This window comes from Phoenix dactylifera, unplaced genomic scaffold (genome assembly GCF_009389715.1).
Source record: "Phoenix dactylifera cultivar Barhee BC4 unplaced genomic scaffold, palm_55x_up_171113_PBpolish2nd_filt_p 000760F, whole genome shotgun sequence".
In the NCBI taxonomy this organism is placed as follows: Eukaryota; Viridiplantae; Streptophyta; class Magnoliopsida; order Arecales; family Arecaceae; genus Phoenix; species Phoenix dactylifera.
Window position 1 is genome coordinate 15,414 of NW_024068131.1, and position 72,089 is coordinate 87,502.

The 72,089-nt window shown below is 40.0% G+C and overlaps 2 protein-coding genes and 1 long non-coding RNA gene across 3 annotated transcripts; 2 read left to right on the top strand and 1 right to left on the bottom strand.

The window, feature by feature from the left end:
* The first annotated feature begins 3,336 nt into the window (after window positions 1–3,336).
* LOC103722513 (cytochrome b561 and DOMON domain-containing protein At5g47530-like) lies at window positions 3,337–6,730 on the top strand. The gene is made up of 3 exons (XM_008813103.4): window positions 3,337–4,240; window positions 5,187–5,441; window positions 6,144–6,730. Exons 1-3 carry the CDS (start codon window positions 3,632–3,634, stop codon window positions 6,459–6,461), a joined length of 1,182 nt encoding a protein of 393 aa, XP_008811325.2. The 5' UTR covers window positions 3,337–3,631; the 3' UTR covers window positions 6,462–6,730.
* Window positions 6,731–13,334: 6,604 nt separating this feature from the next.
* LOC120107086 lies at window positions 13,335–14,332 on the top strand. The gene is made up of 2 exons (XR_005509035.1): window positions 13,335–14,116; window positions 14,213–14,332. It is a non-coding gene; the product is annotated as an uncharacterized LOC120107086 (long non-coding RNA).
* A 4,845-nt stretch (window positions 14,333–19,177) lies between these two features.
* Window positions 19,178–59,792, bottom strand: LOC103722512 (putative MO25-like protein At5g47540). The gene is made up of 11 exons (XM_008813102.3): window positions 59,673–59,792; window positions 46,860–47,021; window positions 46,495–46,613; window positions 45,507–45,581; window positions 38,546–38,639; window positions 35,544–35,603; window positions 23,761–23,829; window positions 23,302–23,400; window positions 19,988–20,032; window positions 19,794–19,896; window positions 19,178–19,498 (listed from the first exon to the last, which is right to left on the bottom strand). Exons 1-11 carry the CDS (start codon window positions 59,790–59,792, stop codon window positions 19,440–19,442), a joined length of 1,005 nt encoding a protein of 334 aa, XP_008811324.1. The 3' UTR covers window positions 19,178–19,439.
* Between the last annotated feature and the right edge of the window lie 12,297 nt (window positions 59,793–72,089).

Below are 72,089 nucleotides of genomic sequence, written 5' to 3' on the forward strand. Positions count from 1 at the left end.
TCCACTTACCATTCTTTTCTGGCATCCTGTTGCCTACTGTTTTCTATACGATGATGTTAAACAAAAACAGTTTCATATACTTGTCCTAAACAAAAAGACAAAAGGTGTTGAGAGAAATTTGAAGGTTGTGGAGAAAATTTGGTGCATGGTTGTGGAACAAAGCTACCTTGAGACTTGTATGCTATGAACTTCCTAAAGATTGACGTTAGATTGGGCTGATGACTGATGGAAGAAGAAAACGAGGTTCCCTTTGGCCTGCAGCAAAATGACCGCCATTAATATTTCGTATGGAGTTGTGCAATTCAAGTTTGAATTGAAGGATTCTTGTTTTTTGAGATAATTGAATAAAAGGATGTGACTCCATGGGGCTCAGCAAATTTCCACGCGGCCGCTTTTCTTTTCGAAACAATGACGAGAGAGCTCCAACAGTCTAAACTCCCCATTAGCCGTCCAAACTCCGTACGTGTTTGTTTGCTTTCCTATTGGTTTACTTTTTCTTGTACGATTTTGTTTTTTTAGTAAGCCAGATTATTATGGAATCGTTATATAAATGCATCCACTGGACTCCAGTGACTGGAGGCCGTATGCAAAATATTGAGAGCCATATGGAAATAAAGTTCCATAAAGTAGTCCCTGTACGGGTAGCCATCAATGGGAAAAAAAGAATCCTGGACGTCATGCACGATCACCGTTGGATTGGTATGAAATGTGTCATCGGACGACCTTAGTGGGGCTGGAGGACGCTTTAAATGGCGAGGATTTTGTCGATAAGGGGCATGCGTTTAGATGCAAAATGGAAAGTCCATACGTGCAAGCAATGCTTTCTGGGAATCGGTCGGGAAACGCTTGTGTCCACCACGTAATTTGAAAGGGCTAGGTCGCCGATAGGATATGTCTTGAGGAAGATTCCTCCTCGGTGGTTAACTAGATCTATAGTATGGATACATATAGAGATGACCCCCCATTGATTGGAGAGATACGTCGACTGATCAGAGAGTTTACCTTCTTCCAGGCAGCTCATGTGTTTCGGAAGGCGAACAGAGCAGTAGACTGAGTCGCCTCATTCATAGCTCGCCACTCCAGAGAGTTCATCTGCACGTCATTGGCAGTTTTACCTCCTTTTCTGTATCTTCTATTTTCGTTTGATATGGCAGGCTATACTCACATTAGAGCAATATAAAATGCCTTTTTAACCCAAAAAAAAAAAAGAAGGGCTAAGTCAAATACCAATACTATTCTATTATTGTAGTTATTTATATTTGACAGACTTTTTTTCATAAATAATACCAATTATATCATCTTTAGTAATATCTCTATTTGTTTAAAATACATATATACACAAGTAAGCTATCAATTTTTTACAATAAAATGAAGCCCCGTTGAGATCACCAATAGAGGTGTACCATGAGAAGTAAAATAAGTTGTTCAAAATGTAAGCCTTTATTTTTGAATATGCAATCAAGGTAAAAGGAGCCATCGTTATGACGATCTAAAGTATGTGTTTTTATTTGCATCCTCATATTCAGATATTGTACTATAGCCATATAATATGCCAATATCTAATTTGATATTCAAATAGGAAAAGAAACCTTAAAAGCCTAATAAATATAGCTACATTATAGATGATTCAAAGTCTTATTAATTTCAAAAAGGTTGTGGGTCCGAGAGTGCCGTAGTTCACATGTAAAATAAGTCATTTGCATGGCATAATAGAGCGAAAAACTAAGAGCTTGTTTAACATGACCTTTATTATTACTTTATATTTTAAATATAAGTAATAAAAATTGATATAAAAAATATGTTTTTTTTATTTTTCATGATTTCTAGAAAATAAATGTAATAAATTTTTATTTTCAATATTTGAAAAACAAAAACTCGTGTTTTTAATTACGACTACCAACAACATCTCCACTATCATTGTTTGCCATACCACCATTCTATTGCGGTCACTCCCGCTCCACCATCACCACCATTGATACCATCTACTATCATTTTTTTATTTTACAAACTACTATTCTTATTGACATCGCCTTAGTTATTACCATGTTCATCACCACTACGATCATCACTATTGTCACCTTTACTGCATTGGAGTGATAATCGGGTCGAGTCGAATCATATACAAGTCAAATTAGATGCAAATGGAGTTAGAAAATGTTAAATCTAAATCTGGTTAATTTGATATGTTTGATAAAAAAAGTAACCCAACCAAATCTGCTTAATTTGTTTTATAAAATGTAATCTGCTTAACTTTTTAACCCATTAACCTATATAACATATTGTTAACATGTTTAATAAAAAGATAACCTGCTTAACTACTTAACTCAATTCGACCCAATTATTAAATAGGTTAAATGGGTCAAGGGGTTGAACTTGAACTCGATTAGATTATTAAATAGTTTAAATAGATCAACCTATTTATAATCCAAACATGTTTAGTCTAAACTCAAATCTATTTATTACAGGTCAAACATAAATTAGGTTAACGAATGAGGTTATATTTTGTCCACCCTACAAATATATTATCTTCACTACCATTGCCACCTATACAATATAACCAATAGCCTTGTTATCAACATTACGTCGTCTTCACTATCTCTATTACTTGTGGTATTGCTCCCACCCATCATTACCATTTTTGTTGTAAAAGTAATAGACTTTACTAAATATATTTATTTTTAAATTAAATTAAAAAAAGGGAAAGAATTTTATTTTTGAAAACGAAACCTAACATATTGCCTAATGCATCAAATTTTTACGGCATGTTGATGAAAATCATTGCGCATGCTGTATCCCATGTACCGTCTTATTTTATAAACTAAGCAATCAGGTCAAGAAAACGGAAGAAAAAAGGACAGAGCATCTGACAATGTGAAAGGAGAACAGAAACATGGCAGCTTCCTTCGTCTTTTGTTGGATGTCCGGCACGCTTCCGTCATCTTAGATGTCACTTTTTTTTTTTGGTGAAAAATCTTACATGTCGCTTCAGGACTCCTCATGTCCCACTTTATAGCACGTAATCGTTGGACTATGGCATCTGCCGTGACGCGGCGGTAAAGCTGTTCAACGAGGTAGTTTAGAGAGAGAAATAAATCGAGAGAGAGAGAGAGAGAGAGAGAGAGAGTAAAGAAAAAAAAAAGTATAATAGAAAAACAGGAATTCGGACCGATTCATCTACTCCCTCCGTTCTATCTAGGCCAGGCTCCCAGTATCTCTTCTCGTGGAAACTGAGGTATCTCAGTTGATAATCACAATATATGCGAGAGAGAGTAGAAGCCTCCACGTCGGACAAGCCAACAACCGCCAACACCCCACCTTTCTCTTTCCCATATAACTCCACCAACGCCTCCACTGCTGCATTCCCGCCCCACAGAGATCGCCACCTCCATCTTCTATTCTCTTGGGCTCCTCCGCTCCTCTGCTTCTTAATTGGATTCCCCTGCTTCCAAGCTCTGGTTTTTATCATCCCATCTAAGAGAAAACCTACTTTCCAATCCTCAGCTTCCTTTTCCTGGTTCTCGGATCCTAGATTCATACATCAGGACCCTTAGCTTTAGAAGAAGAAGAAAGAAGGGCATCTTTGGTCTCAGTTTCTATCAAGGCCTTAGCTTGTCTTTGGCTTATAATCGCAATGGTTCTTCCCATGAGGCCAGCCATACTTCTTCTCTCTCTCCTCCCTTCTTTTATTCTACCTTGTTTCGCCCAGAACTGCCTCAGCGACACCTTCTCCAACAACAGGCTCTACACCCACTGCAGCTCCCTCGGCCGCCTGAGCGCCACCCTCTACTGGACCTACCACCCTTCCAACGGCACCGCCGATATCGCCTACAGGGCGCAGGAGGAATCCTCGGGGTTCGTCTCCTGGGCCATCAACCCCTCCAGCTCCGGCATGATCGGCGCCAACGCCCTCCTCGCCTTCCACGACTCCGCCGGGACAGTCACCGCGATCACCTATCCGTTCTCCAACTTCACTCCTTCAGTGCGGGACAGCAACCTCAGCTTCAGGGTTTACAGCCGGGAGGCCGAGTACTCCGGCGGCCAGTACACCATCTACGCGACGGTGGAGCTGCCCGGCAACCGCACGTCGTTGGACACCGTGTGGCAGGCCGGGCAGGTCAGTGGAGGGGTGCCCGTCAGCCACGCATTAAGCGGCGATAACGTCGACTCGATAGCAACGACCAATTTCCTGTCCGGGGAGTCGTCCAGCAGTGGAGGGAGCTCAAAAGAACACCGCAAGAATGTAAGCAGCGTCACCTGTAAATACCTCTCTTACATCCGGAAGGAAACTACAATATTTGTAATGAATTGTGCTACCTGCATGATTCATCGTCCCAGTATCGGATCCATATTGGTAGTATTTTATTATAGTATTAACATATAGTATAATATAATAAAATTTAGCCTACAAAATATCGATACGGTATGGTATGGCCAGATATATATAGTACAATATGGTACCAAATGGTACAATAAATTTTGGCTATGAGGTCTATGCTCCGAACTTATTTACCAATATTTTATTGCCTGCATAATTGATTTTGTGTTTTTGTTTATCTATGTATTACTGTAATAGCACACTTACTTCTTTTGGGGAAGCATTAAATCTTTGCTACCAAAAATTCTAAAATTTTCACAAACAATTTAGGAAACAAAAGTTCCATCATACATATTATTCAATCCCCTTTATTTTTCTTCTTCGATTTTTCAAAACAAAAACCATACCAAAAGTACCTAATCTCTAACGACTATCATGACTTAGAGGAGATTAAATCATAAATTTTGGTTGTGGTATGGATGCTGTGATGTAGGGAACTTTTATTGGATTGACTTTTCATCGTCTTACCATTCCTGGTTCATTGGCTATTTTATATTATATTTTCAATCTTTTGGTTCTTAATGATTAGTCTTGGCTCAAGTATATAGATGGATGGTGCTATTTCTATCCCTACTTGGCATGATTACCTATTTCAACTAGGCCAATTGCAATCAGTTCATTTCTAATTGATTATTATAATTATTAATGTTTTGCTCAAGCTTATACATATCATTGTGTTAGGTGTTTTGTCTAATTATTTGTTCCTTTCTTTTACACTATTGGATCCATGATTTTCATTTTAGATTTTGATTTCATCTGTATAATTTTCAATCAACAAATCAATTAACTATCTTTTCGAATTGGATTGCAGATCCATGGGGTGTTGAATGCTGTGAGCTGGGGTGTTTTGATGCCTCTTGGAGTTATCATAGCAAGGTATTTGAGGGTGTTTAAGTCAGCCGATCCTGCCTGGTTCTACCTCCATGTGGCTTGCCAGTGCTCAGCATATATAATTGGGGTCGCCGGATGGGGTCTTGGCCTTAAACTTGGCAGTGAATCTGCTGGAATTACATACGAGAGTCACCGGGATATCGGAATTGCTCTTTTCTGCTTAGCCACACTTCAGGTATTTCATTTGGATCTAAGAATGCATAAATGCTTGTCGATGTGCTCTGTTTTCTATCCTTAATGCATTTATCTTTGCGGAGCACCCATACTTTTATCTCAATGTTTGAGGCTCATTAACAGAAGCTGTTGCCGATTAGCATATAAGATCCGTAATATGAATCCACCATTTCCCTTACAAAAATCTGAAAAAAAAAACAGAAGAAAAGATCATTCAAACTCTTTTACTTTTTTTTTCTGTGTGTGTGTGAAGTATCTGACATTAGTTCTTCTTTAGTAATCCTCCCTCTCACTCAAATTATGTGGTTGAGAGGCTTATTGGTCATTGCTACGTTAATGTAACCAAACTCTTTAGAACATATCTATCCATCCAAATTCAGTTTTGCTGCTAGAAATCATATATGTATATATAACAGACAAGCTATCCACTGCCTACCAGATGTCCTCCTCTAAAATCTTTTATATATTCAATTTTGTGACACATCCACAGACACTTACCTTGTACACATGGCCGACCTCAAATAGTTGGGACAAGGATTGATGTTCGTAGTTATGTGCAGACATGTATGATGTATGCATGACCAACCTCCAATAGTTGGGATAAAGGTTGATGTTCGTAGTTATGTATACAGACATGTATATGTATACATGGTCTCACGTTACATAAGCACATTCTCTAATTGATTTATGTTATGCGATGTAGGTATTTGCATTGCTTCTGAGACCCAACAAGGACAACAAATACCGCATCTACTGGAATATCTACCACCACTCGGTCGGTTACTGTGTCATAATCTTGAGTGTTGTCGAAATCTTCAAGGGTTTCGATATCTTGGACCCTGCCAAGAAGTGGAAACGTGCTTACATTGCGGTCGTCGCAACGCTGGGGGCCATTGCGCTGGTTCTTGAAGCTGTTACATGGGCTATAGTTTTGAAGAGGAGGTCGAGGAGCTCCGAGAAGTCCCACCATGGTGCAGATGGGGCAAATGGGTACGGTTGCAGGCAACATCAGGTGGCGTAGACGTAGTGTGGCTTGCGTTATGGGGCATGTTTGGAGACATCTCTTTCTATGAGGACTATGTGCCATGGACCCATTTATTGAGGAAGAGATGGTTGCTTATACAGTTATTATTCTTTCTTACTATACTAGATGGGTAGGCAAGCATTATCTTGCCACTTAGAGATACACTTTATTTGTTTTTTTTCTCTTTGGTGTGTGTATTCAGTTATAGACTGGGGATCTCCATCCCATTTTATTGGGCTTGCTTCTTGCATACACCGCTTGCTTTACACTGAGGACTTCTTGCTTTCTTGCATTCCTTTTGTTCTACACGATGGACTTCTTGTTTCCTTGCATTGCTTTTTATAGGTTGGATAACTTTAAGTAGGTAGAGCAAGAAAAAGGTGTGTTTGGTCTGCGATTGGAATTGGAATCGAAATTGAAATTATAATCAAAATGGATTGGAATGGCTGTATTTCCTGAAGTTTGGTTTGTGACGAAAGCCAGAATAGGAATTAGAATGAGATTTGAATAATAAAAGAGAGTTGAGTTTAAGTTTTGGGGATTGGAGCTGTCACGCTCTGAACCTAGAGCACAACAGATGCCATATGCATGTACGGCGAACTGTACAGGCATGCAAGATAACAGATCATATCAAAGTAATAACAAATCCTTCAAATTTATTTTAGCATTAATTTCTTCAAACAGTTCTTACAATAGTTTTAAAGTAACATGTGCTAAGTAATAACATAAATCAAATTGAATACTCTAACTAATCTAACTAAAATGCCAATAATTGAAAAAATCTTCAGGAATCTAGCATAGTCTCTAAACCCCGAGCGATCATGTATCTATGCATATAGATCTAGAAAACAAAAAAAATTATAATAATGAACTATACTAGCTCAGTAAGCAACACAATACTCTAAAGTGGGATCAAAGCATGTCAAATATTTAATTAAAGCACAAAATAATGACTAAAAAATAAATCAATAATACATATTTTTTTGAAATTTATAATTATTGAGTCCAAATGAATGAACTGGGCCCAAATGAATGCTTACAGTCCAACACGGCCCACGATGGATGTTCTTCATCTTGTTGAGCAAGGAGGAAGAAGGAAAAGAAGGAAGAGAGGGAAAAGGGAAGAGGGGAAGAAAAGCCGGCAGGGTGGTCGAGCATGGGTGGTCGTTGGCCAGCCGTTGGCAGCAGGCGGCGGCCGGCGGGAAGGAAGACTGAGAAAGCTCTCGGTTTGGGTCCGGAATAGGGGGAATAATTGCTTCAGTTTAACTAGAAATGGAAGAACACAAAAAAGGGTGGCTCACCGGCATGCCAACGGAGGGGAAAGATCTTGACCAACAGTGGCTCGGTCCGACAGTCAAGCGGCGGCAACGGCGGCACTTTCTGTGACAAAATGGATCTCGGAATAGGAGAAAACAGGAGAGAGAGATCTCGGGTGGTGGTGCTTGGCCGGCGTGCCACCCCGGCCACCGGAAAAGGAGGAGTAAGGAGTTGGAGAAAAGGAAGGAGAAGTCTCGGAGGAGGATCAAGTAATAGAGGAGGGTTTTTATAGAAAAATTTCGAATGGCTCAACACAGCGATTTCCGTGACAGTTGAGTGTGATCGGCGGCCACTCAAGCGGCTGTGGGGCTTCCATGAAATGGCCGCGGGGCTACTGCAAAACAGCTGCAGCACCTCCGCTCCCATCTTGCCTGAGGAAACCGGAGTAGAGGATCGCGATTGCGATCCTATGTTCAGGCTCTCAAAGGGACCTTAGGCTGCCAGCTTCCGCCCATTATTTTCATAGGAGAATTCCAATTCCCTCTAAAATTAGAATCGGAATGGAACTCACCTAACCAAATAATTGGAAAGAGAGTCACTCATTTCTATTTGAACTCCCCCCCATATGCCGGTAATATCTTATCTTTTTCGGGGTTTAACCTATTTTAATCCACTTGATTATATCAAGGTGCTTTAGAACAAACTCATGTGCTTCAATGTTGGCTTATTCACCACTGAATATATATTGATAATGCTTGGCTCAATTCACTGACCCCACACAAGATACAACAGGCTCATTGTCTTAATAATTTAGTTGTGAAAATTATTATCATTGATGTGATCTACTGCTAGTTTGGTGGCAAAATGATGTATTAAGAGCAATACGACCTATTTCAGATGGACACGTATGAACTAAATTGAAACAAAGAAAAACTACTAGCCACCAAAGTGGGTCCAAAATTATAAATTGAGCCATGGATGGTCGAACTCAACGTTAAACAAATCCTCAGCCCAACCACTTCTTAACGACTTTGTGTGGGTCAACTGAACGCAATTCTTATTGAGAGGGAAGTTGGGGGTCTGCAATTAATTATATAAGGAAATGAAGAAAGCATGAGCACACTCCTGCAATAGAGAGCGGGGAAGCCCTCCTTCCGCTTGATGTTTGTGTTCTGCTTGAGACCCGACTGTCGGGATCCAGCTTGGAGCGGGCTAGGCGTGTTATCCAGAGATCATGGTGGACATATGCGGTGGAGTCTCGGGGCCTATCGGGGGGCATCATTGTATTATGGAGGTTAGAGAGAGTTGGCATCGATGTTTTCCATAAGTGCAGCCAGCAGGTGATTTTAGTGATTACTGAGGGGCCAGGGCCCCTTGGGTCCTTCTAGCTACATATGCTAGTACGGACTATCGGAAGAAGAGAGCCTTATGGGAGGAGGCCACCAATCTCATTCAGTCAAGGCACCTAGTGTTGATGGCAGGGGATTTTAATTATATCGACGGCTCGGAGGAAAAGAGGGGGGGCAAGGACTTCACCAACAAAATCGAGGTCAGAGAGTTTCAGGACTTCATACAGTCCAATGGGCTGGCTGACCTTGGTTTCACCGGCCCGCGGTTCACTTGGTGCAACAACAGGCTGGGGAGGGCCCGTGTTTGGGAGCGGATTGATCGAGCATTTACGACGACCGGATGGATCCAGAGATTTCCGGACTTCTGGGTGCGCCACTTGCCCAGGATTGCTTCTGACCATTGCCCGATTCTGGTGAGTACCTCTTATACTTTTCCAGTTCATTATCCTTTTCGTTTTAAGAAGGTGTGGTTGTCCTATCCGCGGTCGTGGGAGGTGGTGAGAGAGGCGTGGCAGATGCCGGTTAGGGGGGATGTGATGTACAGGGTTCCCTGGAAACTTGAGCTAACCAGACGCCGGCTGCAGAGGTGGAATAAGGAGGAGGTGGGGAATATCTTTAGGAGGGTGTTGGAGACGGAGGCATCCATTACCAGATTACAGGTTTTGGAGGATCGTGGGGGCAGCCTTTCAGAGGAGGATCAGGGGGAGCTTAGGGGACTATTGAACAGACATCACTCCCTTCTCTGGCAGCAGAAGGTGTTTTGGAAGCAGAATTCCAGGTTTTAGTGGATCAGGGAGGAGGATCGGAATACCAGATTTTTTCACCAATCGACTATCATCTGGAGACAGCGGAACCGGATTGGCCGGATCAGGGATAGCAGTGGGTAGGTGTCAGAGGACCAGGAGATAGTCAGGAGGACCTTGGTGTAGTTTTTTTGTGACAGATGGACCAAGTCAGGGGGTTTGGTTGGAGGAGCTTGCGGACCGGTGCCAGGGAGGCAGGTGTTAGTGGAGGAGAATGTAGTTTTGGTTAGTTAGGTGTCCGGGGAGGAGGTACGGGCGGCCCTCTGGTCATTGGGCGAGGATAGAGCCCCGAGTCCGAATGGATTCCCCCCTTTTTTCTCTAGGAGGTACTGGCACATAGTCAGATAGGAGGTGGTTGCAGCAGTCCAGCAGTTTTTTGTGTCCGCGGAGATGCCCGAGGAGTGGAGGAGGACCTTCATCACATTGATTCCGAAGAGATAGGATCCGGTTGAGCCGAGCCACTATTGACCGATTAGTTTGTGCACCACCTTGTATAAGGTGGTGGTGAGGGTCCTGGTCCAGAGGATGAGGGATATTCTACCCAGACTCATTTGCCCTGAGCAGAGGACTTTCGTTGGGGGGCAATCCATCTCCGACAACGTCCTCATTGCTCATGAGTTCATGGCTGACCTCCAGAAAGCGCCTAAGTGTCGGTGCTTGATGGGTGTCAAGCTCAATATGGAGCGGGCATATGACAAGATGAGATGGGAGTTTGTGCGGCGATGCTTGGAGGGGTTTGGTTTTCATCCACAGTGGATCAGTTGGGTGCTCGGGTGTATACTGTCCCCGTCCTTTGCCTTACTGGTCAACGGCTCACCATCGAGCTTCTTCGAGTCGTCAGTGGGGCTGAGATAGGGCTGCCCTTTGTCACCACTATTGTTCATCTTATGCGCAGATTTTCTGTCTCGAGCGCTCAGACAGGCAGCTGAGGGGCAGGAGATGGAGGTTTACGGCCCGGCAGCCGGGACACCAGGATTTCACATTTGCTATTCGTTGATGACTGTATACTTTTGGCTCGCACGACGAGTGGATCAGCTCGGGTTATTAGCAGGATCTTGGGGGCATACTGTGGTGCGTCAGGTCAGCAGGTCAACCTGACCAAATCTGCCATTTTTTTCAGCCCGAAGACTGACCAGAGGGCGAAGCATCCTATCATGAGCATTATGGGGATCGGCGAGCAGGAGGGGACCCTTACATATCTCGGGGTCCCTATTACAGGACGTCGCCTACACAGGGGGGAGTGCACATCTATGGAGCTGGGCATCAGATGCAGATTGGAGAGCTGGCAGGTGGGTGCATTGTCGATGATGGGGCGAGTCACTCTAGTACTGTTAGTATTGAGCTCCATCCCCATTTACTTGCTTTCCAATACCCTGGTTCCTCTTGCAGCGATTCACGGGTTGGAGAGGATGTTTCGCAGCTTTATTTGGGGACGGCGGGGAGGTAGAGAGGGTATTCACCTTGTGGCATGGGAGTCTATTTGCCTGCTGACTAGCAGGGGAGGGCTTGGTATCCATTCTCTGATTGAGCGGAGGGAGTTATTGGCGATCAGGATGGCAGCCAGGTTTCTACTAGAGCCTGAGAGCCTTTGGGGCTTGCTGTTGAGGGCGAAGTACGGGGATCTAGGCCTCCAGTTCACCCTATGTGCTGGCCGAGGAGCTTCTTTTATTTGGAGAGAGATCTGCGCCCGCGCCCCAGGAGTGATACCGGAGATCAAATGGAAGATTGGGGATGGTCGGACGATCAGCATGTTGGAGGACAAGTGGCTATCTGAGGTAGCATTGCAGGGCTGGCCCACCGTGATTGACCATGGCTGGTTGGAGGGGTGCAGAGTGTGTGCCCTGTTTGCCTAGGGGGAGCAGAGGTGGGACGAGGGCCTCGTCCGGCAGGTATTCGGGGAGCACCTTGCTAAGCGTGTTCTAGCTCTGCCGATCCCAAAGGGGGGGTAGCAGATAGGAGGGTGTGGAGTCGGACTGGGAGGATGACTGTGGGTGCCCGGGACCTCTCGTGGGTAGGCAGAGGGCCCTCAATGCGACAGATGGATTGCAGCTGGATATGGAGGATGCACATTCACCCCTGAGTGGCCTTGTTCCTGTGGAAGGTGGCCTGAGGGTGTTTACCTACCAGTAGAGTGTTGGTGAGGCAGGGAGTGAGGATTTCTGCCAGATGTGGAGCTTGTCAGGCGATGGAGGAGTCCATTTACCATGTTCTTTTTGGGTGCCCGAGAACCAGTCAAATATGGAGATGTGCCTCAGCTCAGCCTGACTAGGGGCAGATGTGGGTGTCCACCGAGGAGTTCCTACGGCATTTGGAGGCCTCAGCTCGGGGGTTCGAATGAAAGGAGAGGAGGACTCGTGATGCCTATCTGGCCTATTATTGCTGGCTGAATAGGAATACACAAGTTTTCGACGGCGATAGCTCCCACCCGAGGGTGGTGGCGGACCGAGCTCTACGGCATGCGGCGGAGATCACCGGCACCATTGAGACTTTACCTACTAGGTTAGTCAGGGACATCTGGGGCTCCCATTCTGCTCTTACAGCATCCAGGACGATATTGGTATCCTGGGTGCCCCCACCCCCTGGCTATCTCAAGGTGAACATTCGATGGGAGCGTCGCAGAGGACGGAAGTTGCGGAGGTGTGGAATTTGTCATCAGGGATCACGATGCGAGGTTTGTGGCGGCAGGTGGGCGGAGGATTTTTGACTCGTCAGTAGTGACCGCTGAGCTTCGGGCGGCCTAGGAGGGTGTCTCCTATGCGGGGCGGGTACTAGGTGCGGGTCGCATCCTCCTTGAGGAGGATTCGACTACGGTGATTGAGTGGATTCGGGGATGGAGGTGCTCAGTCGAGGACCGGCCGCTGGTCCATGATATTCGCAGAGCACTGGAGGAGACTGATTCTCATCAGAACACGCACGTATATCGAAAGACAAACGGTGCTGCAAACTGGGTTGCTTCCTTCGCAGCTCATCACTCGGGAGGTTTTTTCTGGCTAGACCACGGGGCTGTGCCCATGCCTTTGCACAGTATTTTGCTTTTTGATTTTGTTGGCTCTTTTCACACTCGCCAAGTGTGAGCCGCCGATTTACCAAAAAAAAAAAAACCCAGCATCATCTCATTGGAAACTATGGTTAGATAATAGCATGATGACTAAAGAGTAACTGAATTTTGATGTACACCACCTTTGCTATATATACACATACGCATACATAAACATATATATACATACATATATATAAATATATATACATATATATATACACACATATATATATACATGCATATACATATACATGCATATACATATACATAAGGCTGCAAATGGGTCGGGTCGACCCGGGACCCGACCCGACCCGACCCGCTTTAGACCCGACCCGACCCGAATTTTAGGACCCGCGGGGCCGGGTCGGGTCCTAAATTTAGACCCGATCTATTTTTCGGGTCGGGTCGGGTTCATCCAATCTTGATCCGGGACCCGACCCGACCCGTTACTATATAAAGCTAAATGCCTAAATCCTGCCTTCTCGCCTTCGGCCGCCCACGTGGTCCTACTCAGGCGCCGTACTGCATTCTCCAGTCCACTGTCCATTCTCCATCAGTCCGTCGTTGTCCGTCTCCATTCTCTCGATCTCTTCTCTAGAGACTTCTTCCCTGGACGCTGGTTCTCTTCCCCTGTTCCACTTACCATCCGATCTTTCATCCTTGAGGGTTTTGAGGTTCTTCGGTTCTTCCATCCACCGATCACTATAGGTACTCCATGAGTCTGTCCATCTCTATTCTCTTCTCTAGCAACTTCTTCTCTGGTTCTCCGCCACATTCCATCTAGTCTTTGAGGGTTTTGAGGTTCTTCAGTTCTTCCATCCACCGACCCCCGTTCCTTAGGGTTTCCAGGTTTTCTTCTATTGACTAAACTACTAGCCTACCCATTCACACCTTTGCCGCTTCCATCAACTGATCAACCAACTCCGAGCGGTGAGAGCCTGAAATCTTGCTGCATGGGAAAGATTGACCTCTAAGGCTCTAAATCCCTCTAGATCGACAGACTCCGAGCTTCTTTCCTCAACGATCTAGTCTTCCTCAAACCCTAACTCCCTCAAAAGTTAAAACCTCCATCAGCTTCTTCAAGATACCTCATCTCAAAGACTAAAACCCTTTCTATTCCGATTTCTCTCCTCTGTCTCTTGATTTTCCATCCTTTCAGCAAGAACTAGAGAATCTCCAAGGAAGAGAAGAAGAAGATGCACGGTAAGATCAACTTCTTTTTTATTTTTCATCTTTTTATATTTTTTCTCTCTCTTTTTTTTTTCTCAATATAGTTTTGATTTGCTCGATCTACTGCAGTGTGGTGTGGATCCCTCTGCGAAGAAAGACTGGTAAGACCGTAAGAGTGGTGCTGCAGCAGCCACTGTGGCTCCTTCCATTTCCACTGCCCTGCAGCCCAAAAAACCAAAAGAAAAAGCTAAGCCACTATCTCTTTTTTTTTTTAGTTCGTTTTCTCTTAAAAAAATAATCTTACTATTTATGAAAATGTTAATTAATTAATTTGAGTTTTTTACCCGATTTCGGATGGGAAAGGGGAGGGGGGCCGCCCATATCTTTAGCCGTCCCATCATCATTAAGGGCGACATGATATTCACCACGTGTCATAGATGCCATTTACCCGGACCCGACCAGATCCGGACCCGACCCGACCCGAATGACCCATCGGGGTAGGTATGGACCCGACCCGACCCGATCCGTTTTTCAACCGGGTCGGGTCTGGGTCCAAAATTAGGACCCGAACATGCAACCGGGTCGGATCGGGGTCACCTAGGACCCGACCCAACCCGACCCATTTGCAGCCCTACATATACATATATCAAATCCACTTTTGCATAGCTTTGGATCTTTCATTTATTTTTAACCCGGCCTTGAGCCGACCCCTACTTGGTTAATATATGAAAGAAAACGGATTAAGTAATTCCGGGACCCAACCCATATATATAATTGCCATATAATAAAGTTAAATATATATTCATGATTAGCTGGCAATTTTTTCTCAATTTGTGGTTGAGCTTGGACTGAAGGAAACGATTAAAAAAAAAGAGAGAAAAAACATGGAGTTGGACTTGGATCAGAGTTGCGCAGTCCAAATTTTTCCTTACTGGACCCCAACCGGACCTGACGAAACCCAACATTTATGCGGATTAGTTTTGGTCTAGAAATTGGTCCCAAATTTGAATGGCATTGGATCTAGATCAAGAAAATACCTGACCTACCAACCAACTCGCAGCTCTACTTATTAGGGGGATAGCCATGACTGTATAACCTCAAAGTTGCAAGCATTTCTGAGCCCAGTGGTGCTTTGACAAATATTTTTTTCATCAAGCATCTATTTGTACTTCAATTTATACTAATTAGTATAATTAAACCATTTATAATTTCAGTTTAAGTGCTTGGAAGACATGTAAACCATTTATTTAGTATTGAATAGCAAGAATTCCATCCTTGACTTCCATTGTACATGGCACCATTCAACCTATCCCCAATACTGAGTGTGGCCACTGAGACTTTCTACAGCAAACCTTTTTGTTCACACATGATACATTGCTTCTCTTCTTGGCAGTCTGTTTCTTACGTCAATCTTCTTTCAACTTTCTATGACTAGATCCACAATGGAAACTTCTAAACTTCAAATGAAAAACTTCTAAAATAGAAATACTTCGTCATCAGATTCACCACAGAACCTTCTTATCAGAATCTAGCATGAAAAGGGAGAAGAAGAGGCTAAGCTACTCTTACCCTCGGGACGAACTGGGCTCAGACCAAGATTCACTAAAGCCTCTTCGCTGAGCAGGTCAAGGAGCCGAGGAGTTCCTTTCAGTCTGAGCAAACTATCTAAGACCTCCTGCTCGGACTGCGATAACTATGGGAGCCTGTTATTCGCCGAAGCCAGCGGAATGCTCCAGGTCGGATTAAATCCCCACGACCGCTTGGAGAAAACAAAGAAAAAGTTATCCTTCCATCCATGGATGGAAGTAGGCATGCCCCTAAAAAGCTTGCGGCCTCCTCGGGGGGAGAAATACCATCACCCTTTGTCCACGGAGTTGCCTTTTAAAATGAAGCAACTCCTAAAGACGTTTACTGAGGGGGATAGACTATGTGTGAGGCAAAGAGCGAGAAAACCGATGATTATTCTCCACGAATTCGGGGTGAGCTATGCAGGCACCAGACTATAGGCCATCAAAAGCTCTTCCACAAACCCATGCAGAGGGAACCTCAGCCCTGCTCGGAGCGTCTCTACGTACACTCCGACCCAACCACTAGGCGGGTTAGTGACTCGCCCTCCGAGGTCCGGGAGCTCGAGGACGAACTCCGGAGGAATGAAAAATCGAGCTCGGACCGAGCCCAGATCCTCATCACTCATGAGCAAGCCAGTCCCATACGGGCTCGGGCCCGCCTCAAGTTCGGCCTCCCCCACATTGAAAGAGGCCTGAGCTTGGGATGGACCTACATCGAACATCGAGGCCCTTGTCGGCAATTCCATTGCCTTGGTCACAAGATTACAAAGAGAGAGAAGATAAAAGACTCTCCGAGCGATCAAGAAAAGGGATAAAATGCCTACCCAAAAGCTCGCCGAAGAAGATGATCGGGAAAAGAAGGAGAATGACCGCCGAGGGGTGAAAGTAGTGCCCGACGCAGAGGTCAACGAAAACTCCCGGAGCGCCCAAAGGAAAGCTCGAACGCCACGACAATGGCGGCTGAGAGAAAAGGACCAAGAGCAGAAGAAGATCAAATAACGATCCTAGGGCCCTCCTCAGGTCTTATATAACCCACTGCAATGGCTCCGATCGGATAGCCCGAGCGATTAAGCAAGCCGGGAACCGCCACGTGGCGGGCCTCAAAATGGCCTTAGCAAATCTTCCCGAATCACGACACTAAATGCTGGTCATTATGGAGAGCGCTCCAGAGATCGAAACGTTGAAAGCTGGCCTCATGCATTCCATCAAGCGAGACGCTTCGAAGAAGGGAGCATTAATGACCGGTTTCTCGCATTCTGTCAGGCGAGATGCTTCAGGGGACGGGGTATTAATAGTCGACCCCTTCTCGTTCTTTTCCAGTAACCCCTCAGAAAAGAATGCCCACATGGAACACCAAAAAGTTCCCACGATGGATTCAGCTCAAGAAAACATGGCGGCTTAAGCCACCTAAGCCCGACTCAGAGCTCCCAGCTATGAAATGCGCCGAGGTATATCCAGCTCGGTACGCACCTCCTCTTGAGCACTTGACTGAAGCGCTGGACAATCAACAGTCCAGCTACTTTCTTCGCCCGAGCTGAAGGGCAACTCGACCTCGGAAGTGGGGGGGCAAATAATGGGGGCGAAATGGATCGTCCAGCCCATAGCTAAAAGGCCGCCTAGTTTTGGCCCAATAAATGCCAACAACGATCGGTTGAATCCTCAGTCAAGCCCAGAATCAGCTCGGCCTCAGACTTCGCTAAAAGCTCCTTCGACCTCGGATATTCGCCGATCTGCCCCTACTGAGTTCGAGGCGTCCACTACAGTAGTACGCCTCGACCCTCGAGCTCAGGGCGCTCCACCGAGCACACCTCAGAATCCGGAGAGCCAAGCTACCCTCAACACTCGTCTAGCCGACCTCGCCAAATGCATGATGCGACCTCTCAACGGGTTCGGCCTCACCAACAACCACACCCATGTGTGCGCCTACGCCCTCTTACGTGGCCGTACATTACAACGCCACCACGTCACGCTTCAATAGCTGGCCCTCAACAGTCAAAGGGCAACACCACGACTACTCTGGCCATACCCTACTATGACTGTCAACACCTTACCGTTCTCGAGAACGGACAGCACCGCACACCACCGGCCAGCCTTAGCTGCGCGCCATTCGGTAAGGCATTGACGGTCACAGCAGGGTATGGCCGGAGTAGTCATGGTGCCGTCCTTTAGCTGTTGAGGGCCAGTTATGGAGGCGTGGCATGGTGGTGTTATAACGTACAGCCATATAGGAGGGCGTAGGTGCGCACATGGGTGCAGTTATTGGCGAGGCCGAGCTCATTGAGAAGTCGCATCATACGTTTGACGAGGTCGGCTAAACGGGTGCTGGGGGTAGCTTGGCTCTCCGGGTTCCAAGGTGTGCTCGGTGGAGCGCTCCGAGTTCGAGAGTCGAGGCGTACTACTGAAGTAAGCACTCCGAACTTGGTCGAGGTGGGTCGGCGAACATTGGAGGCATCCCGAATTTGGTCGGAGGAGTCGGCAAATATTAGAGGCACCCCGAACTTGGTCGGGGAAGTCGGCGAATATTTGAAGCTATGGAGCTTTTGGCGAAGTCCGAAGCCGAGCTAGTTCTGAGCCGGACTGAGAATTCAACCGAATGGTGTTGGCATTTATTGAGCCAAAACTGGGCAGCCTTTTAGCTGTGAGCTAGACGGTCCATTTCGCGCCCCCCCCCCCCCCCCCCCCCCCCCCCCAAAAAAAAAAAAAATCACTTTGATTAAGGACTTATTGTAATGTTATATAAATTATTTTATATGTTGTACACTCATCATGGTTTTATTCAATATACTTGCTTGATTCCCTTTGATTATAGTTTTGGTTACTGGGTTATTGGCTAAAGATTGCTGCATAGAGCCCGAGGCATAGGAAGATAATAGGAAAAGAATTGGTAAAGATTGAACTATAAGAACAAAGTGACACTTTAGATTCAGTTTTACCAAACCAACCTTTATAAATTTATTTGGAAACTCTGAAATGGTTATATTAGTGGAGAAACTGTTTGCCCTGAAAATGCAAAATTAATAATATTTTAGAAATTGCCTTGGTAAGCTTTTGGAAATTATTGAATTTTAGAGATTTCAATTATTAATTATTCATTTGACAGGTTATCGCCTTGCAAATTCGGCAAAGTCAACCCTACAAGCGTGTGGTGGATTATCAAAATGGATTAGCTACTTACCACTAGCTTGGCCGTGATTGGCCAAGTGGCTTATTCAAAATTGTTGGATTATCAAATTTATCCCATGCCCAAGTCCAAGCGCAAGCCACATTTTAAGGCCCTTCTAACAAAACTAAGCCTGAGTAGAAACCTACTCACAAAAATAAGCACACGCAATACAGTGATACCCTACAATATAATCAATGACCAAACTGATAAAGCACAGGTTGCCTCCTCTGCCTTTTTTTATAACTCGTACCCACTCAGCCTTAGAAGTCTATACTCCATACCTAGCACAGCAAGCCAAGTGCGTCCATGATATTTGTACCGACTACTGAATACCAACATAACCAGCAGTTTTTTTATTTTTGGTTGTGAAAATCCAGAACACTTTAACAAGTATATAATTAACACAATTGTATACAAGTTGTTACAAGACAAGAAGCATGATCTTCTTACAGATTGATGTTTCAGGCAAGTATTTTTTTCCCCCCTGTAGATACAATACAATGGTCCGTGGATGCCATGCCAGAGACCAGAGAACAGGGTGATTCCAACTAATCTTCTAAATTTACAATAACATAATAAAAAATAATTAACAGACATGGCAAACTCCATCAGGGGCATTCCTTCGTTACAGGGCCGCTATTTCTTTGATAACTTGAGCTTTGTCTGCCTCAAACTGTTCATCCTCTGCAAAATATGAGACATAGCGCCATAAGTAAAGCTCCAACAAAATGATTTCAAGTATCAAGAAAGTTAGCCAGTGAGTTTTCCAGAGGGCTGCAATATAGAATGGATTCAACAAGAAATAGCATAAATATTTAACTTGAGAAGGTTTACGATCATAAAAAACCCACAAGTGCTGATATGAAAATGTGCTGTAAATGTTGAGGACAGAGCACATGGGTTGCACACATAATCTGAGATAATACCACAAAAAGACTTAACAGTGCTCAAAGTGGATATTTTTAAGGCAAAATGTCACCTTTGTCTGTCTTAAAGTCACTTAGAAGACGAAGAAGCTTGTTTCTGTTTGTGACAAGTATGCTTACTATCTCCTGTGGCTTATTCTGATTAGCAGCAAATAACTGAAATTTGAAACAAAAAGTTATTCATGATTCAGAAAATTAAACAAACAATGGCAAGTGTAAAAAACAAGCAAAGGCACTAGAACTGTACCTTGAATACATGGAACGCTTCTATTTGGATGTTCTTACTTGTTTCCTGTGAATAAAAATCAATTTAAATGGTTGAGAGTTGAGAATATACTAAAACTCATGTAATGCATACATAAACAAGCTCAAGCATAACACATTAATATACATCGGTCATTATTAATGATTTAGCATTGCCACAACGACATGTAGATTTTCATCAACGTTTAAAGCATTGGCCTCATTGTGTGAATGAGAATTTGGATCTTCCGCAGTCTATTACATCTCCGTAAGGTTTAACATGTTCTGATGGATTGACATTCATTGACATCAAACAGGTGCAGTCTCTAAGCAATTCTTCTACTATATATTCAAAAAAAAAAAAAAAAACAACTTAGTATGGATATATGTGTATACAGAAATACAAATTTGTGTCCCGATAGATTAAAATAACACAATGGCGGAACTAATATTTTTCATTTGGGGATGAGGGAGGGGGGCATTAATGTACCTCAATGAAATAAAAATCTTATTATTAAAGAAATAAACTTTATTTTTTTGACATTTGAGAGTAATTAACTATTGATAAGTCGCATATGCTAACCAAAGAATTTGATATTCATAAGATGAACAATATAAGAGTATCAATAACTAGGATTTCAAATAAAAAATATCTATTGGATATTAAAAAATGCTTCATTTACAAGTTTTAAAACATCTGATTATAAATTTCGGCAAACATACAAATGGTTTAAAATCATCATTCTTGTACTAAATGAGTTAAATATATATATATATATGCATAAATAATTAAATAAATAAATAATAAGTAGAAAAAAGAAATGCAAATGGCATGACATCAAAGTAAAGCATGTTACACGTGCTGAAAAATAGATAAAATAACTATAAAGAACATCTTGTAACTCTATAACATCATACAATAGAATAAGTAATTAAATTGGTATGCAATACCAAGATATTATGCTTTTAACTAGAAACAGAACAGGGCGTGAATAAAATAGTTACATTTGATTCCTTGCAGTGAGAATAATTTAGCAAGAGTAAGAATCTGACTACTTATTACTTAAAATTTTGCTTGCCTTTGGCATTGGACAATAAAGAATAAGCAGGATACAATATTGTAGTGTTAATAAAAGGAAGAGAAATAGGAAATGAAAAATAGAAGTTATGTTCAAACCATTGCAATAGAAGAAGAGTTGAGACCTTTCTGACCGCCATGATCAGAGATTGGCAATTTTTTACTTCTTATGTGTGTGGTTTTTTTTTTTTGGGGGGGGGGGGGGGGGGGGGTGGATGGTTAATGGAATTGGGAATCACATAAGAGAAAGAATGGATGGCTAAGGTATAAAATGCATGCTATCTGATTAAAATATCTTTTTCTTTTCTCGTTTTTGGAAAAATCTTTACTCATAGAATTTGTTGCTTTCAATCTTTTTATGTTCAAAACAATTATTTTCATGCATGTTCCTTCCAATAATTAAACAAGGTCTGGATGGGTCTATTAATAAAACAAGTAATTATATATATAGTTGAAGAGAGCAGGATCAAGCAAACAATTTTTTGTGAGGAAGAGGAGGGATGCCACTTCTAAAAGAATTTTACATAGTAGATAGGCCATGAGAGGGAATATTTGATAAATTTGAACAAGGAGATGATCTCACTCTTTCTCTATTTGCACTAATTTAGATTAATTTTCCAGAATATATTAGGGAGGAGCCAGAATTTAATGGAAATTGAGAGGATCCATAGTTCATAGAGAGAAATCTTTCTTTTTTGGGGTTTTTGCATACATATTCTCCTACATATTAAAATTTGCATAAATACGCTCATAAAATTGACTTTTCCATGTATACCCTTATAAAATACTTGTTTTGCGTATATATCATTTTCTTTTCCTTATATATGTGCCCACACTATCTAACGCTATCAAAAAATTAGCAGTTTAAAATTTAAAAAGACTAAAATATCCTTAGTAGGTAAATATGCAAAAAGAAACATTTATATAGATATATATACAAATAATACTTTGCGAGGGTAATCATGCAATTTCACATCTTTAGGAGGGTTTACACAAAATTCTAATTTCATTTTTTTTTATTCAGCCTGTTTTACACTCAAATTTATCTAGTGCCTATTCCTCAATGTTTTCCATAAAAATATTGCTTAAAAATATCATAAATCTCTCACAACACTTTTCTTTAAATAATTCATAAAGCTAAAGGTAGAACCTAACCATCTTCATGTAGAAAAAGATATAATGAATAGTTGTCTATGGTGAAGAATAGAGTCAAGAGAATGGTTTTGATTCTGGACAAAGAAGTGAAAGAGGGTCGAAAGAGAATGAAAAATTTCTCAAAAGAGATAGAGATATTAGTTTCTAATGAAACCTATTAACCTATTATTCATTTCAGAAATAAAAAAATACTTTCATAATTTTATTTAATTTTTAATTTAAATAAATATAATTTTGGCTAATTACATTAGCTGAATCGCTATGTCAAAAATATTCAAACAAAAATAGTGTTTTATGAAGGCATGCACGTAAATATTAATTTGGAGGCCATTCTTGCAAATTCTAATATTTAGAAAGGGATCTATGCAAAAATTCAAGATTTTTTTTGTGTGTATACCCTTTTAAATATATGAAATTGCATGAATACCCTCCAAAATTGCTATTTGCATATATACCCTTATAAACGTTTCTTTTTTCATATTTACCCGCTTAGGGTATTTTTGTCATTTTAATTTTAAACTGCTAATTTTTTAATGGCATTAGATGCCATGAGAAGATATGCAAAAAAAAAAAAGAAAAAAAAAAGGGATACAAAACAAGTGTTTGATGAGGATATATAAAGAAATATCAATTTTAGAAGGGTATTCATACAAAATCCAATATTTAGGAGGGTACGTACGCAAAAAATCCACTAAGCAAAAATATTGAGCAACAAGTCAAAGAAGGTTGCGAGAATCTTTATGCTGAAAGCGAAAATCCACTGAGCAAAAATGCCAATGTTCATGTTGAAAATCTGCTTGCATCATACAGATGGGAATGGTGAGAGGAGCTTTGAAGACAAAATATCTCATTGTTTCTGGTATCTCCAGACTCACCAATGCTCAAGGCATTTCGAGAGGTTGGTCTTCAAATTCTTAAATTCTACAATGCCTCTGAAATATCCATAAAAAATGTTGGAGGTGCACCAAAGATCTTAAAGACAGAAAACCCTTGGACTAAGCAAACTGGAAGCATTCAGATGTAGTTAATGGTAAATTAACAAAATGCACATTAATAAATATATGGGAAGACAAGATATATAATACCCTCAGAAGATTCATTAGAATCATAAGATTGTCCTTGGAGCTAACATAGCGCACCATAACTGCAGAATTTGATCGGTCCAGTAACATGTCTCCCAAAAGCTGAAAGGGGTTTAACAAGGATATTGCTTAGAGATGCTCCAATACATTAGGGGAAAAAAACCATCAGACACCCTAGCCAAACTATATAATTATCCTTTTGAAGCATTATTGACAAAATACATTATTATTGCATTATAACAAATGGAAATAACTACATCAACCAAGAATTAGTTAAACAACTATTGCAAGTATTGCAGGACTCATCTAATTCTTGATAATAAAATACATATTGTATACAAAGTGTAAAAGAAATCGTAAGGTGCATTACTACTGATAATGAGATTTGAAAATACTTAGTCCTATTTCTTAATATAAATCATCAGTTAGTTTTTACAATAATCAACACCAAAATAATTTTACCTTGATAGCTTGCCTTCTTGTTATGTAATTGGGAGACTCCAGCAGCTTTGAGTTAAATTCCTTGAAAAACTGAACATACAAGAAATGATCAAAATAAATAAATAAATAAATTCTAGAAATCTGACAAAAAAATGAGAGCGAAAAAAGAGCACAAGAATATAACGGTAAGCCAAAGTTAAAAACAAAGTGCAAATACTGACAAACCTAGAAGCTAATCAGTTTCATGAACGATCACATGATGTAAGTATTAATACATATTGGATCAGTTTTGATATCTTATCCTAGAAGACTTTAACTTAATATTCAAATGAAAACACACATTCTCAACCAGCTTCAGGTCAGGTCAGATCTAAAGCCTGGACCAAGATCCGCTGAACCAGTACTGAGACCCATACCGGTCGATGAGCAAATCGGTACAGTACACCATACCGACACACGGTATGCTCCAAACAGGCATGCCCAAATTTTTTTTTAAGTTTTTCTGATTTGATTGATTAGTAATTAATTTGTTTAACTTTTTAAATGATTTTAAGTATAATTTGATTTTTTTTATGTTTTTTGTTGTTTCTATGATTCCAATATAATCTAAATAATGCATCTTATAATTTTAAAGTGATACAAAATATAAAATGATTAGTTAGATATTGCATGCTATAAAAACCAATATAAAATATTCTAAAATCAACTAGTCAGATAAAAAATATAAAATAATATAATTAGTTACATATATTTAAAATACAATATATATCAATATCTAAAATCTCGTCGAGTGGCGATGACTCGTAGATATCCGGATCATTAGCATAGCCAGGACGCACATCAGCCCACCCTCTAACCAAATAATATTGTAGTCTTGTATGTTTATCCCATAAGAAATGTGCTCTAGGTTATAGTACTCTCGAATCTCTCGCTGAAGCTCTAGCTCTAAGAGGTGTCCTCTGACTGATACTCTAAACTGATAATATGGCTATGAAGAAGTCCATTCGAATATGTTGGCATCAAAATTCGATCCATAAAATGCTCCAAGCGGTATAGGATAGTAGCCATCAGAAGACGATGCCTCAGATGCACCATTTCCATATTCATATGGATCATAGAATGCCTGTGGCTGCAGATAGTAAAATTTAGTATATGACTCGAAACTTGATACGTCTATAGATCCTACTCTACGTTCGATATTATTTGCAGCTGCATCGTGTCCCGAATGACCTCGAGGAGCCCGTCTCCAATATGCAATCGGATCCTCGTGGGCTCTAAATTGTGCACCATTGTCCCTATCCTATGTAGCACGTGTGAACTGGGACTCACCGGTGAATCGAAGACCATCCTGCAACTCTCCTAAATGGTGGTCTCATACCCTCCACTCTCTCCCTAGCCAGTAGATCCAAAACCACCAGAACTGTCACGCTGTTGCTCAGTCTTTGAATATAAGTAAATTGGCTCTCCCACATTCTCCATGGGGGCTGCAGCTGCCTTTTCTTTTTTATTTTTGATGTGTTGAGTAGTTGTCTGCTTACCCTTCGTGCCCCTCTTTGTCTGGCTATATTGGAAGAATGATGTCGCCCTCCTGACCGAGTTGACTGGATAGTGTAGTGGCCTCATCTAATCATCTCTCGATCATATATCTGATAGGATGTCTCGAAAAGAAGTCATGTGACGACCGGCTCTCTAGTGACACGTGATTGTAGCTAATTAGCTGGAAGGATGCGTAGAATGTTGTGATCTGCCCATTGTCCTACATCGATCCTAACTTCGCTGGCTTCGAAACAGGCCAATCGTAAAGGCGATTCTCGCTCATCAAGCTCCGACTCCGACTTCTGCTGCTGGCCCATAAGCCATCCAATCATAGGATCATCCTCATCGTCAACAAAAGCATTATGAATAGAATCTGTATACTTTAGCTCCATTTTTTTCTGAATACACTTTAACTTCAACCTCAGATTGTAGTGAGCATATACAAGGTCGTTGAGGCGCTACTGTGTCAGATGGTTTCACTGCTTGTTGTGGATGAGGAAGAAAGTAGACCAGCTACGCTCACCACTCGAGAAAACAGTCTGAAAAAGAATCCAAATAGCTAGCCGCTTTAAATTTTTCACAGATATAAGTACAGGAGCAGTCTAATTTTCAATATTCTTGCTTACCTATTGTCTCCACTGTCTGCTACATCCTATGAATCTTCGCAATGTCCATCAACATGAAGTTGATACAATATGTAGCATATGGGGTCCAAAAAATATAGTCGTCGCCCCATCAAGATCTCTCTGGTGGCCTTATATTGTAGCCTATTATCAGTGATGACCTGCACGACTTCTCTCCTGCTTGATCAATCACCTTCTCCATCAATTTGAGGATGTACATAGCATCATGCACCTAATTGAAAGCATCAACTGACTTATGAATCAAATTTCAATATATCAGAAAGTTGATAATGATTTGTCTAGTAGAACCGGTCTAACCATCACACATCACCATCAGTCCATATGTGGACCACTTGCTCTTGTATAAGGCAATCCACTTCTCTAACTCCATATTATTGTCAATAAGCTTACCGTAAATGTTCTTCAATCTTGAAGGATCTACAACGAGACCAACAGCCTGTATGAAGAAAATAGCAAACCTATAATACATATTATTTTCCACATTCGTTGAAATATAGCTGAAGTGAAACTAGAATCCAATAGCTCGCCATATATCTTTCTTCTTATTCTTCTTTAGCATTGTGACAACCCTCTGCTATTTTGATTCCTTGCTGAAGAAATCATGTGTATCTAAATCATGGATGGTGGCTCCTAGTGAAAACTCCCTGAAGGACTTCATTCTACTACCACAAGCCTCTAACATAGATGCAATACGACACCACCTCTGCTGACAGCCTCCATAAGGAGATCCTCCTGAACTCTAGATCTACCCTGCTACTCGTAGAATCGGAGCCCAGCTCATATTATAAAGGTCTTATGCCTGGCCACCTCATCTTGCTGCCACTGATCATCCAGGCTCGCCTGAATGGCAGCCTAAATCTATGCCTCCTCATCATGTAGAGTCGACTCCTTTGACTTCCTAAAGTGCTAGAAAGGTGGCTCTATCACTCGACAGTTCACCTCTGCCTTCCTTTTGGCAACCCTCTCCTTCACTACTTTAAAATTAGCAAAGTACTTATTCATCAACTGTCAGATCTCCTGTGGGCATTTTCAGCATATAGATATATCGGAATAACCACCAGCTAAGTACTGCTTCAACTAAGTTATCCCTCCTTTGAAATCTGTGTTGCACCAGTTGCACTTTATGGTGCCAATCCGAGAATATTTGCTCACGATCCCAACCAATATCACACTCTCGCTCCTTTTTTCTTGATAATTTCATTCTTGCAGGTTTATCAAGTATGTCAGTTTATCAATTATTTAAAAATAAAAAAAATTACGATTAAAATAATATTTTTTTAACTTCAAAAAATACATCTAATTTATCTAATACATAGTATTTTTCATATATTTTTATTTATTTATATGATTCGAATAATTTTTAAATTAAAAATTGGTCCAAATACCATAACTTTAGAAAAATATTTTTTTACTTCAAAAAATACTTCTGAAATATGTATTACGTACTACTTATTTTTCATATTTTTAGTTTTAATTTAGACCATATAAAACCATACCATGGATACTACATATATTTTTCTAGGTCCGTGGACATACGTCAAAGATTACTTATTTCTTATTCTTTTTAAATTTAGACCTAGGCTACTATACGCATGGCCGTCTCAAAACTTAAATAAATGGACACCAAATTTAGCTGAAGAGTAGCTTACATGCCCCTAAATATGCTTCTAATTTTACATTCAATTTTATTTTTTATTTTTTATTTTTTAATCCAAAAATATTTTTTTAATTTTAAAAAAAATGATATATATTCTAAAAATTAAAAAATTTTATGTGATTATGTAGATCTATAGATTTACAACATATCAAAAAAATAAGCTAAAATAAAAAATTTTGGCATAATCTTTTCTTATTTTGTAAATTGCAAAGTATCTTTTGGCGTCCAAAAAAATAGGTTAGGAAGGCTTAAAAAAACTTGTCGAGCCTTCCCAACTTACCTTTAAAACAAACAAAAGAGATGACGCGGGCCGGTTCAGAACCAGTCCAACTCGGTGCGAACCAATTCCACACAGAACCGACGGACCGAGTCCATGCGGTTCGCAACCGGTTCCGATTGGTTCCTATCGGTTCGGACCGGTTTCGGCCAGTTCCAAAAAAATTGGTGAACCGATTTGATCTCCTATCAAGTTAGCCCGGTACGGGCAGAACCAAACCTTTGCTTAGACCAACGATTGGTCCCAAAAAACAAAGAAAAGGTGAGGCACCTCAACCAAATGACAATAGTATGTCATTCAAAGATCCTACATCATGCATCCTTGGAAAACATAAGTATTGCCGAGAAAAATAAAAGGCTAGTTCATGAGTAGGGGTGTGAAGCAGTTTAAGCTTTATGAACATCCAACCAAGTTTCCCCTATACTTGCGAGTCTAGGGAAGGAGATAAGGGTACACAAAAAGAGCAAAATAAGCCTACCTGATTAAGTTGGTACAGACAAGTGTCTCATACCGAGAACAGCAAAAGACTTATGTACACTCAAGCCTTTACAATGTCATATACAAGTTGAAATTTAATTGCAAGCTACTTTCTCTGGAACAAAGAAAATAATTATAATATTCAAGTAATTAACTTCATAACCAGCATTTTGAACAGCAAGTTAACTATTACAAGAAAATAGTGTTTAGTGATGGCTTTTATAGCAGAAAAATAATATCTGCCTCAAAATGTTTGCATATATAGCAGCAAAAATAATTGCCTTTTAAAAATATATGTAGACCTATAGCGACAAAAATTGTGGCTGCTAAAAAAATTCCAATTTTAGAGAGATTTTTTTGCCACAATGACTATCTTTCTAGAGAAATATAAATATCGCATTAAACTTTTTGCAACAGTATAAGATTTTTTTTTTTTTTTTGGGAGAGGTGGGCACTAGTTTGTTGCAATAATTCTTAGCGGCAATTTTGTGACTTCTAGCAGCTCTTCTTTCACCTGCTAAAAGCCTATATTGTTGTAGTGATAACTCCTGAAGTGCCACCTTGAACAGCTTTAAACACCAAACAATCAAAAGGAAACCCTTTAAACATCTAAAGCCCATGTAGTATGTAAAGTCACTTAGATGTCCATTTTTATACGCTTCATAGGCTGCTTGATGCAACCTATAATCAACTACTACAGGTGTAGACTGATTTCATAATAATTAATTATGGTGCGATAGATTAGACACTTCAGCAAATGCTCATCATCCCAAAAGATCATCATAAAGATAATGTGAACACAAAACAGAACATAATAGATACCTTATCAATGAAACCTAATTAATGAAACATAACAAGTGCAGCAAACTGAAAATAAGTACAACAGAACAAAAAAAAATATTGCCACTAAACTCGAGTTCCAAGGATGTGATAGATGGCAACGATGGTAATGATGATGGGTAGAGATAATGATTGATGGATGAAGAAACAAAGGCTGAAAAAGATGGTTATAGAGCTAGTCGGATAATTACCTCTGCGAGTTTGGTCCTTCCAATCCAATAAGAATCTTCAGGTCGCGCTCCACCAAGGCATCGAGACGAAGGATGACGAGGTCGAGAAGGTGGCTCCAAGAAGAAATAGGTCAAGAAGCAGAGTAAAAGTAGAAGAAAAAGAATTTCTCAAAGCTTCGCCCACGGTGGCACTCACCTTTCTAGGTTTTTTTTTTTAATGGTTGTCCCTTCTTTTTATAGGCGCCAAAACAGTTGAACAATCTTTCTAAAATTCTCTAAAATGATTTCTATAACTTCTCCACTAATCCTTATCCAATAACTTCTCCAATAGCCCTTATCTTTCCCCCACTCGTCCTTATCTTCCGTCCAACCGCCTATTACTGTTCCATGAACAATAACTCGGGTCAGATTACTATTTCGTGAATAGAAACTCGGGTCGGATTACTGTTTTGTAAACAGTAACTCGGATCGAGTTACTATTCACGTGAACAGTAACTTTTTTTTCTTTGTTCTCTTTCCTAACTTCCTTCCCCCCTTCTTCCATACATTCAACATGCATAATTCTATCTCCAAGACTTTCACCCATCCTCCGTTCCTAGAGATGAGTGATAGCCGTGGACATTGAAGAAAAGCTAAGGCTCAAACAATTAAGTGTAGTGCTTTGTGGTTGGGTTAGGCTTCCTATCACACCTAGGTGACCCTTTTTGCTTAGCAGTCCTAGTACATGACTCGACCAAAAATCCAAGCCTAAACATAGCTTTCGATGGAAAACACAGAAACAACCAAAAATAAACTATGCACAAGATGGAGTTCTGAGACTATATCAGTTTCCTCCAGCTGGAAAGAACTCGACTCCTGACGAGTAGGCCTCCTGTATGCGCTGCAACAAATCGGATCTCTGGTGCCTCAACTCGTGCTCGCTGATCCATGAACTATCTGATATACGTCTCTTGTGCCAACGCCCAAGAAATCTGCGATACTACCTACGCCTAATGTCTACTGCTCGCACGTCAAGAATATCCTCAATACCCTCATGAAAACTGGACTCTAAGCTGGTGCTAGGTAGATCTAGAACTGCAACCGCCTCTGGTGGATCTCCATGAAACTGGTACAGGTCGGCGATGTTGAAAATTGGAAAAGTCTGGACGTTGTTTGGAAGCTCCAATAAATAGGCATTCTCCTCCAGCTTTCGACGTATGCGGAATGGACCATACTTTCGCGGGCTGCACTTATTGTAACTACCCAATGGAAATCTCTCGCTCCTGAAATAGGCTATCACTACATCGTCCTTTGCAAAGTGAACCTTCCTGCGATAATGGTCAGCATCATCCTTATACCTGGCACTGGAGTCAAGCAAGCACTAATGGACTTCCCGTTGGATTTGACCAATATTGTCCTCTGCTCCGGCACTTTTCCGACCATGATAGAGAATGGAAGCACGCTCACTAACCAAACATCTAAGCATGTTACTGAGTGTACGGTTCACTACCTCTGTCTGACTATCTATTTAGGGGTGATAAGCACTGCTGAAGTTTAGTTTTGTTCCTCATTTGCTTCAAAGAGTTTTCCAAAAATAACTAGTGAATTTTGTGTCCCTATCAGATGTGAATGATCTTGGAATATCATGCAGTCTAACAATTTTTTTAAAAAATAAATTTGCTATATGAGATGCATCAGATTTTTATTGGGCAGTTACAGCAAGCTCAGCCCGCGAAAGTATGGTCTATTCCGCATACGTCGAAAGCTGAGAGATAACGCCTATTTATTGAAGCTTCCAGACAACATCCAAACCTTCCCAATTTTCAACGTCGCCGACCTATACCAGTTCCATGGAGATCCACCAGAGACGGTTACAGTTCCAGATCTACCCAGCACCAGTTCAGAGTCCAGTTTTCATAACGGTATTGAGGATATTCTTGACATGCGATCAGTAGACACTAGGCGTGGGTAATATCGCAGATTCCTTATGCATTGGCAAGAGAGACCTATTTCAAACAATTCATGAATCAGCGAGGACGAGTTAATACAAGAGGCCTACTCGTCAGGAGTCGATTTCTTCCTAGTTGTGGGGAATTGATGTAGTCTCAGGGCTCCATCTTGTACTTAGTTTACGTTTTTTTGTTGTTTCTGTGTTTTCCATCCAAAGCCATGTTTAGGCTTAGATTTTCAGTCGAATCATGTACTAGGACTGCCAAGCAAAAAAGGTCCACCTAGGTGTGATAGGAAGCCTAACACAACCACAAACCACCACACTTAATTACTTGAGCCTTGGCCTTTCTTCAATGCCCATGGCCATCACGCAACTCTAGGAACGAAGGAGGATGGGTGATAGTCCTAGAGATAGAATTGTTCACATGAACAGTAACCCGACCCGAGTTATTGTTCACGAACGGAAGATAAGGACGAGTGGGAGAAAGATAAGGGCGGTTTGAAAAGTTGGATAAAAATTAGTAGAGAAGTTATCTAGAAACCGTTTTGGAGGATTTTTAGGAAGATTGTTGCAGCTGTTTTTGGGCCTATAAAAAGAAAGGACTACAGCCATTAAAACAAGAAGAAAAAGAAAAAAATCTAGAAAGATGAGTGCCGCCGTGGGCAAAGCCTGAAAAATCCTTTTTCTTCCACTTTCATCCTACTTCTTGATCTATTTCTTCTTGAAGCCACCTTCTCGACTTTGTCATCCTTCATCTTGATGCCTTGGTGGAGCGCGACCTGAAGATTCTCATTGGATTGGAGGGACCAAACTCGCAAAAGTAATTATCCGACTAGTTTTATCATCTTTTACCCAATCCTCGTTTATTCATCCATCAATCATTATCTCTACCCATCATCATTACCATCATTGCCATCTATCACATCCTTAGAACTCAAGTTTACTGGCAGTATTTTTTTTATTATTCTATTATAGTTATTTTCAGTTTGTTGCACTAATTATATTTCATTGATTAGGCTTCATTAATAAGATATCTATCATGTTCTATTTTATGTTCACATATCCCTATGATGATCTTTTGAGATGAAGAGCATTTGCTGAAGTGTCTAATCAATCGCACCATAATTGACTATTATGAAATCAGTCTACACCTGTTTTAGCTGATTATAGGTTGCACCAAACATGAATGAGATAAAACTAAAACAATAATTTAAAGGATATGGAGGCTACACTAAGGTTTGAGAAGGTTCATAACAAATAGCATTAAGAAAGGTTCAAAGAAATAATGAAAGCAATCATGGCTCCTATAAATGCCCAAATGTATCCATGAAGAGCTAAAATGGCCATATAAGGTCAAACTAGCTGCCAAAAGCATCAAAACAATTTTCCAAATAAAGAGAAGAGAAAGGAGTCATGGGCAGACAATAAGCACTGCTAGATGAATAAAGACCAAATTTAAATCAGGTCGATCTTGGCTTAGCCTAGAAGGCTATATTCAACCAAAGGTGAACCAATGTATAAAGAAACATTATGTCTCAAGGACCACCACAAGATGGGGGGAAGGCGGCTTCAAGGCAGACCTTCAGATGGCGATCAGAGGACAAAAGATGCCTAGAGAATAAAGAATAGCTCAAAAAAATATAAATAAATAAATAAAGACTGGACTTCTGCTAACTGCCAAGGTCCATACTCCAATAGCAATATGCAGACTAGAATATTTACCTCCCCTAAAACAGTGCCTCAAAGCAAGCAAAGGGTGTTTTGATGCTCACTTTCATGAGATTGTCCCATATAACAAAATCCCACATGGAACCAACCTTATGTTGGATGGTTGGTAAGATAATGCAGTAGAAGGTGAAGTCCTAACCAGACTCATATATGAGACTGTGACTCATAATCTCCCAAAAATCACATATTGCAAGCTTGTTGCCTCTTCAGACCCACACATCTCTTCCTCCACCTCCTCACCTCAGTTGAATAGATGCCTTCAAGTTATATATGTCCTACCACATGCAGCGCATCACATGAAGAGGGTGGTTGGAAACAAAATGACCCTCCAAGAAATTTTCCTAATCCATAACAATATTTTGCAAGCGACCAACAGCCAACTATGAGATTGCAGCAACCATACCATGGATGTTGGCATCAAGGACATAATAGCACTCTTTGGCATCACAAGAATTCATCCAACATTCATGTTCACTTGAATATTATCAACTTTTAGAATTGCTTAACAGTTTTTTTTGTGAATTTGATATCAAATACAGTTGCTGGCATTTCCTCTAGACAGAAACATTGAGTAAAAATTTGTTAGAAAAAATAATAAAGATCCACAAAGTATTTGGCTACTTGATTATCAAAACTATGCATCTATTTTTTCTTCTTCTTTTTGAGAAATAAGTTATGCATCAATTAGACAGCCTGAAAGGCATAATCATATCTTGCCCAAGACAACTTTCGGGATCACCTCAAAATAAAACATAATGTCCAAATGTCATCCAACCAAGGAACCAGAAACTGATACTGATAAGAAAATGTATTCTTAAACCGAGGTAACTGAGTTTTAGCCTTGATGTTTCAGCCCTGGACATATCCAAAATATAAATAAATTCAGAATGAAAATTATTAAAAGAAACTTGAGGTAATATAGTCAAACATCATTCACATATACAAGAAAGTACAAAAGTTGTAAAAGGTGGTGGCACAAAAAGCAAATCATTTAATGCTTAACGAGGTAAAGCTTAAATCTCGTGGATTTTCTTTCAACACTTAGAAATGTAAGAAATTTGTGAAAAAGAACATGGTAATTGATGTGGTTTGTGTTTTGGCCTTAATTTTCAGTAAGGACATGCCTTCCAAAAGCCAAGTGTATCAGATCTTGATAGTTAGAATCAAAGTACGCCATACCGATACTGGTACCGGTTCGGACCGGTTTGAACTGCTACCGAATAGAGCCAACAGAGTGCAATGCGAGCGTGAAAAAAAGCTCGCGGAAGCGCGCGTGGGCGCGCGCGACGTTAAATGCTACAGTCGCGGGGGCGTGCGCCACGGTTCCTAGCTCGCACCCATGCGGGCGTGCTGCCCAGCGCACAGACGCGCTACCCAAGGCGCACGTGCCGGTGCTAACCGGTCTGGTATGCACCAGTACCGGACTTGTACCGCTCGATTCCGGCCCCTTTGGGGCCGGAACCGTTTTCCACGCTTGAATCGGACCAGTTAGGTACGGGCTGAACCAGCCAGTACAGATCGGTTTAGTATACCATGGTTAGAATAAACTTATATCCTATAATACTTAGGCTTCGAATTGAATAGCACATAATTCAAGCACGAATAAGAAAAGAGGATCTATTTGTTGCAGAAATTTTCAAATCCATATGCATATACCTCCCACATAAGGTATAATTTAGGTGTTGTGTCCAGCTTACATTCACCCCTATATGCAATACATATGACTCAGGTCATAAATTATGAAGCTCCAAGTGTGAGATTGATAGCATCTTGAAATGACAAGTCCAAAGAAAGTCATCTTAGATAGTGAAACACATGCAACCACCCCTGCAATATGCATGATACATCCAACAAACATTTATATACATAGATGTACAGATAAATGTGCGAACATACATGTATTCATGCACGGATACATGCATGTATCCAACCATCCATACATATATACATTAATACATACAAGAATACAAGCATATGAGAGTATTCATATGAATTGTTATCATTTGGCATTAATTTCATATGAGTCTACAAAGAAAAGGTGCCGTCCCCTGGAATGATACTGACATATATCAAAATTTTGTTGGTCAATTATTGTTCTCTTTTTTAAATAATATTTATAGTTTCAACAATATAAAGAAAACATCTAATAACATCTTTCATCTCTCTTTTATATATTTAAACTTACTTGTACAATTAACATTGTGTTCAGTTACACTGGCTTATGCAGAAGATCTACCCATGACAATTTCAGAAGAAAGGGGAAAAGTTTGCATTCATGCATGCAAGAGCATACACACACAAAGTTCAGTGAGCCTTATCTTCAAACTTTAGCAGAACTACAGCGTTTCAAACTCTTCCAATAATGCATGTTTAAAGCTTGCTAGAAAAGAACAAAGATAGAGGTATATATGGTCAAAAATAACAACCATGACTATTTTTTGCCCTGATTCATTTAACTTAAATTGTGTCCAATAAATTAATGAATTGCAACAAACAAAAAAACAAAAAGAGTGAGTTCAGTAAACCCACCAAAAAGACTACTTACCCAGTCATAATTTTTAGAAAGAAATTCAGCAACAGTTGATTTATGCCTTGTTAAAAGCTCCTGCAATGCAGCTAGCACAATATATTAGCACTGATGTTGACAATATATAAAAAGGGAGAGGCATGGTGAGAATTTTGGAAATATATCCTTATTAGACATGTGAAAATGAATTAGAAATCGAAATGCTGCGAACATCACAAAAAGAGCATAACTAGACTCAAGAATGCCTGCCAGGAAAGGATAATTGAAAGGGCCATTTAACACCTCACAAGTCAGAGCTCCAAAAACATTATCTTTGCAATATCTAGAAAAAAAATACAAATATTACATACAAAATTTGTGAAAGATGTAGCCTGATTCAAACAAGAGGCCTTCACCAAAATCAGTAATATGCAAAAAATAGTCCAAAGAAATCAAGTTCAGAAATAGAAGATGCAAAGAGAGCAGAAGCCATAGAAAACACATGCATACATACCACATGCATAGATTCTTGCATATGCATAGATTCTTGCATATCTGCTGTCGGACATAGATTCTCTGCTGTCAGACATAGTTAAAGATGATGATGATGGTCATCGTCATCATCATCCTGTAAGAGTCTGTAGTTTAAGCAAAAGGTGCTCTTTAAAACCCTACGTTTGGGTGTTGCAAAGACTTAAAACCTTAAATTGCTAAACTGGAAAGCAGATAAGGGAAAACAAGATTCATAATAGGGTGTGAGGGAACCCTGGGATCACAGATGGGGAAGAAGGTGGGAGTGGGAGGAGCAAGACAAAAGGATGATGTGCTAATTCACAAGAAAATCGGGTCGATGAGGGGGATTTTGTTTTGTTTTTAACTCATTATTTCCAGTTTCCTATATCAACCCATGCAGGTCATGGCTACTGACTGGCAACAGGTTGATTGAAATTTTTGGGTTTTATACAACCAGAACCAGGTTTCAACAGGTCAAGACAGTTGATAAACATCTAAGAATCAGTACACTTGTTCGCTACAAATAACTGAATTTAGTGCTATACTTTATTTATTTTTTGAATTTTGAAAATTTTTACCAAGAGCAAATTTAGGCAAGAAAGTGGCTTGTCATGAAACCTAAAAGACCAACTAGTAGGTAATGAGACTGATGTAAGGCCCGGATCATGCAACACAATCCATATCATGGTGATCCAAGTATATATCCAGCCGAAAGGAGCATTAATGGAGCATATTGAAGCATCAAGAGTATTGAACAACTCAAGTTAAGTGCAATAGTAGAGAAACCTGGACCAAGCCTAAGTAGTTTATTTCAAAAAATTTATTTTATATAGCATCCTTCTTTAGGTCGTTCTTTGATTTGGTTTTAGACACAATTCAAACAAGATTACTATGTGCAGGTCCTATTTTAGGTATTTACTTGGAGGGCATCCTTGAAGCCCTTAGTATTTATTTTAGAAAAATGCAAGTGTCATTCTATATGGGATTCTATGGGAATCCTAACATTGTTATATAAGAAAGGGTTTAGGCAACAATGATGGAGTGATTTTATATTTTTCATAGGGTCCTGACAGGAAAGAGGAAAGGCAGCAGGCTAGTTAATTTTCAGGGGCTACTTGCTTCTTGTGAGTACAGCTTTAGTGCAAAAAACCTCTTGGCGAAAGCCTGGTTTGGTTCTTGCCCATCAGTGGGTCAATTTCTCTAAATTTTCTATCTTCAATCTGATACATTCATCCGTAACAAATTTAGCGCAGATCGAAATTTTATATTGATCTATTCACTGCCATTACACAATTTACTTGATTCAGATCAAATCTAAATTCAAACCTGATAAAATCTGTGCATATAATCTATTTATTCTTCTCAATGCTAAAGTTTTAAGATCAACAGTACACTTGCAGCCCAAAATAAACCCTGTAGAACCTCTATAGTCATGCTCAACAACCCTCTGTTCCACCCTCTACTACTCTGGTTTCAGGTCACCAAGAAACTCTACAAAAACTAAACCTTCTTCCGCACCTTCTAAACCTTATGGGACGTATATTAACTCTTCCAATATTTTGCATTTATTAATCTCACTTTGTTCTCTCATCTCTTCCAATATTTTGCATTAATTGATCTCACTTCGTTCTCTCATCTTCACAAAAATATGGATATCAACCTTGCAAGTTTACTTAAGCCCTACAATTTTCCTTCTTTATGACATACGAGTGCCAATACATAACCTTAATCCCTAAACTGTTAGGCCAATCACCAGTTTAAGCTAGCGTTGCCAGGAAGCAATCCCCCAACAACCCCATAGACTTGGAAAGAATGTAGAGGATAAGGGAAGATGGCAAGGTTCAAATATAGACAATTGTATTTTTCATCTATATGGCACAATTTTTGTTTCAGAATATTATATTGAAACAAAGTACACTTATGTACATAGGCATGCACACATTTGATCCAACAACAAATGTATTTGTGTACATGTATACAAACAATGTCAGTTCTTATATACAGTGCCCATCATGCATTTGAGCACATTAATCGCTACTACTACAGGTAGGATGGATGAAATGGAGAGTGCTTCTAGTGTATGAAGTGACTTTCATGCCCTAGCAAGTAAAGAAAAAAGTTTATAAAACAGCAATAAGACCAACGATGCTGTATAGGTTAACACAATCGATTAGTAGCAATCAGCACAACTGGCAAAAAAAAAAGAACCAAAAGGATTGTTCTTTTTCATAATGTCATCCACTAACATAGGCTGACCTCCCAGCCCCTTTCCACCCCACCCTAGAATCTTCTGTGGTGATCATGTGGATCACAACTTAATTTTCAATTGGGACTCATTCAGTATTTGCATGCAGTTATTTAAAAGGTAATATGTGAATGTGTGAAATTACTAATATCAATGCATTAATGCTAGCCAAAAAAAAAGGTACAAAAATCTACTACAAAAAGGAAGCGCAAAAAAATAACTAGTGACAACATCAAAACGTGTAGCAGAGGAAAAAAGTGACCCAAAAAAGCAATAACTTGACCTTAAAAGTTGCAGAGGCATCCGAAGCTATGTCAAAATTTGGAAGCTGTATATAATTAAAGAACTTCCTCATGTTTTCAGACTCTAAAACATACCTGCAAATGAACAGCTTAAGAATCTGACAAAGCAAACCATTATAATATAAGTTTATAAGCATCAACGAATGTAAAATTTATGCTTGAATAGGAAATGATACCTCTCTATGAGATACATTGAACTAAGCAAATACTAACCAATATGAAAATAGATCCTTGGAGTATAGTGGCAAACGTCAACATGCAAACAGTGACCTAGAGACATCATTGCTCAAACTGTAGATATGAAATTACTTACTGCTCCAGTCATGGATAAATTTTTCCACATTTTTTATACATGATGGCCAAGCAACAAACCTTACAAATTAAAAAGAAATAAAAAAAGATTATCAAATAAGCCCTTTCCAGAGCTAATTCCAAGGAAAAGTAAAAGAAAAACTAACATAACAAATGGAAGAAAAAACATGGATAAAATCCATATTTGATAATATATCCATATATAATAACCATAATCATAATTAACAAACATTTCAACCATTTGTCTCCATATGATTTCCGAAATCCTTCTTCTTTCTATACAACTATGGACTTCTTATAAATTGTCAAAGCAAAACTTACCTGAATACTTTTCTCATTCTCCTCTTCTTAGTTCTATGAAGACTCTCCATAGCACATATGCAAAAGAAATACAATCTCAATATTTTCATTTCACTTTTATTGCCATGACTCCTACTAATCTTCCAACAATGTAATTTTTTATAATATCCTCTATAATTGTAAACATCAATGGTCATTGATAAAAATGGTCAAATCCCATACGATAACAAAAACCAGAAACCAAGTCACATCATTTCGGTCAAAATCTGCTTGAAACAGAATCCATTAGTAGATATTAGATTCTACCAAGGTTTGTCATGCTACCTCGAGCCGCCTAGTTGGAGCCCTCTCTCTCCCTCCCTCCCTCTCTCTCACTTCCTTTGCCCTCATCTCATCTGTCATCTGCCGTCTGCAGGGGATCACCCCTATTTCATTCACTATAGCAGCCATTTGCCAACTTCGATTGTGAAGTTGCAAAAAAATGTAGGGCACAGCCCCTGTTTTGAACAAAACAGGGGAAGCCCCTACGAAAAGCGGACGACAGACGAGATGAAGGCTTTTTTGATCCCTCTCTCTCTCTCTCCATAATACAACTCAGAATAGAATCCAGTATACAACTCAGACCTGATACGTCTACGGATTCTGCTCCATGTGCGAGGCCATTTGTAGCTATAACATGTCCTCTTGAACGACCTTAAGGAGCTAGTCTCCCGTATGTAATAGTATCTCCGCGGGCTCTATCAGCTCGTGCACTGTAGTCCCTATCTTATGTGACATGCATAAACTAGAACTCACAGGTGAGAATCAAAGACCACCCTATGGCTATGTCTCATAAATGGTGGTCTTATATCCTCCACTCTCTTCCTAGCCACTAGATCCATGATCACCAAAACTATCACTGCTACTCTTCTTGATCTCTGAATCTGAGTGAACTGACTCCACTCTCTCCATCAAGGCTACAACTGCATATTCTTTTCCTTTCAAGCTACGTTGAGCAGCTACCTGCTTTTACTTCGTATCCCTCTCTGTCTGGCTATGCTAGGAGAAGAGATGCTGCCCTCCTAACTAAATCAACTGAATAGCATGGTAGCCTCGTCTAAGCAACTTTCGGTCATATCTCTGGAAGGATGCCTTAAACAAAGTCATTTAATGATCGACTCCTAGTGATACCTATGGTTGTGATTGTGGCTGATCAGTTGGAAGCATACGTGGAATGTTATGATCCGTCGATAGCTTTGCATCCATCCTAGACTCGCTGGCTACAAAACTAGCTAGTTGTTGAGATGATCCTGGATCATCAAGCTTTAGCACCTGGCCCACAAGCCATCCAATTATGAAATTTCTCAATATGAACAGAAGTATTGTGGATTGGATCTGTGTACTTCAGCTCCACTTCCTTCTGAATGCACTTAACATCAACCACATATTGTAATGATTAGTGAACATATACAAGATCATTGAGACGCCTCTGTGTCAAAACGGTTTCTGTGCTTACTGTGGATAAGGGCAAAAGTGGACCAGTTCCTCTGTTTGCTTCTATAACGTCAAGTTATAGTTATCGCTGATATCTAATAAATATGGATTCATACTTTTTTTACTTACAATAGCTGACAAACTCTACCAACACTCTAATAAACATAGATTCTTTAGAACAATCGAAGACAATTGGAGTGACGTCATTCAATCGTCTGTTCACGAGGCTACCAAGTGGCCTTAAGAATTAGTGATCCTTGACCTCAGCTGCATTAAAGCCGAGTAAGCAGCTTGAAAGCCCACGATTGGCCAAAAGCGTCAATAAGCAAAGCTAACCAAAAGGTTTAAAAGAACGAACTCTCAGAAGCCTATGCATGAGCCACCAATATTGGTCCGAGCCCAAAGCGAAGACAAAAAGGGACAATATTCTGCAGAAGCTATTCTTTATATTTTAAAAAAAACTATGAGGATGATGAATGGTGGGAGCAAAAAAAGGAAAATACAAAAAGAAGCATGCTTCACTACCTAGCCGGAAAAAAAGAAACCTATTCTACTGCTTTCCTGCTAGTTTCCCTTCGGAGGAAGGTCCCTCCTCTTCAGCGACAGCAGATCCTCCATGGATGATGCGGTTGAGGTCGATTTGGGGATGTAGCTCGCCGACCATCATCCAGCACGCCTCGAACCCCTTCTTGACGGAGTCCGTGGTAGCCTCCAACATCATGTTGCAAAAGTCCTAAAGCCTTTAAAGTCCTCGACTACCTGCTAAACCTTCTTCTCGGCCTCCATAGCCTCCTCCTCAGCTCGAACGGCCCTCTCTTCAGCCCCAACAATCCGCTCCTCAGCTCAAACTGCTCGACCCTCGGCCCAGGCAAATTTCTCAACTCGGCAAATTCTGCCCTCCACCTCGGCTGCTACCTCCTTGAACCAAGCAATGTTCTCGAGCTGAATTGTTATCTTTTTTAACTTCAGCCTCGCCTCCCCGACCCTTCTCTACGCCTCGGCGAGCCAAAACTGAAGCAGTGCTTCTCTCAAGCAAAGCGAGCTTGCTCCTAGGCATGCTCCCTCGCCTCCTGAGCTATCACTAGCTTTGACTCCGCCAAAGACCTTCCCCAATCAGCCTTGCAGGTTTCGCGCTTAGTTGCCACTACCCTAAAAAGGTAGGCCGCGAGGATGGCTCTAATGGAGCATAGGTGCACTGCGATTACAAAGATAAAATCAAGACGACAAGAAGAATCAAACATACTAAGTGAAGACCTCGAAACCTCGATGCCCACCTCGACCGTCCCGATATAAGCAGCATTGACGAGCTCTATTGTCGTCATCACCTAGAGACGCTTCTCATCTTCCCAAAGTATCATCCTCCTAACCAACTCGCCAAGGAGCTCAGAGGAATCAATGAGTCAAGTCAGTGTCCTCAATCGACCATGCGGGCTAGTAAAATATATGTTTCGGGCCCCCAAGATGAAGACGGGGCAGTTGGGAGGTCAGCGCTCCCAGAGCCTCAATGGCAGGAGCTGGAGCATATGCCGGTCCAAAACCCAGCTCAAGTGCGGAAGTAGCTACGTCAACTACTGCTAGTGTCCAAGCAAGCTCGGCAACAACCTAGGATCCAAGGTCGGATCAAAAGGAGTCTCGCACACAGCGGTTAATGCTTCCTCAGGGAACTTTTTGGCACCACCCTCGAAGGAGCCTCCAAGATAGGTGGACGAGCAGAGACTAAGGCAATCACCTCCACCTCAGGAAGCTCAGCATCAAGGACTAGGGCAGCAGCAAGTGCCTTCGTCTTCCTCGACAAGTAGCCTCATTCCCGCTGAGCTTCCTTTTGCAGAGCGTATCCTTGGAAGCCTCAGACATTAGCTTTTTGAGATCGAACTTCATCCCTATGAAGATAAAAAAAAGGGTCAAAAAAGTCGAGCATCAACACTTAGAAGAAATAAATTCAATCAAAGCAGGAAATTACCCTCGGCAGAGGTCGCCAAAATGGCCTCGGAAAGTAGTTTAGCCAAGGACGGCGCCCGCATACCATGACGGGTATTAACCATCGCCTGCTCCTCATTAGACAAGATCGGCAACAGATTCATTGCCTTCTTCGGCGTGGACCATTGCGTTGGGAAGGCCCAGCCCCTCTCCAAGGATTCGAAAAAGAATTGGTCCTTCCAGTTGTGAATGGCGGAAGGACTAGACGGAAGGTGGAAACCTTTCCAGCTAGAGAGGTACCCCCAACCCTTTTCCAAGAATTCTTCTTTAACTAGAAAAAAGCTTGGAAAAGCCCCAAAGGAGAGAAACCATGAAGAATGACAAAAGAAAAGAACCCGACAATCATTCTCCAAGCATTGAGGACGAGCTGAGTTAGGACAAACTGAGTCAGGACGAGCTAGTACCCATACAAAAGCTCGGCAAAAAGAACTGAAATGGGAAAACTTGGTCCCACCTTCAAAGTTTCCTGTAAAAAGTGAGCTAATTCTTCCCGGGCAACGTCACCCGACCAAATAGGCCAAGTAACTCCAGAGTAAAGTTTTAAGGGATGTGGTACTCGAACGAATCCTCTCCAAGTCGGCCTCCCCCAGTATGCATTTCTCAGCAGATGGGGCAAAATCGACCATCAAAGATGGTCCCTTGGAGCCCTCGGAGGCTCGATCAGATGAATGCAAAGCCACAAGCTCGTCATCTTCTCCCAACCAAATGAGAAGAAAAAGGAATGGAGGAAAGAGCAGAACATAAGGGAAGAACCAAGATAAGGAATCGATGAGGCCTACTGGAAGATTAAGGCGAAGAAACTCCGATAAAAAGACAACAAAACAAATGCCACGAGGAAGACCTTGGTTTGGAATGGAAAAAGGAAAGGATTTCGAAGATGGAGCACGAGTTCACCCTCGACCACTCTCTTTAGACGATTGGTTGCAGAAATATTGAAACAACGACGAAGCACAGGTCGCTAGCATTATATAAAGCCTCAGGTGGCTCAAATCGACATGACTGTTCAAGCAATCAATTCGATCTCCACCACATGTCAAGTGTTCGATTCTGAACCATCGCCAGGATCGCTACCGACAAAGCGTCCAACCGCCGCCTTGGAAATCCCACCACTAATAGTACCACTTCTGAAAGGGCAGGCGCCAGCATGCAATCAAAATGCAGTCTGTAGAAGAATTTCCAAGCTGATAAGACAGCTTGGTTGATTGGCTTTGTAGCTCGCCTCAACTAGTTGATTTCGCCCGAGGAAAGCTACGTCCTTCACCCGAGCCGATCAAGTCAGCTCGACCTCGGAAGTAGGGAGCAATTGATACACCTCAAAACCAACCTAAGCAGATAAGACAGAACGACTAACAAAAGCTCGCCATCTAGCCACAAGCTGACCATTCAATGCTTGCCATGTGGTTGATCCAGAAGACATGCAAAGAATTCTTCGTATTTCATACTCTCTGAGTCTCTGTCGAGCTGGCAACAACTTGGCCATGATCGCGAACTGTTTCCTAACAAAAGCAATACACGTGCAGATTCCCATGGCTGAGAAGCGCAGACATGATTCCGAGCAAAATATACACGTTACCAAATCAACCAGCATAGAGGCCCAAACTACTCAACGACGAGCTCCAACCCTCACCTATATGTTGCAATCCTGAGGCCCACCAGGTAAGTTCTCCTCTGACTGTCTTACGCTATCTCTACCCCTCTTAGACCTCCTATTTCTTCAGAGTCGTGTTTGACTTAGGCATTGGAGGGTCCCTCACCGGATATGCTCTGACAAGTAGACTTTCTTGTCTTTGTTGTTTTAGGTCGGAGTCAACGTCGAATCACTAGTCAGAGCAGCACCTCTGCCAACACCAACTCGGAGGCAATTGGCACTAGAACTACCATCGACCAAGTGCAACGGCCACCGAATCATCGCCACAGAGGCATGTTGACCCCCATCCAATCCACCTAATCTGGAAGGTCGATAAGTTGAGACCTCCAGCGACCCGTCAGCTCGGCGTCTTGGCCGAGCGGATCCTAGTGGCAACAATTGGCATATTATTTAATAATATATGAACCGACGTGTCCTCTAAAGTTAAGATTCTAACCTTTCAATGTATGGAGACATATTTAAAGGCTTCCCAGTTCCAACAAATATAAGCCTTGTTTTATGGAAGAGATAAATACTTATAATATAATATGGCTCACCCATATATCTTAAAAGCACATCACTTAGCAAAGATTTGAACATATGACTTGTAAACTTTATTGTCGTGATAACAACTGAAGCTTAATCTCTACAAAGCTTGTTTTACTTATATACATTTAAAATTCAGATGCTTGTGCTAGAATTAGAAATACTAAGGGATCATACTATGTTAAGGGCATATAAAGAAAGTTATTTTCATCTTCTCCAATTCCAGTCCTAGTAATTCTGAAAAATGAAATTATTAATTTTATCTTGAAAAGATACTAGTAAGTCATGATCAACCCAATAAAAAAATATCAGCAAATGATTCAAATAATTTTTTAGAAAAAAATAAGCATGTACAGAATCTTCTTGACAAAAGTAATGGAAGAGATGTTACATAAATGTAATGCAACACAAATTTCTATGCTCCTGTTCCTCCAACTCTCTTAATGTCTCATTTAGATCATAATCGAAGACATAAGAAAACCATATGCTGATCAGCCAAAGATGTACAGAACATACAACCATTAAAAGAGAATAGCTGCCATGCATAACATTCGAAAACAACATATATGATGTCTTTTTCCCTTCTTTATAAATATCATCTCAACGGACGGATACAATAAACTTTCTGGCACGCAGTTTTTAGGTATAAAGATTTTGGCTTACAAAAGAGGGGGAAAAACTAATAAACCAATAATATTCACAATTACCTTGCTATACTTTGATGACGAATGCATTCCCTTAACATAGCACCATAATGTAAAGCAATGTCCACATTGTCATACCTGGATAACCAATATGTTAGTACGTGACAAGTTAAGCTAAAACCAACTTGATATATGGCAGAAAATCCCACGACTTCTCCCAATGCAGAAGAACACATGGAATTGTTGGCATATAGCTGTTCGTAGCAAATAGAATCTGAAACTCATAAAGTATACTGCTACAAAAAATCGAAAATGCTATGCTCCTTTCCCTGATTTCATGAATGCTTCCACTCACTCGACTCAATCTTTTCCCAAAAATCTTTTCCCTGATTTCATGAATGCTAAAATAGAACTAGGTCTCCAGCATGCCACTTTATATTTCTAGCAAATTTGAACCACAGATCCTAGACCAAGACCTCGAATGACTATATATCCAGGCACCAAAAAGATTGGCAATAAGTTTAAAGAAGGCCTTCTTTTCCTAGTCACCATTGATTTGCATGCATTCAGACAAGATAATATTAGAGACCTCAAATGCCTGACTTTTAGAATTTTTGTTCACTTAAATGTAACATCTTGGAAGAGGTAGCATCTTAACGTTGCTTTGTATGGCACATTTTATCATGAGGCTCATTTTATCATGATACCACATAATGCACAACCCAAGTTCATGATCAAATGAAATTTTATTGATTTAAGTGTTCAATAATCCAAAATCACCATCATCGCCTAAAAGATAACTTTCTTCACAGCAAAGAATCCAAAACCACATCAGCTGCAGGAAAAAAATTTAGGAGAACTAATTGCCAATATTCAAACGTAACATTTAGATGGAAAATTTTCATCAAAAAAAACATTTAGATGGAAAAAAAATGGTAATGACATTTTTTTTTTCAGAAAAAAATGGCAAGAATGGTATCAAAAGAAATGAAAAAATTGTTCAAAATTACTGAATTCTTTTTGGCTGTAAGCTTTAAAATCTAAATCTCACCCAGAGACTAAAAGATCCAAAAGATCTTTGTTTGCTTCCAAATAATCAGAAGCAATCAACCGTGAATGAACTTGCTGCCTTTGTAAATTTGCAACAACTTGAGTAGCATCTTTCCGTGCCTGCAGAAGTTATCAAGAACCAGATTTTGGCAACAAGTTGACAACTGAATACATATCAATTGGAATAGGATAGGGCACAAGCTTTGCTAGAGTTGACCAGATGAATGCATATCAATAGGATTAGCCTAGACTATATAATATCCAAAGTTCAAGATACATAAACCTAGATAAGCTTGTTGTATTAAAATTATGACATTATATGTGTAATACATAGTCATTAACGTAAGATAAAATCTGTACATCTACCTCCAGGTTCAATTTTGGGAGACAAATAATTAGCAGGCGTAAGGTGTTTCCTTTAAAAAACTCCTGTGTCAACTGGGCACATGCTTCAGAGACTGGCTCTGCTTCACTGTTGCCATACAGAATAGATTTCAACTCCCGGATATTTTTGCTTAGTTCCGCCATCTGCATAGTTAGAGTTGAATATAAAAATCAATGACAATTAAATATACATTAGCAGTTAGCCAATAAGGAAAAATACAGGCCTTCCACATAATCTATGTATATTAGCAGTTACCCAATAAGGAAAAATACATGCCTCCCACATAATCTTTCATTTTTTCCTTTTTTATCCTTTATATGAAGAAGAATAGCAAAGAAGAAAAGGCAGATAAAACTTGGAGAAATTATAGGGTTGAAGCCACATATCCTGATGGGGATCAACAAGCCTTAGAAATACATTCTTGGTGCCAGGATAAGAATCAAAGCTTCTGGATGCACTTGGAGGATGATGTTTTATGAATTGTAGGCTTTAATTCAAGTCTAGGGCCCATTTTGCATGATCAGGGACTTATTTGTTATGAGTTTATAACTTTATTCTCAGAAGGATGGGCCCCTTTTTCTTATATGTGAGGGGTCCTCTAATTATTCACCAATTTTGTAGGGAATTATCTGCAGGAAAGTAAGCAACCAGACCTAAGTGACGGTCAGCCCCCTCTACGATTTTATGACAATGTTTATTAAATGAAATATTCTTTTTTTTATAAGAGTTATATTGAACACCCTAAGGAATGTTATTCTTTAACACCAGGGGGAGTAGTATTTTACTCTTCTTTTATCTTCTTTTTTTTTTTTGCTCTGCTTTTTCCCAATCTTGCTATTTTTCCACTATTCTCTTCACTCTTTGCATCAAACCCAGTCTTCAACCAGTCCCAACAGCCATAGCCCAGCATTCCCAGAGAACAGCCATTGGCCAACTTTAAGAGGACTTCCTAAACATGACCAACAAGCAGATAATCAGGCCAGCTGTTCAGAGCAATCAAAGACAACTCTCATAAACAGCCTAATCACAAAGCAGCATTATGCAGCAAATTAAAACCTAGAATTCCCTGAATTCAACCAAGAAACCAGGTTCTTATTTTTCTCCTAGAAAGCTAGTTAAAGAAGGCTTGACCGGGTTTCAGTTGGGGCCCAAGTTATCTTGATTTCAATCCCTTTAAGACACCATAAGACCAGTCAGCCTTATTTTTACCAATTTCCTCTCTCTACTTCTAATCTCTTCCTTAAACCTCCTTTCTCCCTTCTGTTTATTCCTCTCACTACATATCTGTTTCAAGTTGTTATTCTCTATGTCCACAGAACATGGTCTGAAGATAACAAAAATGAAATAGTCCCCTCACTTTCACTCTTTCTTATCCCCTTTTTCTTTTCTATTCTACAATGTATGTTGCAGATACAAATGATCCAGCAAGATCACTAGACTTGATGTAGACCACTTTGGCCACTACAGGTACAGCTAAACAGGATTCAAGAGCGAGATCTGCCATATCAAGAAGCCGAATCACATGCCATATTTGTGAAAGCCATAACTTGGTCATATGACATCGGCTTGAAATGATCTTTTTTTTTTCAAAATCATGTAACTTTATGAGATATACGACATGGCACTACCTTCTAAAGGAGACCACACAAATAGTAATCTAGCCCAAATTCCATTGTTTGGACCCTGAAATGGCCTGGTCAAAAAGAAATTTTCTTTTCGAAAAAAACTTTGACTAGGCATATCTCCTAAGCTAGGAAGAATTAGGCCGAGAGACAAAAGGCAAAGTTGATGTAGAAGTCGAGATCTACCTCCTATAAGAATTTAGCTTTTTCGTATTTATTTCTACTAATTATGTTTATTTTTGAAAAGCTAGTCCTATTCGAACTAGGAGACAAATCCAACTTGAATTGTGCAAGGGCAAAGCTCACTATTATAAATAAGAGCTATGTACCTCAGTTTTGAATCATCAATAAAAGAACAAAGAACCTAAACCCTACTTTCGCTAATTTTTTTTTTATTTTTTTCTAAATTTCTTTCGAGAGATTCGAGTTAAACGAGTTGAGTTCTTCCTTCTCTCCGACCGGATGAAATTGGTATCAAAGCTTCAATCCTTTACATCTGTGGAGGCCTTAGTGTATAGTCCAGATACGAAAGCAATACAAGCAAACAGGAAAAGGGCTATCCATGCTTGAAGCACATCGAAAAACAAAAATGAGTACAGCTGTTAATTCTACCTCAATAGATGATGAGATGAAGAGACGTCTCATGCAATTAGAATAGAAAATTGCCAACTCACCAAAATTATGTTTCGATCGGTGATGATGCCTTCAACACAAACACCAGCAACCCCTATAGCAAAGCATCTCCCATGTCTAGAGATAAGGATCTACCATCTACTGAAGAGGGAGTAATATGCGTGCACTCAGAATCCCTCTCTTCAGCTTTTCAAATTCGAAGCTCAAATCAAGATCCCTATATATGGTGGAACTGTCAATGCAAAGAGGCTAGATAACCGGCTAGACCAGATAAGTCCTTCCATTGGTTTAATTTCCACCTCTTAGTGAATATCTCAACTCATTTGCTTCCAAACATTCTATGATTTTAAATTTCTGCATTTACATAATAGTTGTCCTTACACTTCATATGCATGGCTTTATTTTTTTGGGCGTTAATTATCATATTTGTATAGGCATTGCACCAAGATTCGCCGTCTCGGTACTGGACCCCATACCGGTGCCACATTATCATTGTGTTGGTAGATACAGTGCAAGGTCTTTTCGGCGTACCAAAGGTCAGTATGCCTCCCGTACCAGATATTGATGCCCCATGCTGTCCGGTTCGGGCCAATACAGCAAACCATGCATTGCACACTAAATTCTTCTCAAGGGTTGTCTTGAATGGCTAAAACTATAGTCTGTTACTATTTTCCATACTATTAACAACAGAAACCCAGATTTATCTAACTGATGAATGAGGTCAGTATGCATGATGATGCCCACAATTATTCCATGACATCAAAAAAAAGGTACAATATATTGAAAATAATATAAGCTTTAATAGGATCAAGTACTTCATATGTTCAATCATGATTCTTAATAAATCATTACAATACGAATGATTGGAGAATAAGGAATTTACTAAGAAATTGCTTGCTATGCCTGTAAAAATATATGCTTCATAAAAGAACATGATTCCAATTGCCAAAAACAAACACACATACTAGAAGAGGCCTCTTTTCCGTATGAAAAATTCATGGACTCATCAGACTGCTTAATCGTGAAGTATAAACTCATGAAGGGCAAACCACTACTTTGCAGAATGAAAGTCCATATGAATGTTCCAACTCTAAGGTACTTAGCTAACTACCCATATCACTTTGGTGTCTAGGGCCTCTCCTCGATATCTCTGTTAAGAGTTCAAGGATTGGCATGCTCTCCTACTTCTAAACTTGCAAATACAGACGTACAAATCACCAAGTAATCCAAGAACAATAGCTTTAGTTATAAAAAAAATGGAGACAATCAAACAACCCAAAAACAATGACTTTAGCAGTTGGACAGTTGAACATCATTTTCTGGCAATGATTTGTCACCTTTTTGCTTAGGTTGCTCTGGCTTCTGGTGGAGGCAACCATGGTAGCAGTGGTTGATTCATTATGACACAAATCATTCCCTTTTGGGAATTTTCATCCTAAAATTTGCAATGGTAGAACACTTAAATTGAATATAATTCAAACATCGTTGGTGTGCATTCCTTGAACAGTGAATGAGTAGCGCATGCATAATAACACAATCTTTTAATCTTGACAAATCTGTTCTAATGCACTGTAAAAAGTAAAGAACTTTTTGCAGGTATCGGACCTCTAAAGAGTTCTGAAAATATGCTTACGTGCATGTTTCATAAAGGACCTATAGGAGCGAGCCACTTGAAACTCTGCATCCCAAGCATTTATAAATTTCACAGAACACTGCAAATGATTACAGTTTTGGGGAAAAATTTACATCTGAAAAGTACATACATGGTCTAATTCATGGATATCTAGCTCTCCAATGACATGCCAGTTGCTCTATTTGTCTTTTGCTCTATTTGTCTCTTTAGCCTCTAAACTTTCCCTGTCTCAGATCTGGAACTATATCATATGTCGCCCTTTAGTAACTTGCAATGGAATTATGCAAGTCCACCATACCACTTTCAAATTATTTTATTTTACTCATTTAAGTCTCATTCAAAACAAGACTACAAGATTATACATCTATACAAAAAACAAAAGCCAATAACAGATCTTTCTAGCAGAAATTGTCTGTATTTCCAGAATGGAATTGTTAATATTGCAAATGATTAGTCAAACTTGAAGAAACACAGAGCAAATTTCGAAACCAAAGCTCTGGACCATTTATCAGAAATTTATTTAATAGGACAGCATTTAAGAAATTATATAATAAAATTGTCATTTTCTTTAGCTTCCATCCTGTCCACTTCAGAGTAACCAAAACAAATTACTGGACTAACTTTCAAAATTCTGATTCAACTTCAGTTGAACAAACATTAATATACTAACATAAATGTGGACACATGAAATTCATAGCGATAAACTAACTGGATTAAAGTAGCATTTTCATTCACTATACCATCTCTAAATGAAACACTATATCATGTTAACATACTGGTGGTAGACTGGTAGCCCTAAAAGAAAAGATTGGCAAGTGACGATTCATACAACCAAGTCCAAATAGTTGGTAGGAGGCTTGAACTTTATGCTTATGAAAGTAACTCTTCAATCAATAGAAATCATAACTAATGTTAAGGTTCTGAAACTCTACTTTATGGCTAGAGTGCATCGAGTTCATGGTCAAGAGAAAGTGGGACATACTCTCACTTGAAATGAGAAAGTGAGAATGCTCAGAATGATCCATAAATCCCAGAAACTAACATATGGAAGCAACCCAATCATCTGATTTTTTATTATACTTCTTCAAAAGATCCTCAACATTAAACTCAATTTCTATAGTTATTTGGCAATCTTGCATCATACATTGCTAATAATGATGTAGACAGCCACCTTACCAACTTGCATTGGCAAGTTTATCCACTATGATGCCGTGTAATTGTAGAAGGAAATGAAAAGCTCACAAAAAATGACATCATATGGGAACAACTAAAATTTCTCAAGAAAGTCAACATGTATCTAGCACACGGGGAAAAGAAGAGCGTGATGGAAAAGACAGTAATGACAGGACAAACCAGAAACAGATCATGCAATTTCTATGACAAATAAGGTGATAACAATATAACAATACATAACCAAAGATCAATGACTATATTTGACATGGCTGACCACTAAGTAGATAAGCTCGGCCATAATCAACTGTCATTTTTCTAATGTTTAATAACCCATTTTGTCATTCCAAATAGTCCCTGGAACTAATCTTTTAGGAGCTCACTTCTAGTACTTCTCATACCTATATGCAACCAACTTAACCCTAGTTGTAAGAGTCTAACTAGGAAGAATTACTTGTTCTACACAATGCAAACCCGTTCCATTATATAGAGTTGGTCTATCTAGATTTTAATTGAAAAACATAGTCAGATTCTTCCGTCACATTTTTCCTTCTTTCCTCTTCTTGTTACTAGTATCAACAACAGAATGGTTGGAGCAGATCAAGAGCACTGATGTACCTGCAAAAACCAGCCAGATACACTATACAATCTAAATCTAAAAATATAAGAAAATTCACATACATCCTACTATAGACATTAAAATAAACAGATTTTATGCCTTCTCTTACCACAGTTCTGATATGACATGGATGTAAATAGTCCTAGTTATCTCAGTGAACAAACTCAAAGCATTCAAAAATTCATCCTTTACATTTAAGTTCATTAGAAACCCTAACAAACATAAACTTCATCCAAATTCCCTTGGCTGATATGATATTAATCATTTCCCTGACCTCATTTTATTCTCAGAATTTTTAAGAAGATACCAGGAGTCCAGCCCTATAAGTGCAGCAAAACCTCCTTTTTTTACACCTAACTCGTTCCATTAAACCATTCCCATAACTAAAAACTAGGAAACCCGAACTCCAAAATTGCTTTCAAATTCTTTATCTTTTCGATATAAAAATCTGTCCTACAGTCTGAGCCTATAAATTTTTTTTGTTCAATATGAAGCAGTGAACAGCTATTTCCTGAGAGCTAATAGGGCTTCCTAGCTAGAGCCCACACCCAGTGAATCATTCTGAAACCCTCTGCTGAGAATATCACAAGAGAAAAGATTCTCTGCCTCTCAAGGAGTAGAGACGATGTTTCCATTCCTTTAGGGTCCTTTTTCGCATGGAAAGGCCTGGAAACTTTCAGATTAAAACAACCCTGCTTCGTTAAGCTTATTAGCTTCGGCCAGAAAGGAGTTATCTACATTCACCCTAAATGAGCAATATAAGTAATATGAACTTACTGCGACACCACCATCAGAAAACAAACCAAGAGTTTCAAACTTCATATATAGGAAGAAACCACTATTGCAATAAAATAAAGAATTGGCATGTCTTTTCATCTTATAAATCTACCACCAAACCATCTATGAGAAAAACACAAGTAATACAGTACGTGACCTATTTAAATGCCAAATGTACAGGATGGAGAAAGAAAATTGACCAAACATAAACTCTATCTACTTCTGAAGGAAAGGCCTTACAAGATGTATATACTTGATAATGCATTTACCTTTTCCTATTGTATTTTTCACAAAATTATTTATCTTCATATATTATTTATTGATTTTATATCAGCTAGAGCAACATTATATACATTTTGATGATTACTGCTTTTTAAGATGTATAAAAACATTATGTAACTAAAAGCCATAACTAAAATGGTATCCTTAGAAAAATAATAATAAAGCACTTATTAATGCTTATCATTTTTTTAAATTCAATTAGATAAAAATAAAGAGTAATTATTTTGGAGTGTAAAAAAATTGTGGCTCTGAATAATATTTCATCCAAGAAATCTATACTATACCTAAAGAAAAAAAAAGGCGAAGGATACAATATAGTTGTATTTTAAAATAATTTTAAAAACAATTCTAAGACTCTACATTGTTTTTTTGTTAAATTCATTAATAATTGCAACTGAATTTACATTTCAAAAGCCCTTTTAACAGTTCAAACATTTTGCTTGGAGGAATGATGATAAAGAATATAGAATAACTTATATAATAAAACCTAGTTGCATAAACTATCTTATAAACGAAAGGACCATTAAAGAGGATTATTTCATACAAGTGATAGTACAAGCATACTTACTCTACAAATTTGGAAAGTGCCATCTCTCTAATAGAAGTATAAATCCCTATCAAGGCATCAACTCTCTCTCTCTCTAAGTCATTCATGGATCCATTCAATCATTTATATATTTCTCTCTTTTTGGTATGTAGTACACAATTAGAAAGCTCTCCCTAGCAAATAAAGAGAATCTTTTTGCATTTCCATGTCTATCATTTCCTCTAACTTAGATGATGACTTGGATTTAGAAGCCATTAAAGGGGGTCCCATTATTAAATGCCCATGGGGCATTTGATAAAAAGAATGACATGAAGAACCTGATTGCAGGTCAACCTATTGTTAAGGTATTGTACATTCTAGGTTGTCAAGAACAACTAATATTTCCTAATATGAATTGTGATAATCTTATATTGTAATAAAAGCAAGCTCAAGTCTACCATTTGTGCTTAATTAAATTAACTCTTGATGACTAATATTGTGACAAAAAGGGAATAAGTGCAATACCGGGGGAGGTTGGTAATTGAGATGGAGAGATTTTAGGAAATTACAGTGAGAAAATTTAGAAAGATAACTGATGACATCAGTAAGTTTAACTGTAGTTAAATAACCAACAAGAATAAAGAACATCAATAGTGACTGACTAATACTTTGGGGCTCCCATTATGTGCACATGAAAAGTTCTCTAGGCCCATAAAGATGGCATGGCAACTCAGCATTCAACTAAACCCCAAAATTAAAGCAATGTCTGGTCTTCCACAAGTCCCCTCCTGCTGCATGGTAGTCAGAACGTTTTGTGGTTAATGGGACAATCACCTCACTGGATGTCCAAGTTAACATCTCATTAAGAGGATATTGGGGGCCTATAATATGTTATTTTCCTTTCATAGTGATTTCCTGGCAGTCAATTACGTGTCGATATTGTGGAGCAAGACTATACAATCTGTAGTGGAAAATTCTTAGAACTTGAAGGGGCTGTGGCCCCCGCCAGCACCCATGTGTCTGCCCATGCGCATGCATTTTAAATTTAAAATTATGATTTATGTACTTTGACCTCCCAGATATCATTCGTTTTCTTTGCTTTTCAATGAAATATTTATTATTGGACTCTTCTGCTAGTCCAGGGTAATGGCATAATTTTTTTATTATGGAAAGCATAAACAACACTCCATCTACAGAAAATCAATCAGCAAGCTGAATCCCAACTTATGCACGCACACCTTGAGAGAGATATTATACCCCTCACAAACGGAGCAACATATTGGAGATAGGTTTGCAATTGCTTCCACATATATAATTAAGATTAACCTATTTATTGGGAGGGGCAACGAAATTTTGTGTCCACTGTCTCAAACTCTCAATACCTGAAATTTATCTTCCTGGGTAAGCAATACATCGCATCTACATAAGAACAACATAATGCTATATATTCTTCCTATCCATTGGTGCACCTAATACCATAGCTAGGACATCAGGTTATCACACTGATACGATGGCAAAGTATATGCCAATGTTGCCTCTAATAGAAAATTTATGCATATGATTCTAGACTACAACTATGAACGAGTAAGTAAATGAAAGTGCTGGCACCAAAGCTCATACATTTCCCTTGAACCAACGGAACAAAGGAAAAGGAAAAAGAAATTTCTCTAGCCTGACACCAAAGTGACCCAAAGAACAGTGTATCGTGAAACAATTTGAGATTTTCGAACAAAAGATATATTACTCCAAAGCTTCCTGCCTAAAAGTTTCAGTGCCCCTTCTCAAAACTCTATATTACATCCATCTAATCTACACCAATTACGAAAATCAGTGGAATCCAAAGAATTACTGCCTACCCTTCCTCAGAAGAGAAAGGAAAATGAGCACATTGAGCTTCTTTTAGAAAAGAAACTAAGAAAACTACATTTAGCTTATCAGTTCATCAACTCTATTGATTCATTACAAGAAAAAGGCTCCATTACCCACAAGTGAAAATCTCCAATATCAGCCTCCACTCTCCACAACCACAAAATTCTTCAATCTTATTGCAAACAGTGTAATAGCTAAACAAATCCAAAACACGAATACAACGTGGAAACAGCAGAGATATATAATTCGTTATATATTTTCAAAAACTAATCCTAGTCATCTTTGACTTTCTCCCTTGTACATGCTGTGAGTTTCTCCATATTATATGCAGGACCGACAATCAAGGTCAGAAGAACCGGTACCGGGGACCATACCGGTTCTCCAGTGGAACGAGCCCGTACGGGCCGTGCCGAGCCCGTACCGAGAGAGAAAACCTGCCGAAGCCGGAGAAGAAGAGAAAGAGAGAGTGAGCAGGGAAGGGAGGAAAAAGGAGCGACGGCAGACGCCGGTAGAGCGCCTTGGGAGGCCGGCAGAGGCCGATGCTGCGGCCACGTTTCCTGTTTCTTTCGAAATAGGAAAATAGGCTGTGGCTAAAAACATTGAAAATTTTAAAGTGAAGTCGGCAAATGCTTACCGATTTCACTTAAAAATCCCAAAAAATTTTAAATTAAAATTTTTTAAGTCAAATCAGCAAGCGATTTGCCGACTTCACTTAAAAATTTTCTAATTTTTTAGCCGCGGCCTACTCTCCTGTTTCGAAAGAAATAGGGGACGCAGCTGCAGCCTCGGCCTCTATCGCCCCCTGCAGCCTTCACCGGCCTCCCGCAGCCCTCCATCGGCCTCCACCACCGCTCCTTCTCCCTCCCTCCCCCACTCACTCTCTCTTTCTCTCCTTCTTCTCTGGGTCTGGCAGCAAGCCGATTTTAAAGCCGACACCATACCAATAAGCCACCGGTACGGCTCAGAACGGACGGAACCATCCGGTTCAGGACCGTTCCGCATTCCATTCCGACAACCAATTAGAGCGAAATTGCTTACAATTATTCATTCTTGTTCATCAGAAGCAAAGAATTAGCTACCATGTCAAGAAAGGGACCAAAATGGAAATAAGAAGCTTCACTATAAGAAGATTTAATATAATTACTTAGTAGTCCCTTCATTCATGCATATTAGAAAATAAAAATCCTGATCATAGAATCCAAGTAACGATCCTAACTCCATAAATGTCTCTCATTTACCAAAGGAATCAAAGAAAATACACCCAAACAAAATTTTAAGAAAAAATTGCCAACCAAAGTTTAAATTTTTGCATGCGAAAAGGACAAACTAAACCCAGTGTAAGCAAGAAAAGTTATAATTACGGATCAAAAATCCATCAAATTTATGCTTACAAAAGCAATCCAACCCAAAAAATAGAAAGAAAAACGAAAGAAAATATGCATAGCAATAAGGTATCAAAGGATAGAAGAGGAAGAAAGAGGATCGGGGATCGGCACCTTCTCCTCCCTTTTAGACTCCCAGGAGTTCCAATTAAGGTTGATGTAAATAGGAGTTACTGTGTTTGGCGCACAATGTCAGCCGTTGTCCATGGCTTTAACTTAAAGAGACCCTTTATCTTCCTCTTCCTTACTGGTGGGAGGCTTTGGGAGGGGCTAGGCCTCCATACAGCGAAGCACCTCCACGCCACAGCATTAGTGTTATGAAGTAGAGCTAGGAGTAGTGTTCATGGGGGGCAGAAGAAGCGATTGGGGGCCATTAGGGGCACAAGTAGAGGCGCAAATGGGTCGGGTCGGGTCGGGTCCTGAGTGACCCCAACCTGACCCGATTTTTTTTGGGTCCTAATTTTGGACCTAGACCCGACCCGATCTACCCGACCCGATTGAAGATCGGGTCGGGTCGGATCGGGTCCGAGTCGGGTCCGAGTTTGGGTCTGAATCGGATCTACTTTTTTTGTGCTTTTGGGAAAAAATTTGGGCAAATCTAATTTGGTCATATTATGAGGTGCTGGGTGACCCATGACTTGAAAGACTTGCAATTGACCTCCAGTCAGAACAGATGACCCATGACTTCCAAACTAAGTCGGTCTACAAGCCAAATTTCATATCACACTATTTTTTATCTACATGACTGATTGGACGGAACTTGGTGTCTCCCAGCTCCCTTCTCATGAGGACAAAAAAAATCTCAGACCTTCCAAAATCCAATTCCATTGCAGAAAACTGGCACATGACCCATATTCAGTTCAGTGTTCCCTCACTTTCTCCCTTCAAAAGTTAAAAGAAACAAAAACCAAAAAACAGAAGGAAAAAAAAGCTAGCTACCGAGACACTAGAGGTATCAACAGTGTAATAGATCGAGAGAGAATCCTAACGGGCCAAGGTTCCTTTGGATTCTGTGAATCTATGCTTGTTGCTACCCTTCCACGCTTGAACCCTACTCCCCTTAGGGCTTTTCCTCTCCCCCGCACACAAAAAAAAAAGAAAAGACCCTCTTTTGCTTTTTCCTTTCTCTCTCCCTCTTCGGGTCCATTCGGGTCGGGTTGGATCCATTCGGTAAACCCAGACCCGACCCAAAAAATGATTTGGGTCCAATTTTAGGACCCGATACGGACCCGTGGGTCCTCAAATTCGGGTCGGGACGGGTCTACGCGGGTTGGATCGGTCTACGCGGGTCGGGTCGGGTTACGGGTTGACCCGACCCATTTGCAGCCTTAGGCACAAGGGGAGCAAGTTCGACTTTACAACTTTCTCCCCACACCAATTTTAGTAATTAATAAAATCCTAGTGTTACTTCCTCTCTTTTCTCAAGAAAAAAAGGAAATAAAATCCTAGCATTACTGCCTCTCTTTTCTCAAGAAAAAAAAGGAAATAAAAAGAAGGAAAGAAAGAAAGAAAAGAAAATGAGGGCATTGAACCACTTCTAAAAAGAAACTAACAAAACTTTAATTAGTTTAGTGGTTCATCAACTCTATGGATGCATTACAAGAAAAAGGCCCCATTGCTTCAATGTGCAACAACCTCCACAAGCAAAAAACTCCTTTAGCAACAGCCTCCACACTCAGCAAGCACAAAATACTACACTCTAATCTTATTGCAAGAAATGTAAAAACTAAACAAGTTGACAAAAGGAATAGCTGTGGAAATAATAGATATTTATAATTTCTCATAAATTCGTGAACCCTACTCTCCATCATCCTTGAATTTCGCCATTTTATGAGCAGAACCAACAACCAGTTAGTGAGCTCTTGCTTAGAATCATTCATTTTTATTCATCAAAAACAAAGAATTAGTTTTTTAATACAAGCAATAAACGGGAGAGTGTGGAAATAAGCAGATTTACTATAAGAAAATAGCAAAATTATTACTCAACAGTCCCCTCATTCATGCACATTACGATACAGAAATCCTGATCACAGATTAAACTTAGCGATTCTAACTCCATGAAATTCTCCATTTTACCAAAGGAATGGCCTAAAATTATAAGGAAAATAAAATCCCACATCAGAACAGCTCAAGTTTCAATGTTTCCGGCGAAAAGGGACAAATTAAGCCTATAAAAACAATTCAAACCCAGAAATCAGAGGAACAAAAAAAAATCAAAATCCATGGAACCCAGATGGGATCAGATGACAGAAGAGGGGGAAACGAGATCAGAGATCAGCACCTTCTCCTCCCGCTTAGCATCTCGGGAGTTCCAATTGACGTCGACGTATATGAGGAGTTCCCGCGTCTGCCGCACAACATCGGCCGGCGTCCGCGGCTTCGACTTGAACAGCCCCTTCATCTTCCTCTTCCCCGCCGGCGGGAGGCTACGGGAAGAAGAGCCGGGACCGCAGATCGCGAGGCAACCCGCACCACGGCGCTAGGGTTAGGGTTTCGCGCGGCAGCCGGGGGCGCCGGAAGAAGAAGCCAGCGCGCGAGAGAGAGGCGCTAGGGCTTGAAGCGTAGAGGCACCGAGTTCGACCGGCGGTTCTTTCCCGTTGGCGAGGCCGAGGAACGGGAAGAAACGCTCATCCTAAACTTACGTCCGATTCTTGACGTTTCGTTCTCTGCTTTCCTTCGGATGAACGGCCGAGATTTAAAGACCACAGAGGATGATTGATGGTCGATCCCAAAATTTAAAACATGGGATTTATTTACCGGATAACAATAGGGATTATAATCAGTTAATTACGAGAAAACATAACCTGTTATAAATTAACATGGAGATCAACAAAGGGGGACATGGTTTCGGTTGGCTTCCATGCTGTCTCTATCCGTTTGGGCGGTGGTCGTCGCTATCTAATGTGGCAGTTTGTGGTGGTGCCCGCCCACATGGAAAGAGGTGTTGGTGTGTCGGATTGGATTGCCGTAGAGCCATTCAATTCCAGGCATCTGTTTTAGCTTTTTACGTTCCAAATGGACGAGGGGCGGGGGCAAATGTTTTTTCTGGCCCTTTGATTTTAATCACAAGTTGGTTTCATAGTTTTAAAATTAGCTACTGCTAAATGAGGTTATAAGATGTTGTCCAATCTGCTGAATTGGAAAATGATTTGGATTGTAAGGTGGATTCAATGGTTTCCGTTGGGTAGAATGTTCCAGCTATGAGAACATATTGTGTGGGATCTATAGACGTTTTGACAAGTCCCATGTATGGGAAAGTTGTCAAGGTAGATGTTGACATCGATGGCCTTGGAAGGCTGTCTAAACGATCGGGAAGCTAGTAGAAAACATCAAGAAAGATCAGCGAGTGTCCGCGAGAAAGAAAAAGCTATACTGATTATTGATAATTGTATGTCACAAACCTTATTGGTTTGGTACTAGCATATTCTATATATGGTGACCGATAAACTGTGAAATGGCTTATGTTAGTCTATTCATTTATGGAACAAATATTATATGGGCAGGTCGTAGAGAAAAGAAAAAAATATAGAGTAGGCTTCTTATTTTGTCATGTTTTCTCTTATGCCCATCTTAAAGAACAAACCTAAAAGTTGAAGACTCTTACTAACGGAGTCATTAGTTTCGTGACTAAAAAAAAGTATGGCATTCATTTTCTTCCTCATTTTTAGAACACATTTTTTATCGGTACATATTACATGACCAAGTAATACTTATCAAGCAAATTAATCATCTAGAAAGTCAATACTCACCTCTAGGAAAGCTTGAAATATTTCTTTGAAGCTTTTCTTGCTTGGATTCTCAAGTTAATGCTCTTTGTATTAGTGGTTCCTCTTGTATTAATTGCTATTCAATGTTCAACACTTAAGAGTTATTTGCTTACTGATTTTTGATGCCTCTATAGCAAGAGGAAGGGCTAGAGTCTTTTGACTATTAGAGTTCTTTTGAGAGTTGTTGGAGGCCATTTAATGCATTGTGCACATGCTGAAAAATTAGTCATTATAGCCTAGTCACCTCAAGTCGACTCTTACTATTGAACCAATGGATTGATTTTTGATGAGTACAAAATGTTTGAGTATAATACTAATGATTTTGTATTTTTGGAGTGGTTAATTTGTTATTTAGGAAGCTTAATTAATTTGAAAGGTTAGAAAAGTATGAAGAAACCTAGAAGAACATATCACAAATTTGGAGACGTATTTGAAGTATTTTGGAATCTTTTGTAGTGGAGGAGTCGACTCCAAGTGAAAAAGAGATGACCTTAGAACGCAAAAGTCGACCTCAAACTTGCAGGAGTCAGCCCTAGAAAGCCACATATCAAAAATAGAAGACAATCATTTTTATATACTTTAGGAGTCAAACCCATGACCTCAAGAGACAATCCCCAAGACTTCGGGAATCACCTCCAAGATTTTAGGAGTCAACTCCAAGATCTCAAGAGTCGACCCTAGGATTCAAGAGTCGACCCCAACACTTTAGGAGTCGACCCCTCTACGCATGATAACTAACAACTAGTTTTTCTGCAAGCATAGAATGTACAAAACAGCTTCCAACGACTATTTTTTCCTCTCCAATGGCTAGAAATGACTCTCTAATAACTTTTTAAGTTATAAATGCTTCCAAATAGAATTGGAGAAGTGAGGGATCAAGAAGACTGAGTGGATGTGATTAAAAAAAACAAGTTAACCACTACTCTAAGAGCTTCAAGTTCCATCACAACACTAAAGCAAGTAAGAAAGAAAAAGGGAAAGAGCTCACTTCTATTCTTTAAGATCACAACATTTAGAGCAAATCAAGCACGAGCTACAATGAGAAAAATTCAATATTTGTAAAGATTATTTTATATGTATTTTCTATCTTTCTTTTGTGCACGATATTAGGGAATCTCGTGTGGGATTTTCGTATAACTAAAACCATAACAAATCAGCAACCTTGAAAGGTTTGGTTGTACCCATAAAATAGCTCGATTGTAGTTGATTATCTTAAAAAATTGGCTAAGTTTTGCGGTTTGGAAATCAGCAAGGAGTTCCTAAGTGTTAGAACTCGGAGTTGGTTTAGCTATACAAACAAAAAAGCTTGATTTTGGTTGATTGCCAAAGAAAATCAACTAGATTTTATTGTGAGTTCGAAAAACTACTAAGCTATAATCTTGCTTATAGATCATAGTGAATTTTCCAAAGACGAAACCTTCGAGAGTAAATGTAGGAGCCGAGTTTGGCTCCAAACCGCTATAAAATCTTGGTGTTTGATTTGTTTGTGCTTGTTCTTATTTTTTGCACTTATTTATCATTCATTTTGCTGTGCATATTTATGTTTAAATTAGTTTTACTTAATCATTATTTAAGTTTGTAAAAAGTTTTGGAAAACTCAATTCATCCCCCACCTCTTGGGTTGTCATCTTGGGCAACAATTGGTATCAAAGTAGGATGCTTCAGATCCTATGACGATTCATTGTGATAGTACGGCAGCAATTGCCTATGCTAAGGATCTCAAGTATCATGGAAGAACCAAACATATAGACATTCGATATCACTATGTGAGGAATATGATTGTGCATAAGGAGGTGGTCCTGAAGTATATTTCTACAAATCACATGGTTGCAGACCCCTTGACTAAGCCTATAGCAAGAGATGCTTTTAAGGCTTATGTTAAAAGTCTAAGGTTGCATAGATTGTAATTTTTCTTCAGTTGACTATGATTTGTACACCTATTTAGGATATTAATGCTATTCATTGTTTGGTATATAGCATGATTGATGATGATCACACACATGAACATACTACGTGATTATAGTATATAAAGGTATGTCAACAGGCAAAGATTGGCTTATTCATACAAGCAATTGCCTCTGGTGTATGAATAGCAAGTTGAGATGAGACAATATTTTTGGGCTTGTGGAACAAGGTAGGATGATAAACAAAAATATGTTGCCTTAGTTGGAGCTAAGAAGAAGTCCTTTTTCAGTGTATGGACTGCACATGGAGAACCCACAATCCATGTAGCATGTGGTTAGCCAGATGTGAGATCTACTTTTGGCGCCTCACTATGTGAGTCTTTGAGTCATTTAATTGACTTATTTTATGCCCTTGTTTATTTTTGACTAAGTCATAAGACTAAGGTTTTGATGTCAGCTACTCTAGCATGTTGCTTATGACTATGATTGATACAGTCTAAAATGGCATTGCTGGAAAAGCGATCAGACCAAGGTTAAGTGGCATGAGGGCGAAGGGAAGACTATTTATTAACACATCAATGAGTGTATTTGCTGTCAACAGGTTATGGCACTATAGAGTTTAGTGACATAATCGTGAATACATCCTGATAATGGTGTAAGAGTCAAGCGTTGTTTTGACTATTTATACTTGAGAGCGATTAAAAAGGCTTGATCTGGTGTGTCTGAATGGGTCTAGGGTATAACGAGACACTTAGGGATGTTGCTATGCTGGTCTTTTCTGGTGAGAGATTTGGTGTAGTGTTCCCATATTTTTTCTACATGTATGCTCGGTGGTCGCACAACCTATTTGCTAATATGAACAAGATTGAGAACACTTAAGGAGATGCATGACTGGGTTGTGCCCACTGTGTGCGAGTGGGAGATATAATAAAAGGGAGGGCGCCCTCAGTGGGTGCTCCCCCGTAGCCCGGAAGTAACCCCTAGCTTAAAGCCAGACGTACATGCGGTTTTGCCTTTGGGCAAAATGGCTATAGAATGCTATTTAATCCGGCCATCAATTATGATTTTGGGGGGATTATATAAAGCTCCTCCTCCTCCCTAGTTGAAGGAGCACGAATAAAATTTCTCTTCTTGCATCTTCTTGTGTTCTCTTTTGATTGGGGCATTCAGGCATGGAAATAGTAGATGTTGCTCTCGTAGTGTGTTTCTTCACTGAATAGAAACTCTGGCGGCTTAAGCTTTGGAGGTTCAAACTTTGGGACACGTGAAACAACCTCTGAAGGTATACAAATTTCCGTGACTGTGAGGTATACAAATTTCCACTGTATTATTTATTTGTATGCATAGTTTCTAACATTGATGTTATCACAGAACTCACTCTCTCTCTCACACTCACTCTTCCCTCTAGCCCTCAGCCATAACCTACATCTTGCCCCAATTGAAGCTACTGGCCACTACCAAGCTTGTGCTAAACCAACCGCTCGGAGCCTCCCCAATCTCAAAGATCTACTCCCTGCTGTAGAAAAGGTATCACCTTTCCTTGTTCAAAGGAGGCTCAAATCTCTCCCTCCAGCCTCCTCCCACCTTTCTTGTTGTTTCTTAAGTTGCCAGCACTATGTTGAACCTAGATGCTCGACTGGGTGGTTGACCACAACCCCAACCATCAAAATCCCCTAAACGACAGTTATCCTTCACTATTTTGAGAGGCTTGGACCTCTCTCGCACTCTTCATCTCTCCCCCCTCATTGTATGTCGGCCACTAGCGTGCTTGCTAGACCTTGTTGTCAATTGGCAGCCGACCAAGCTCTTCACCTATAGATCCATCTATTTTGTTCGCGGAGGCCTGAAGGGCCGAGTCAGTTCTGCCGCCTGCCAACGTAGATGCGCTGGAGGAGTAGGGTGGGTTATACCACTAGGGAGTCCCTGAACCCACTGGCGAGGCCCTGTCGGAGTACGAAGTCGAGCGAGGCTTGGTCGGAGTCGACTTGTGGCGCTATGGGCCCCTGCGCTAGTTTAAGAAAATAAAGTTGTGCCTTCACTAACACCTGCAGATTTTGGTGTAATGGTAGCGCTTGATCCTGACAATTGGTATCAGAGCCATAGGTCTCGAGTTCGAAACCTAGGCATCACCTTGGGGGGGGATTGTTGGCGGAGGCCTGAGGGGCTGAGTCAACATTGGCGGAGGCCTGAAGGGCCGAGTCAGTCCTGCCGCCTGCCAACGTGGATGCACTGAAGGACTAGGGTGGGTTATACCACTAGGGGGTCCCTGAACCCACTGGCGAGGCCCTGTCGGAGTCCGGAGTCGGGCGAGGCTTGGTCAGAGTCGACTTGTGGCGTTATAGGCCCCTGCGCTAGTTTAAAGAAATAAAGTTGCACCTTCACTAACGCCTGTGGATTTTGGTGTAATGGTAGCGCTTGATCCTGACATGTTTCCTTGTTCCACCCTCCTAGATCCACTGAGATGTTGGTCCCTTGCTTTGTCTAGCCTTGGAACTTTTTCACCCAAGCTCTTCCATCTACAGCTTACAAATAAATGTACATAGTCACTTTTATAACCTTTCCTTAGTCATGATATAACGAGCAACTTCCTTCTTGCAGGTTGGTGGCGGTCACAACAATTCAAACCTTAGTTCGCTAGCCTAGGCAATGCCAAACTAGTTGCATATATTATCGCATCCTCATTGACTCACACCCCATCAAGCCCTTTAGTGGATATCTTAGAAGGCAAAAAAAGTCATTTGGGATGTTACTGGCCTGAAGCTCGATGATTTGGCTAGACCCAGGAAGATGTTTGAAATTCAAGGTGTGATTGACGTCCTGCTACAAGTCAACCTACCTATCGATTAGGTAGCAATTATAAGTGAATTGAAAAGCCAGCTTTTAAGCTTTTCGTAGATGCACCATACTATAGCTATAACAACCATAGAGATTGGATAGGCTATAACCCGAAGGAAGAGTTCGAGTTTGACATAGCTAAGATAGAGGATGAAGCTGTCCCATGAAAAAGCTCCTATGACAATCTAGAGGCCAAAGTTGCTTCAACTGAGTAGTTGATCGCTTCTCTGGAGTCTCAACTAGAAAATCCTCATATGAGTCTGATGGGGTTCAAGGTGAACCTTGCTAAGGAGAAGAGTGCCTTTGAAGTGAAGTTCCAAGCCATGCCAGATGCTCATGCTAGACTTTAAGACTGCATCTTTCAATTACCCACTCTGATGGCCAAGATGGCCAAACCAAACAAGTTAACTGAGCAATTATAACATGAATGGGAGCACATTAAAGGCATTTCTAGAACCTTTTAGGCCCCTTTTCACATTGTAACTTGTTGCACAATGATGTACTCAACCTTGAAAGTAATGCATGGACTTTTAACAACCATCATGTGGGAATTATGACACTACTATTTACTTTATTATAAATTTCTACTTTTGGTCTGGATGAACCATTCCAAGATATTCATACCTGATGGAAGATAGCATCATCCATAGTCCACATTTGGATCTTTAGTCATTTGAAATGCCAGGCACCAGGGCGAATAATCCCTTGCATTGTCATGTTTACCTCCAGTATATGAAGTATGTATAACATAGATAGGTTCAGTAGTCTTCACCACAAAACTCGTTATAGCGTATGATGGCCTAGTTCTCGATTACACCTTGGCCGATAAGCTGATTCATCCATTACGAAGATGCGTTCAGCCGTCTTTACCACCGAACTCATCATATTGTACTGTGGCCTAGTTTTCCCATACACGTAGGCCGATAAGCCGACACATCCATTACAAAGATGGGAATAGATCTCCTCACCATAAGACTTGCCATAGAGTACAATGGCTTAATACTCTCATACACTGGTTGATAAACCCATTCATCCATTAGAAGGCTAGATTTGATTGTCTTCACTATCGGACTTGCCGAAATGTACCATAACTTTGCCTATTAGCTTTCAATAATGGAAACAAGTTTTTCAAATGATGTAGCAACCAAAGTTGAAAATGCTACCTACCGTCACCTTAGTATAGCATTCTCTTTCTTTACAACTACTTTCATGACTTCCTTCCGCAATTTACTGTTTCATACCTTTCAATTTTGGATAAATTAAATGACTAGACATTTGAATTCATTTCAAAACTTTACTATAAATCACGTCTTGGTTGAGCAATTCACTTTACAAATACTCAATGTTTTGTCATCATCAAAAAGGGAGAGATTGTGGAGTGATTGATTATACCCCTATTTGATTTTGATGAGCTCAAAGCATTTGAGTATTTTTAATGTTGTACTAATGAATTCAATCTAGTGTTTCAGACAAATATATGTGAATTTATCTTTAAGAGCATCGAGCTTTGGTTCAAAGAATTTTGGCTAAGTGTTGAACTCAATTAAGCCAAAGTCTGAATCTCGAGTCGACTTCGGAAGATTGCGAGTCGATTCTAAGTGTTTCAGAGGTTCTGGCACAAGCTCGAGTCGACTCCGATACACTACGAGTCGACTCCGACTGAGAACAGACAGAAGGACAGAAAGATGAACTTCAGACTCTGTCACCGAGTCAACTCCAGAAGGCTTCGAGTCGACTCCGATGCTTGCCGAGTCGACTTCCGACGGTTCCGAGTCGACTCCAAGAAGTAACAAACAGAAAGACAGAGAAGTGTTTTCTAGATCCTGTTACCGAGTCGACTCTAGAAGGATGCGAGTCGACTCCAACGTTTGGCGAGTCGACTCCTAACATGCCAGAGTCGACTCTCAGAGGAAAGCGGACTGAAAGGTAGAAAACCAAACTCAGTGACCCTGCGAACGAGTCGACTCCGAGAATTCGGGAGTCGACCCCAAGTCAGCCGAGTCGACTCTAGCAAAGTGCGAGTCGACTCCGAGGCAGCTCAGATCAACAGACAGAGGATCGATTTTTCGGGCTCTGAGAGCCGAGTCGACTCCAAGAGGATCCGAGTCGACTCGAGAGAGAAATGTAGAAGAATATATCTCTGGAATCCTGAGAACGAGCCGTCTCCAAAATGCCAAGTTATCTTCAGATCTTGGCGAGTCGACTCCAGGGTTGAACCGAGTCGACTCCAGGTTGGGACGTCACTTTAATTCAAATTCTGAACAGTGGGCGAGTCGTCTCCAGTAAAACATGAGTCGACTCCAGCAACAGCCGAGTCGACTCCACATCAAGCGAGTCGACTCCGACCCCAATGGATACATTGTCAGGAGATGCAGACTGTGCAGAACGGCCACAAATCAATGTCTAACGGCTATTTTTCAAAAGAGACTGTTTAAATAGCCAGAGTAAACAATAGTAGAAGACAAGAGAGCTATTCCATTTAAGTAAAAAGAAATTTCCACCTACCAAGAGTTCTCAAGAGTAAATACAAGCAAAAGAAGGAAGAGGTGCATTCAACTCCATCCGACAAGCACTTCCTTCACTTTCAAGGCTCTCCTACTATCCTCAAATCTTCAGTAATTTTTAGAGGAGACCAGGAAATCGAGAAGTCCCTACTTCCCATTCTAAAAACTGTTTGAGGGCTTCTAACCTTTACTTTGCATTTATTGTTTTCACATCTGCTTGTTTAAAAGCTTTCTCCGTGAAATCCCAAACACTACTTTCCTTACTTGATTTAATCAGGAGATTGAATCAAGGGTTGTAAGGTTAGTTGGTGAGCCGAAGTTAAAACCAACGGTGTAAGGGTTTGATTATGATCCCGGAAAAACAATCGGATGGTTCTAGTCGGTGAGCCTATGAAAACTGACCGAGTTCGTTGTGATCTCGCGAAAATAACAAGTTGGGTTGTAAACTTGTAAAACAATCGGCTGTAATCTAAGGAATTATAGTGAACTCCCAAGTGAAGCTTGGGGAGTGGACGTAGGAGCAAGGGTTGGCTCCGAACCACTATAAAATCTTCTTGTGTTTGCATTGGCTATTTGTCTCTTCCAATCTCCTCATCAAGAAGCTTAATTAACTTGCTTGCATTAGATTTAATAATTTACTAATCAAGTTTTTTAATTGGTCGAGAATCAATCTAAACCCAATTCACCCCTCCTCTTGGGTTGTTTCTTTGGGCAACAAGTGGTATCAGACCCGGAGCTCTTATATTAAAAGAGTAAAAGATCAAAATGACAACCCCTTTTGGATCTTCTCTTAGTGAGGGGCAATCCACCAATAGGCCTCCATTCTTCAATGGAACTAACCACACCTATTGGAAGGCTAGAATGAGGATATTTATCCAAGCCCAAGATTATGATGTTTGGAGCATCATAGTTAATGAACTATATATTCCTTCTATCTATGTAGATAACATTACTATACCCAAGCTTGAAAAAGATTGGGATGATAGTGATAGAAGAAAGGCACAACTAAATGCCAAAGTAATGAATGTACTTTTTAGTGCCTTAGACCATAATGAATTTAATAGAATCTCTACTTGCAATTTTGTAAAAGAAATATGGGATAGACTTGAAGTGACCCACGAGGGCACGAATCAAATCAAGGAATCCAAAATAAACATGCTAGTTCATAAGTATGAACTATTTAAAATGGAATCTAATGAAACCATCACTTGCATGTTCACTATATTTACTGATATTGTCAACGGCTTAAAAAGCCTTAGCAAAAGTTATACTAACAGTGACCTTGTCAGAAAAATTCTTCAATCTTTACTAAGGTCATGGGAAGCCAAGGTAACAGCGATCCAAGAAGCTAAATACTTGAACAAGCTGCCACTCGAGGAGCTCCTTGGATCTTTGATGACACATGAGCTCACAATGAAGCAACACAGTGAAGAAGAGTCCTCCCACAAGAAAAAGGTAATTGCCCTTAAATCTACTTGTTCTAACAAGGATTTCTTTTGCAGTAGTAGCAGTGAAGAAGAAGAAAATGAGAAAGATGAAGATGAGGCTCTTCTCGTGCGAAAGTTCAGAAGATTCATCAACCGGAAAAAGTTCTTTCATCAGAAGAGATGTTCCTCAAGTTCCTACAACAAGGATAAAGGTAAGGAAAGAGAAAATGAGGGAATCGGATGCTATGAATGCAAGAAGCCGGGACATTTCAGAATCGACTGTCCCTTGCTGAAAAGGGCAGCAAATACAAGAAGAAGAAAGTTATTGTCTCCACTTTGACCGACTCCGATCAATCATCATCATCATCGGATGAGGACAAGAGGAAAAAGCAAATTTTTGTTTTATGGCGAACGAAAATGAGGTAATATCTAAAACACATTTAGATTTCACCTTTGATGAATTGTATGATGCTTTTAATGAACTAATGGATGAATATAAGACAATAAACCTTAAAAATAAAGAATTGAAACTAACTAATCAATCTTACACTCATAAGTACGATAAATTAAGTAAGGACAAGGACTCTATCATCAAAGAAAACTTAGAATTTAAAACAAGCAACTAATTGCTAACTCAAAAAACTAATACTTTAATTAAAGATAACGAAAAACTAACTAAGGAAGTTTCAGAAATTAAAAACAGTAACCAAACTCTAAAAGATAACTTTACAAAAGATCTAAATTTACTAAAAACAGAAAAACTGAACTTAACAAAAGAACTTGAAAAATATAAACCTATAGTTGAGAAGTTTACCTTTAGTTCTGAAAAACTAGAAATGATTCTTAATAATCAAAGAGCTGTATTTAATAAAGTCGGTTTAGGGTATAAGCCTAACAACAAGCAAAAATATCTTAAAAACTTTTTGTAAAAGCCGGAGAAAGTAAAACCAAAAATGTAACTTATTTTTGCTGTGGTAAAGTAGGACATATAGCAAATGTATGTAACCACAAAAAAACTGAAGTTAAAAGAATGATTAAAAAGATTTGGGTTCCAAAAGGAACCAACATTACTAACCTTGAAGGACCCAAGAAAACTTGGATACCTAAAACTATATGATTTTCTTGTGTAGGAGTGTTTTGCAGCCAAGGTCAACAAATACTGTTGGTACTTGGATAGTGGCTACTCAAGACACATGACAAGGAGCAATTCTTCACCCTAGAGCCTAAAGAGGGAGGTGCGGTGACTTTTGAAGACAACAACCAAGGTCACATCATTGGTATAGGTAAAATACAAATCACCCCTTCAACCTTCGTTGATAATGTACGGTTTGTAGATGGTCTTAAGCATAACTTACTTAGCGTTAGTCAATTATGTGATAAAGGTTTTGATGTTCTGTTTAAGCCATCTTTATGCATTATAACCAACTCAATTGACAATAGCTTAGTATTCAAAGGAATAAGACGTGGCAATGTTTATGTAGTAGATCTTGAAGATCTTGCCAAAAATAGCCATTGCTTAGTAGCTAGTGATTCTAAAGTCAATGATACAAGTTGGTTATGGCACCGTAAATTAGGTCATGCAAGTATGGATACAATATCAAAATTAGTTAAAAGAGATTCTATGATTGGTTTACCAAAGCTAAAATTTGAGAAAAATAAAATTTGTGAAGCATGTCAATATTGTTAGATGTATGCCCTAGAAGCCAATCTGACGGACACATTATATAAATTTGTACTTGACTTTATTATTATTGAATAATAAATGGGCATTCTTTTCATTCATATTATTTATGTGTCTATGAATCGTCCAAGGAATTAATAAGATGATGATACATATTCTCAAGAGTTGAGAATTTGAGCCATTTATCATTGGTGATTAACTTCTAAATGCTCCTGATCAATGGATCATCACGAGGACGGTGATCGATCCGATCAATGCATAGATCAATTTCCTTATGGATGGACGAGACTCGAGTCCACGGTGTAGGGACACTGAAGTGATACTGCAGGTGCTTGTTAGAGAACAAGGCTACTGAGCGTGACTAAGACAAAAAGTCACTTGGATGACTATCCACTCGTCAGTGACTTGCTTGATGTTGCAGTAGTGTGACTGATCCTTTGACCTGCGGTGCTTCGGCTAGTCACAGTGAGGTTATTGTAGTTTGACTGCACATATACATGGTCTCTAGTTATATAGATCCTTGTTGTGTAGATTGGCTGTAATAGGTTCACTGTAGGAGTAAGGTATGCACTTACATGGA

Coding starts and splice junctions, on each gene's coding strand:
- LOC103722513 (XM_008813103.4), top strand. CDS start 3,632: ATGGTTCTTCCCATGAGGCCAGCCATACTTCTTCTCTCTCTCCTCCCT. Junction 4,241..5,186: donor CAAAAGAACACCGCAAGAAT/GTAAGCAGCGTC, acceptor ATTGGATTGCAG/ATCCATGGGGTGTTGAATGC. Junction 5,442..6,143: donor TCTGCTTAGCCACACTTCAG/GTATTTCATTTG, acceptor TATGCGATGTAG/GTATTTGCATTGCTTCTGAG.
- LOC103722512 (XM_008813102.3), bottom strand. CDS start 59,792: ATGAAGGGGCTGTTCAAGTCGAAGCCGCGGACGCCGGCCGATGTTGTG. Junction 35,604..38,545: donor ATGCCTCTGCAACTTTTAAG/GTCAAGTTATTG, acceptor GCTGCATTGCAG/GAGCTTTTAACAAGGCATAA. Junction 19,499..19,793: donor TGACTTTAAGACAGACAAAG/GTGACATTTTGC, acceptor CATATTTTGCAG/AGGATGAACAGTTTGAGGCA.